This window comes from Rhipicephalus sanguineus, chromosome 4 (genome assembly GCF_013339695.2).
Source record: "Rhipicephalus sanguineus isolate Rsan-2018 chromosome 4, BIME_Rsan_1.4, whole genome shotgun sequence".
Lineage (NCBI taxonomy): Eukaryota > Metazoa > Arthropoda > Arachnida > Ixodida > Ixodidae > Rhipicephalus > Rhipicephalus sanguineus.
In genome coordinates this window covers 144570144-144631091 of record NC_051179.1, presented here as the reverse complement: position 1 = coordinate 144631091, position 60948 = coordinate 144570144, and the positions used below count along the sequence as shown (strand labels likewise).

Below are 60948 nucleotides of genomic sequence, written 5' to 3'. Positions count from 1 at the left end.
TTTTATTTCTAAAAATGTTACAGAATGAGACAAGGGTAAAAATAACAGCTTGATGACCCTCTCTTACCGCAGGAGTCATATAGGACAAGAGTTGCAAGTACTTGCGGCGAGTCCGGTTCTCTCAAATAATTCATCATCATTATCATCTACATCATCAATGTTTTATTTATATATGACACCACGAAACATAAGCCACAGTCTTGTCTCACTACACGGTCATATTCATTTGCCGAGTGGCCACATGTTAAACAGGATTGAAAGCTGGGCCAGTTGGTGATTGATCATCATAGCTTACAGGTGAAGTAGCGCACATTTGACGCGGACATTTCCTACATTCACACAACTATTAAAATTAGTTACGAGTGTAACAATGTCGTGTGTTTCTCGTCCCCTTTGTCCTCGTCAAAAGTGCGCAGCTTCACCTATAAGGTATGATGACGAAACAAGATATTTTTGAGTCGAACGATATGAGAAGTGTAGTCGTCTCAGTAGCTATCGTGGGGATTGAAACGTTCGGGCCAGCCTAGTTATTACAGCATTAACCGAAATGGACAAATGATATAAATGAACAAACACAGCGGTATATTACTCGCACACATACAGCCTTCGTTGAATAATCTGCACAATAGCAGGATAATTCGTAGAATGCGTCTGCGCGGAGAAAGACCTTTACATATTAAGCAGGACACGTTCAGCCATATTTCGTGTTTTTCTTAAAACAGTTATCCTTTTATAGCGAAGCTGAATCAAGCCGTAGTGCAGCGAGTGGCTCAGACCAGGCCGCATGCCTAGGCGGGGAACGGACTGGTAGTGGGCCCGTTACCACCCGAGAGGTCACGACGGAAACCGTTCCTTCCCTCGTGGCAGAGACGGGATGTGTCCTGCCCATCCGTTCCTGCGCAGCCCTGCAGGAGGCGCCACCTGTATCGCGCAGCGCCAACTACGCACGCGGCCGGGCACTGCTCGCGTCCATCTGAAGCCTGAGGACCGCGCGTCCCAGATGCTGGCGCCGGCACGATGTTGGACGCCGCCAGCTCCAGATCACGATTGCCGCGATGAAGGAACGCGACGGTAGCGTGGTCGCAGCTGTCGACGACGTCGCTACCGCCAACGCCGCCGTGCTGGAGCGGTTCGCCTTCCTGGCCAGGGAGTCTTCCATTTTTGGAGAAGCCGGCTTCGGCTCCTGTTAGAGCGAGAAAAAAAATTCATCCCTTGGGACGATTGATGCTGAAGTTTTGGAACAAAAACATGCACAACACGTTTTTTTCGTTGGAGGATTAATAGGCTGTGAGACGTATACTCGCCATATTTATTGTATCATACTTACATAGAGAGGCTTTCTTTAGCTTAATTTTTGTACGGTATTTCGTTAATAACAAAACTAACGCATTATATCTATGTGCTGATTACTGTTACATTCTCGTCTTTTTCTCTTCAAGATGAAATTATCGCCATCATCTTGTGTTTCAGTGCTTTGTACGTCGTTGCTCTTTATGTTCTTTATGACTTTTGTTTAAAAGGGGCCCGCGGCCTGTCTGGTCCACCCCAAACAGATGCATTCTTAGGAGCGACCTAAGTGTGACTGATAGGGCATAATCACTAGTAATAAATAATTATTATTGGTGAACAATAGCTTACCTATCTTATTGACAACCGTAAAAACAACGTTAGCCCCTTATCTACTTGACACTTGCTTTAGCCTGTGCGATAAAGAATGGATGTAAGGTAAATCAACTTTTTTCTTGTTGAAGCTTTCTGCAACCATGTACGAACGTAATGACGTGATGCACTTCTTTAAATGTTCAGCGACAGTGGCTACAGCAATGCGAGGATCATCTACTTCTAAAGGAAGCATAGCCGGAGCATCAAAGCTGAAGCTGATTTCGTACACACACGGTTGGGTAGAGAGGACTGAAGCCATGATATGGCAATTTTATTTTTCTTACTTAAGAATGTTTGAGTGAAAACCTTACCGATGGCTTTGACGATGTGGAGAAGCATTGCCAGCACACGGGTTGAAAGAAAGATTAGATGGCGATCCTCCAGAGGCTCTATAGGCGTATCAATAGTAGCGAAAGTGAATTGGCGAGCTGCCTTCTATTAATTTCAACAGAGAAGAAATTACATATCTTAGCAGTTGCCCCTTGCGTGCACCCGCACGTGCGCCTAAATGACAGGCGGCGCTAGCGTACGTTAGCATGGCATAAAAGTTTTGTGCATACTTTCTTTTCCGCCTCTGTGCGACCTTTCAGTCGACAGCCGGCGGTTGTGGTGTATCGTTTCTCGCTGTGTCCGTGTAATCAAACCCATCCTCATTCATCCTACGAGTCTTCCGCATGTGGCTATATGAGCTGCCTCAGACGAGATACTTGCTGAAGCGTACTTGCTAAAGCGCTGAGGAAAAAAAAAATGGAGGCGACCATAAACCTTGACACTGACATCAGGATCTTTAACCATAGCCATATCGGCTACGGATCCGGATGCATTCGCGGAAATGTTTCCGAATAATTTCAGTGAAAATTAAAAGTATTCTTCTTCAGGTAGCGGCACTCGCACCTCAGCGTTCGTCTGCCCTGGTGTATTGCCTGGATTAACTTAGAGTGGCGCGCGTTGCCGGAGCTATCACAGAGGCCCCGTAGAAAGAAGCGCGTGGTTGATATCTACTCCGCCAGGTGCCGCAATGATCCCAGCTGCTCACAGTGTGTCAATGAGCTCAATAAATTAAGTTTGATTAATTATCCTCGCAGTTAATTGACCCTTATTGCAAATGAACTTATCGTCCAATGTGATATCTGTCCAACTCGGACCAGAACTATCGATTTCTATTTTTTGGAAGACTGTTTCTGGTTATTGCGAAAACCGGAATTAAGTGCTCGACGGGAAGTTCTTGGAAGAGAAACACGAGTGTCACTCGGTACTAATGCCACTTAAAGCGCATGAGTTCTTCGCCGATGACTAAGAAGCTTCAGTGCTTCCTACTGTGTAAGGGCGCTGTTCAGTACAGCGAAAACGGCACTCATGAATGCCGTATGGCATCAATATGTGGTATCAATATGTGCAACGAAGTTCTGCACTGCGAACACAGTCAAGAGAGGCAAGTTTCTCTTGTTTCTCAATTTGCATTCACCCACCACTGTGGTCTAGTGGTTATGGTGCTCGACTGCTGACCCGCAAGTCGCGGAATCGAATCCCGGCCGCGGCGGCCGCATTTTCCATGGAGGCGAAAATGATTGAGGCCCTTGTGCTTAGATTTAGGTGCACGTTAAAGAACCCCAGGTGGTCGAAATTTCCGAAGCCCTCCACTACGGCGTCTCTCATAATCATATCGTGGTTTTGGGAAGTTAAACCCCAACAATCAATTTGCATTCGGAGGGATACAGCTTATCGCGGTTCCTTTCTTTTCACCTTGGTCCTTCGAAGCCTTCGACTGGCGCCTGTGCTTCTGCTGATTCGCGGTGCCGTTTTCGCTGCCTTCTCCGCTGTCCGGAATCAACTCGCTTGTCGAACTGGCAGCCACAACGCCTCGGCTTCCGGGACTCGAGTGCGGAGTCGGGTTCCTTGATTCGTCCTTCGCCTGGTGTCTGGAGTAGCTCTCAGGCAACTGGTGTAATCAAACAGGAACAGCATTCCAAGAAGTTAGAGGCGATGCATCTTTTTTGAGGACGAAGAGATTTAAGGAAGCTCACGAGGCCCGGCGCACTGTAAGCTGTACGCTATCTGGGCCTCTAGCTCATGACCCATGGAAGACGCACTGTTAAGAAGACACTGCTTCATGATTTTAGGTAGACGCCCTGTTATGCTGACCTCCGCAGATAATTACCCGCGAAATAAGCAACATTAAAATTACTTCTACCTCGTGAACAAGGAGGACGCACCATTAAAATGACGACAATTTCAAGACCCAAAAAAGACGCACCCTTTAATGGCCTCTGGTTCATGAACAAAGGACGAGGTACTGTTAAAATGACTACTACTTAATGACCCGAGAAAGACGCAGTGCTATAATGACCTCGAGCGCATGGCCCAGGAGTGACGCACTGTTAAAATGTCCTAGTTCATGATCCAGGAAAGGCGAAATGTTAGAACAGCATGCTTTGCGTTCATAACGTCTTGCAGGCGCGAGCTGGGGCTGGCTCCTGTTATTCATTATTGGTCACGAAGTGTCATGGCTCCAAATGCCCTCAGTTGTATATTGTAGTGGGGATAATTGTGTTATTGGCTCGATCCAAAGTAGCAGCACCTTTATAAGGAAGCTCTATAAAGCATCTGCCAACTGTTCAACCTCGCCATGTCGTCTATGCTTGCTACTGAACGCTAAACAAGAAAAGTGTTCCTTGTCGATGAGAACATCACTTAAAGTGACTTCCACGGAGCTTAGAACACGCATTTCTTTTCAAGTTTGAGTGTACGGAGTGCCCGACTCCGCTACTGAGAATCTATACATATAATTTTCGTTGCCTCGGCGTACTAACTAAGAAAGCAAAGTTGTATCGCAACGGTGTACCTTGACTCCGTTCCATATGGCGAACAGGTGTCCCTTGAACCAAGCCGTGGTCACCGTGGGGATGATCGTGAAAGGAACGAGGTAGAGGAGCGCCGGCTGTGCGTTGTGCATCAACTCAAGTGCGGTGAACGTGGCCACCATGCCTAAGCCGTACGCTGCAGAATTCGGGGAAGCACTCAAACGCATTTAAGTCTAACTCCTTAGATAATTGCTCGAGCGGTTCTCCTAACGACAGACATCAATGTAGCACCGCGATGCGAAATCATTACAACGCCTGCAATCCGCGCCGCTCAGAATTTCATTATTCACTGGCTGCTTTTCTAACTACAATGAGAATGTCTTAGGACCGTAGGCAGCTTTACCGATTCGCATTATAGGCGCCCGGCTTATGGTATTTGCAGCTTTGGGTGGAGCGTAGGTCGCATATTTTCTCTGACTTTTTTAATGTCGCGGCCTTTAGACAAGGTAAAAAAAAAAAGGTAAAAGCTGCAGTCAGTGGCTCGAAGATTTCGGCTTAAGCCTCCTGTTTTTGTGCATATAGAACAGCTGTTAATTTACGTTAGGTCCATGCGCAAAGTTAGGTGCAATGTGAGTATGTACTGTGGAAACTTATTACTGCACACAATACAAAATTAGTTGACAGCGGTTGAAGTACCGAGAGCGACAATAGACTACAGCGGGAAAGTCTTTTAATGTTTTGAAAATGTGTGGCGGCTGATCATCGTTTGCGAAATGAATCTTATTTTGTTTTCTTTTTTTGTTTTGTAACAACTTACTATTCGTGTCGGGCTACTTTTCATTGCGAAGCTTAATGCGAGGAGGTGCAAACACTGAGCACAGTAAGACTCCCTAGGGTGAAACGGTTTCGAGAGCAGAAAACCCTTACCGAAAGTGCATCCACTGGCCTGCAGGTGTGTCATTCCCTTTACACTTGTGCACTGCACTCACTGAACGTCGCATGTGTGGACTAGCTCTGTTTTCAGAAGCCCTATACGCGTAAGTTTAAATGCCTGTCTCTAGGTGCTCTTTCAAAAGCTGCGTTTCAGGCGAGTTAACTGCGCGGCACTCTGTTCGCCTTGCTGTATACTTGAAATGGACGACCATGGACATCGTTTCGGAATTTCCGTCATGATTGGAGAAAAGCAAACGTGCTGACGTTATTTCTCAATCCTGCAAGTATTTCGTAGTCCAGCAAAACTTTTCAGGAAAGAAGCAAAGACAAAGAGCTGAGTTCAGCAAAATGATGCCAGCCTAGAGCATTGGTTTCATCTATAGCCCTGTCTGGGTACCGTAAAGATAAAAGCGATATTTATAAATGAAGTGCGCATTAAAGTTCTGACCAGAAGTAAGGGAATGTGATGCGACGATTTCTTTGTAACTTCGGCCTTTTCAAAACGCGAGAAAGCCATCACAGCGACTTGTGTATAATAGAAAAAAAAATCAAAGCATATCTATGGGGTGAATGATGATGAGTGGGGCGAAGCTCCGGAGAGAATCATTGGTAAACCGTGAAACTCTTCCGTGAAATTCGCCCAGTACATCATATAAAGAGTGTGAAACACCGTGTACGTACATAATAAACATCAAGCTTTTATTGTACTGTTGGTTTACGTGGTCCCTTCATTATCACCGCTTTGTGATCGGCGAAATGCAGGGAAAGTGTCCGCTCTCGAGCGAAAGAGAAAGCGCGCCAAGATCGACCGCGTTCCCCGCTCGCCCTGTGAGAATTAACGGCAAGGCTACAGGGAAGACACGACGCGCGTAGCGTTCCTCTTCGCGTTCCACGACGCGAGGTCGGTAGCATGCCCAACGAAAGCCAACGGAACGCGATCGTGCAAGTGCTAGGGCTTCGCATCGCCTCATGGTCCCATTTAGCGTCCCAAAACCAAACAACCTGCTCAAGGTGTGCTTTGCGTTTTTCGTGGAAATAATTCCTTTACCATGTACATTTTACCATGTACACCTTTTCTTTTTTCCTAATAAGTGCTACACTTCCTCGCACATATTCAGGATTGCGTATAATATATTTTTTCGTGTTTGCTCCTAGTCGAAATAGAGTTTCTTGGGCGTGGTTAGTATTAGTATTACCGTTATATTACTATCATTGTTACCTTTTGAACCACTCGTTTTCTTTAAAAAATATGAATTTTCGGAAATAGAGGTGTAGCACATTTTTTATACTCATCGTCTATGTATTTTCAACACTGCTCGGAGGGGCCTCCGGCACCTTCAAGCCAATGCGCCAATGCGAACGGTGTAACCGCAGAAAAAAAATGTGGGCGATTATAATGTTAAACTGCTCCGCATTGTTTCCTTTGGTATTGGTCGTCAGCTGTTTATGATTCGTCGAAATTTTTTGGGTCATGCACACAGCAACTGCTTGTAACGCGATGCAACAAATGACGCGAAAATGACGCGTCGCGTAATGACCGCTTATGCACGACTGCGCAGAAAATAAGAGAATAAGCTATTTTCAATACAGCATATTGTTGGCAATTGGTTCTTCGGCATTCGTCAAAATGTTTCGGTGTGCCATACAATCGCCTGCTTGCTACGCGACGTCACAAGTATATGAAATCTCGTGGCGATAAAATGACGTGTGCACATTAAACAGCCCACTTATATGCTGAACAATACCTAAACTTAAAAAAAAAAAATTCCACGACGCAAACCACCGTGAAGAAAAGGCGAAAGAGAACAGCGTCAACTCGCAACTGACTATTCTGGCAAATCCACCGCAATTATATATATTGTAATGAAGGTAGTGGACATGCGGCTTGCCCTAGGGAGAAGACAAGGACGACGACGAGCGATCGCTACCTGTGCTGATAGTTAGTCCTTGTCGGAGTAAAACCGGTGTCCAGTTGTCGCGACTCCTACGTTTAACACACCCTCGTTTGAATTGGTGGAGGTGCTGGGTACGCCTGGTCTTCATCCTGGAACTGCTGGAGCTGCGTAGCCGGAGACTACCGCGATCCGTCACGATGGCTGATGCGGGACCGTCCCAGGGCGCTCCCGATACCGCACCAACGCCTGTTTTCTGCCATGGCGCCCTCCGGCAGCGTGATCCTCCCATATTCAGTGGTACAGATGAGCACGATGTGGAAGACTGGCTTGCCGAGTATGAGCTGGTGGCCGCTTGCAATAAGTGGGATGCCAGCGACAAGCTGACTAACCTGAACTTCTACTTGACCGACGTTGCAAAACTCTGGTACAAGAATCACCAAACCGATTGCACCACCTGGTCGGATTTCACGACAACGTTCACGGAGGTCTTTGGACGTCCTGCTGTACGTCGGCTTCGAGCTGAACAGCGCTTGCGTGGCAGAGTCCAAAGACAGGGTGAAACGTTCACGAGCTACATTGAGGATGTGCTCTCGCTTTGCAAGCTCGTCGACTCATCCCTGGACGAAGCAGGCAAGGTCAAGCACATCCTGAAAGGCATTGATGACGATGCATTCCAGGTACTTGCCGCGAAAAGTCCTCGAACGGTTGCCGATGTCATACAGCTCTGCCAGAGTTACGATGAGCTGCGCAGGCAGCGCGCTTCCACACGTGGCGCTGCTCAAGATATCTCAGACCTTTCATCTCTGGGCATGCGCCGTGACGGCGCCGACCACACGGCTTTGCTTCCGCAGATAAAGCAGTTCATTCGTGAGGAAGTCGCACGGCAACTCTCTATCATCACGACCAGATCGGAGCCGATGGCGTCCTTGACGCCTTCTCTTCGTCAAGTCATCGAGACGCAAGTTGCCGAAGCATTGCCCTCTAGTTCGACTCCGTTGCCTGTTGCGGCTCCACTCACCTATGCTGCCGTTGCTGCTCGAGCGTGTGCTCCGCCGCCCCCTGCCGCCTACCAAGCTACTGGCAGAGTTTACCCGTCTCAGCCACTACCGACACGTCCACCTTCAGCACCTTATTCAGCAAACGGTGCCCCTGCCCTCAACCCATGGCGCACGCAGGATAATCGGCCCATTTGTTTCTTCTGTGGCATTCCAGGTCACGTCGCTCGCCACTGCCGCCGGCGCAGCTTTCCTCTTCGTGACAGTGCAGGGGCCTCAAACTACGTTCAGCCTCAGCCTCCCTATGCCACAGCCTCCAACTACGTTCACGCTCAACCTCCCTATGCCGTTCCTGCTGATCCGCTTCCGGACCCGACGACCAGTCCCGACCATCCGGTGCACGCCGGTCACCTTCTCCTCGTTGCCGATCTATCTCCCCAATGCTACGTCACCGCAGCCCGCCACGAGGGGAAAACTGACAGCCGCAGTTCCGGAGGCAAGAGCTGCGTTACTGTCGAACATTTCAAGACCTAATCTTTGTCCTCCGAACGAAATCGAACTATCTGTAGATGGCGTCAATGTACGTGCCCTTGTCGACACCGGAGCAGCTGTATCTGTTATTAGCGAAAAACTCTGCCGCAATTTGAACAAGGTGACCACTCCCCTTACCGATATCTCTTTGCGAACGGCTACGTCACACCACATTCAGCCGTCGGCATTGTGCACCGCGAGAGTCATTATTCAAGGTGTCATGTATGTCGTCGAATTCGTTGTCCTGTTCCGTTCCTCGCACGACGTTATTCTTGGATGGAATTTCCTATCGTCAAATTCTGCTCTAGTGGACTGCGCCCGTTCTGAACTAACATTATCTGTGCCGTGCGTCGACCCCGAAGACCGCCCATCTAGTAAAGTGTTTGCAGCTTCAGACGTCACCATTGCACCGTTCTCCGCCGCTCTCATTCCGGTCTCCTGTGCCCCTATTGCGACAGTACCTGTTCTGTTTACGCCATCAGCCAGTGCCACGCGCCGTCGGAACGTCTTGCTTCCATTCGCCGTTGTCGCATTCGACAAGGGTTATTCTGAGATGTACGTGTGTAATCCTTCGGCTAGCGCTTCATTAGTACTCCGTGGGGAATGTCTCGGAGACTACGAAGTTTTCGACTGCGTTCTCCCCGCTGCTATGCTCGACCCTGCGGTCTCAGTCTCGATTTGTGCTGTCACACCACCTACTGCGACCACTGACCATGAAGAAGTTTTCTCGAACGCCATTGATCCTGAGCTCACGCCCAACCAACGCGGAGAAATCATTCACCTTTTACAGCGTTTTCGCGCTTCATTCGATTGCGACCAGCCATCCTTAGGCCGAACATCAACAGTCGTTCACACTATTGACACCGGCCAGCAAGCCCCACTACGACAGCGTCCCTACCGCGTGTCGTCTGCTGAACGCCGTGTCATCAACCAACAAGTGGACGACATGATGCAACGTGGCATCATCGAGCCATCCAACAGTCCCTGGGCTTCGCCGGTGGTCCTCGTTAAGAAAAAAGACGGGTCCATCAGGTTCTGCGTCGACTACCGCAGACTCAACAAAATTACGCGCAAAGACGTGTACCCTCTACCCCGTATTGATGACGCATTGGACTGCCTACAGGGAGCAGAGTTCTTTTCTTCACTGGATTTGCGTTCGGCTATTGGCAGGTGCCGATGGCAGAGGCCGACCGCCCGAAGACGGCCTTTGTCACACCCGACGGGCTCTACGAATTCACCGTTATGCCCTTCGGCCTCTGCAACGCGCCGGCCACTTTTGAAAGAATGATGGACGCTACTCTTCGCGGTCTGAAATGGAACACCTGTCTTTGCTACTTAGACGACATTGTGGTATTTTCAACCGACTTCGCGTCCCATCTTACTCGCCTCGAGCAAGTCCTGACGTGCCTCGCCACGGCGGGTCTTCAACTTAATTTGAAGAAATGCCACTTCGCTGCCCGCAAGCTTACCATCCTCGGTCACGTGGTTTCAAAAGACGGTGTCCTTCCGGACCCTGCGAAACTTAGTGCCGTTGCCGCGTTCCCGAAACCGACCACCGTTAAAGAGCTTCGAAGCTTCATTGGTTTGTGCTCTTATTTCCGACGCTTCATCCGTGACTTTGCTTCAATCATGGCCCCTTTGACCAACCTTCTCGCCGGCAGTTCTGATCTGTCAGCCTGGTCACCGGCGTGCGACGATGCATTTCAACAACTTCGGCGCCTTCTCACTGCCCCGCCAATACTACGACATTTCGATCCGTCAGCACCAACAGAGCTTCACACGGACGCTAGTGGCGTCGGGCTTGGTGCCGTACTTGCCCAACGCAAAGGTGGCTTTGAAGAGTACGTCGTTGCTTACGCCAGCCGCACGCTCACGAAAGCTGAGAAAAACTACTCAGTCACAGAAAAAGAGTGTCTCGCCATTATATGGGCAATTGGAAAATTTCGCCCATACCTGTACGGACGTCCCTTTGACATTGTGACCGATCATCATGCCCTATGCTGGCTATCTTCGCTAAAAGATCCGAATGGTCGGCTCGCTCGCTGGGCATTGCGCCTGCAAGAATTCGACATCCGTGTTATTTACCGTTCTGGTCGGAAGCATTCTGATGCGGATGCCCTATCCCGCTCACCTTTGCTTGCGGAGCCCGTCTGCTCATCTATTTCCGTGGGCGGTGCCTTTGCCATCAACATTTCCGACATGCCTTCCGAGCAACGTAAAGACCCCTGGATCACCTCGCTTCTCGACTTCCTCTCGAAAAAGACGCCTTCTCCTGTCTCTCGGACGCTTCGGCGCCAAGCCCAACACTTCGCCGTTCGAGATAACCTGCTCTACCGCCGCAGCTACAACTCGATTGGCCGAAAGTGGCTGCTTGTTATTCCTCGGCAACTCCGCTCCGACATCTGCGCCACGGTTCACGATGATCCACAATGCGGTCACGCTGGTGTCTTAAAGACATACACACGCCTGCACCTTCGGTACTACTGGCGCGGTATGTACCGTTTCGTTCGCCAGTACATCCGGTCGTGCCCTACGTGCCAACGACGCAAGACGCCACCTCAACATATCGCCGGCACGTTACAACCGCTACCGTGTCCAGCCCGACCTTTTGATCGCGTGGGCATTGACTTATACGGCCCCCTTCCTTACACTCCGAGCGGCAACCGCTGGGTTATAGTAGCCATCGATCACTTGACGCGGTATACTGAAACATCAGCGCTAATTTCTGCTACCGCAAAAGACGTCGCTGGCTTCATACTCCGGAACATTGTCTTAAGGCATGGAGCGCCTCGAGAATTACTCAGCGACCGCGGCCGTGTTTTTCTGTCCGATGCTATTACAGCCTTGCTGAAGGAGTGTCGCATCATACACCGCACTACCACGGCGTATCATCCCCAAACTAATGGGATGACGGAGCGTTTCAACCGCACCCTTGGCGATATGTTGTCCATGTACGCTTCATCGGACCACACCAATTGGGACAGCATACTACCTTTCGTCACGTATGCATACAACACGGCAACACAAAGCACCACCGGATTCTCACCTTTCTTTCTTCTTTATGGACGTGAACCTTCTTCCACAATGGATACAATTCTTCCGTACCGGCCTGACTCCTCCGAGTTCACAACCGTTTCAAGAGCAGCCGCATATGCCGAAGAATGTCGCCAACTTGCTCGTTCATTCACATCGCACGACCAAAGTCGTCAGAAACATCGCCACGATGAATCGACTACTGCGACATACTTTGATCCCGGCACACTGGTATGGTTGTGGGTTCCGCCTACTCCTGCGGGACTCTCCCACAAGCTATCGTCGAAGTACTGCGGCCCTTATCGGGTACTGCAACAAACGTCTGCAGTCAATTACCTCGTGGAGCCGCTCGACGTGTCTTCAGACAAGCGTCGCCGCGGACAAGAAATTGTGCACATTTCGAGGCTCAAGCAGTACTACGATCCCCTTGTGTGCGCTAGCCCTTAGGTCGCCAGGATGGCTCCCTTATTGCCCGGGAGTGATTGTAATGAAGGTAGTGGACATGCGGCTTAGGTAGTGGACATGCGACTTGACCTAGGGGGAAGACAAGGACGACGACGAGCGATCGCTACCTGTGCTGCTAGCTAGTCCTTGTCGGAGTAAAACCGGTGTCCAGTTGTCGCGACTCCTACGTTTAACACACCCTCGTTTGAATATATATATATATATACATATATATATATATATATATATATATATATATATATATATATATATATATATATATATATATATATATATATATGATACCAGACAGCGTGGCTCTATGAAAGAGGAAGACGACGTCGCTTGCTGGTTGTTGCTGGACTGTCGCCATCTTGTCCACCCTGCGCTGTGCATTGTGAATAGTTATTAAACGAGCTACCTGTAACATTATTGGTGGAGGTGGACGATTCCCGTACCTCCATGGAAACGCGCAGCGGTCGCAACACCGGCGACCCCTCACCGACTTCGCCTCCCGGAGCTTCATCACCGCCGACCCCTTCAGCCCCAGCCACAACCTACGTCACATGCTCGCCTCCCCGGGATCCAGGCACTTTCTCCGGAGATGGTACTACCGACGTTGACGCCTGGCTGAACCGGTACGAGCGCGTCAGTGCTACGCACCGCTGGGATCGCACACTCATGCTCGCTAACGTTCTTTTCTACCTCGACGGCACTCCGCGGACATGGTTTGAAACCCACGAAGAAGAAATAACGAGCTGGGATCTCTTCAAAGAGAAGATCCGCGATATTTTCGGCGATTCATCTGGCCGTCAGCTCGCTGCAAAGAAGGCTCTCGCCACGCGTGCCCAGACTTCGACTGAGTCCTACGTTTCCTACATTCTTGACGTCCTGGCTCTTTGTAGCAAGGCCGACCAGCGCATGTCGGAAGACGAGAAAGTTAATCACGTCCTGAAAGGTATTGCCGACGACGCCTTCCATCTGCTGGTTTTTAACAACATCGCGAGCATCGACACGATCCTTAAAGAATGCCGCCGTCTAGAACAGGCTAAAGCCCGCCGCGTACCTCAAAGCATCACGCGCCTTCCGAACACAGCGCCTACTTCCTCTTGTGATGACGTCTTCCGCCAGGCCCCTCGATGTGACAACCTCACCCGCATCATTCGTCGAGAAGTTGAGGCAGCGCAACCGGTGGTCACTCCATTCTCAACGCCTGACCCTTCCCCGACAACGGTTTCCTTGATCCAAGCCGTCGTCCGTCAAGAATTATCGAACTTCGGCCTAAATCCTGCTCCACCTGTGTACTCTGCTGAGCCTTTTTATCGTCGGCCGTCCGCTCCTCGACTTGCTTCCACCTATTCTCGACAACGCAACCCGTCCGAATGGCGTACCTTTGACGACAAGCCCATCTGTTTTAACTGCCGACGCGTTGGTCATATCGCTCGCTATTGCCGCAACCACTGGGCTCCACCGGCGCACCATGGGTCTCCAAACCAGGCCAGTTCTGTCAACCAGTCGTCCTCAGCGCTTGCTTCTTCTATGCCGACCACATTCTCTGCTCCTGCCGCACCTCTGACCAGACCTCGCTACGACCGCTCACCATCCCCTGCTCGCCGTCAATCTCGCTCACCCCCACAATCTCGCCGTGCTGCCTCTCCGACCTATTCGCAGCGCCTCCGACCGGAAAACTAGGCAGTGCAGCTTCTGGAGGTGGAGCTGCATTGACGACCTCCGCAAGAAATCCTCGTTTAACGAACCGGAATCTTTTGGACGTTACTGTGGACAATGTTCCTGTGAGCGCGTTAATAGATACTGGGGCGCATGTGTCCATTATGAGTGCTGCTCTTCGCCGCCGACTTAAGAAAGTTGTCACGCCCACCCTAAACCGAGCCGTACGAGTCGCCGACGGGGGAACTGCCGCTATTATTGGCATGTGCTCTGCCCGGGTCACTATTGAAGATAGAAGCACTGTCGTTCTCTTTGCCGTTATCGAACATTGCCCTCATGAACTCATTCTCGGTATGGATTTTCTAGCCACTCACTCTGCCCTCATAGACTGTTCAGCCGGCTCTCTTCACCTTGATTTGCCTCTCCTTTCCGATCCGACCGACCCACCTCAAAGTCGTCTCAGCTGCACCGATTTCATACGCCTCCCGCCGAACTCCGTTACACACGTCGACTTATCCTCCACCCCACCTGTACCTGACGGCGATTACATGGTTGCACCGCTTCCTGCCGTGATACTTACGCGTGGTGTCGCTGTTCCGCACACGATTCTCACAATTACGGGAAACCGCACTTGCCTTCCCCTTGTCAATTTCGCACTGACGGCACAGGTTCTCCCCCTGGGTATCTCTCTGGCCCAAATTACCGCTCTTCAGGACCACCATGTCGAGCCCTTCAGAGTGGATGATTGCTGCAGCTCAGCCCGTGGTTCAACTTCATCACCTTCCTCGGGCGTCGACATTAAACGGATGGTTTCATCGGACCTCACGTCCGATCAAGCTGAAGCTCTCTACCACGTTCTGGAGCGCTATCGCGACATTTTTGATTTTGCCAGTACATCCTTAAGCCAAACGACCGTCGTTACGCATCGCATCAATACTGGCGATGCCAATCCAATTCACAGGCGTCCCTATCGTGTTTCCGCGTCGGAGCGTACAGTAATACAGCAAGAAGTCCAGAAGATGCTCACGAAAGACATTATCGAGCCCTCGTGCAGCCCCTGGGCTTCTCCCGTCGTCCTTGTCAAAAAGAAGGATGGCACATGGCGCTTTTGTGTAGATTATCGGCACCTCAACAAGATTACAAAAAAGGATGTTTATCCTTTGCCCCGCATTGACGACGCCCTAGACTGCCTATATGGTGCTACTTATTTTTCAACTATCGACCTTCGGTCTGGCTACTGGCAGATAGCCGTCGATGAGATGGACCGCGAGAAGACCGCATTCGTCACTCCTGATGGTCTTTATCAGTTCAAGGTGATGCCCTTCGGTCTCTGTAATGCGCCGGCCACCTTCGAAAGAATGATGGACTCATTGCTCCAAGGGTTCAAATGGTCCACCTGCTTGTGTTATCTCGACGACGTTATTGTTTTTTCACCCACATTCGACTCGCATCTCGATCGTTTAGAGGCGATTCTTGACGTTTTCCGTAGAGCCGGACTTCAATTGAACTCCTCCAAATGCCACTTTGCTCGTCGTCAAATCACCGTGCTTGGCCACCTCGTCGATGCCACAGGCGTGCGCCCAGATCCTGAGAAAATTCGCGCCGTTACCAACTTTCCTGTTCCGAGGTCCCCAAAGGATGTTCGAAGTTTTGTGGGGCTGTGCTCCTATTTCCGACGCTTTGTTAAGGACTTTGCGACCATTGCACGCCCCCTCACCGACCTCTTGAAGAAAGACGCCCCTTTTTACTGGGGCCCTGATCAAGCCTCTTCCTTTTCTCAACTTACGACCCTGCTTACCACTCCGCCAGTCTTGGCCCACTTTGATCCATCAGCTTCAACCGAGGTCCGCACTGACGCCAGTGGGCACGGCATAGGAGCAATGTTACTGCAACACCAACGTGGATACGACCGTGTTATAGCCTATGCAAGCCGACTGCTATCTTCCGCAGAGCGCAACTATTCAATCACAGAGCGCGAGTGCCTCGCTCTTGTGTGGGCAGTCGCAAAGTTTCGTCCATACTTATACGGGCGCCCATTCCGTGTCGTCACCGATCATCACGCGCTCTGCTGGCTAGCCTCACTCAAGGATCCCACAGGACGACTTGCTCGCTGGGCGCTACGCCTGCAAGAATACACGTTCTCTGTAACGTATAAAACAGGGCGATTGCATCAGGATGCGGATTGTTTATCCCGCTACCCTGTGGAGGAAGCAGCCGATACTGACACCATCGCAGACGTTTTTTCTGTGTCGCAGCTGCTCAAAATTGGCGAAGAGCAACGCCGGGATGCATCTTTACGAGCCATCATTGACCAACTTGAGTCAGCACCTCGTGACGCGCTTCTACGAATGTATCTCGTCAAAGACGGGATCCTATACCGCCGCAACCTCGATCCACTCGGCTCCGACTTACTTCCCGTCATACCGGCACATCTGCGTTCGACTGTCCTTCACCAACTTCATGACGCTCCCTTGGCGGGCCACTTGGGCGTTTCCCGCACATACGACCGTGTACGTCGTCGGTTTTTTTGGCCTGGACTTGCCCGTTCTGTTCGACGCTATGTCGCCGCTTGTGAGCCCTGCCAGCGCCGCAAGAAGCCGTCTGCCCTTCCAGCTGGCTGCCTTCAGCCGATCGAGGTTCCCGCTGAACCTTTTTTTCGAGTCGGTCTCGACCTGCTTGGCCCTTTCCCACTCTCCAGCTCCGGAAATAAATGGATTGCTGTCGCCACAGACTACGCGACGCGGTACGCTATCGCACGAGCACTTCCGACGAGTTGCGCTACCGACGTTGCGGACTTTCTGTTGTACGACATAATTTAGTGCACGGAGCACCACGCCAACTCCTCACTGACCGTGGCCGCACCTTCCTCTCAGCTGTCGTTGAAGAAATCCTGCGGTCTTGCAATACCAAGCACAAGTTTACAACTTCGTACCATCCACAGACGAACGGTCTCACGGAGCGCCTCAACAGGACCATAACCGACATGCTCGCGAAATACGTCGCGGCTGATCACCAGGACTGGGACATTCATTTGCCATATGTGACGTTCGCCTATAATTCTTCGCGTCACGACACTGCCGGCTACTCGCCATTCTATCTCCTATACGGACGAGAACCCGCGCTACCCTTGGACACTTTGCTGCCCTCCGCCACCGAATATGCCGCCGAAGCCATCGCCCGCGCCGACCACGCGCGCCAACTCGCCCGTAACCGCCTAGAAGCTTCGCAGGAGCACCAAAGACAGCTCTATGATTGTCGTCATAGAGACGTGCACTTTTCCCCGGGTTCTCTTGTGCTTCTCTGGTCACCCACTCGGCGTGTGGGGCTTTCTGAGAAACTGCTGTCACGGTACACTGGACCATACCGTGTCGTTCGCCAGGTGACTGACGTCACGTATGAGATCATCCCAGCCGATCCAACGCCGTCATCGTCAGCTACGAGCGACATCGTTCACGTGTCTCGGCTCAAGCCCTATTTCCCTCCTTCGACCACATCTGTGTAGATTAAGCACCGAGACGGTGCTTCTACCGCCGGGGGGTTATGATACCAGACAGCGTGGCTCTATGAAAGAGGAAGACGACGTCGCTTGCTGGTTGTTGCTGGACTGTCGCCATCTTGTCCACCCTGCGCTGTGCATTGTGAATAGTTATTAAACGAGCTACCTGTAACAATATATATATATATATATATATATATATATATATATATATATATATATATATATATATATATATATATATATATATATATATATATATATATATATATATATATATATATATATATACCATGCTACACATGCGCAATAACACACCATGCCTTTCGCCTTTTCTTCTCGGTGGTTTGCGTCGTCGAATTTTCTCGTAAACATGCACCCACTAGAACAACAGCAAGTTTTACTAAAGTAATACCTAAACTTTTTTTTTTTGGAATAGCCGGGCAGTGTCTCCTTCAGAACGGAATTCAACAAGGCTGCCCACCGATCACATTGACAGCGGCTACTTAGAGCAGCTGGCGGGAGGGATTCATACGAGTATAATAAAAATTTTCAATTGTAGTATAACGATGTTGAGCTCTTTGTCGCGCATACAACTCTGCGAACTCATCCTTGCTGAGAGAGAGGGAGATACAGAAATAAGCAGCGCTGCGCTTGCGGGCTTCTTTGCCGTTCGAGTAGTATTTTGCGCTGTAAAAGTTAATTCAAGATTCATCAAGACCAACTAGCCCGGCTGTAAATTCAGCCTCCTTAGTCCAGAAAACCATGGACCTTGACCACCTCCCAAGTCTGGTAATTCAAGTTGCGGGGTAAGCTTGAAAGCTGGGCTTCCCTATGTGCTCGAGTCCACTGCCTTATTCGTCGCCTTGTTGCAAGATACCATACGATAGGCAAGGCTAAGCAGGTTGATCGGCGATAAATCAGAAGCCTTCTCTAGCGTTTCTAGTTCGGCAACACTGAAACACTCGAAACTTCTGCACGTTGATCGTTTCACAGAAGTTCGGATGTAGAGCAGCGGTGATGCTATTCCTTTTCGATGAAAGAAAACCAATTTCCTTAAATAGGAAGAGGGTTGAGCGGTCCGTAAAACGTTTACTGGTTCCTCCCGTATTGGCGTCGTCTGTGATTTAAGTTTCAGGCCAGGTAGAGCAGAATAAAAGCACGAAAGACTCAGACAGAGTGAACAAGCGTTATAGAGTCCGTGCCCGGAGGTAGCCTGCTCTGCAGTGCTGGAGCGCAAGGCGCGAAGGCGTCGCATAAGCGGCCTGCACCGCAGGTAGCCTACAGTGCGTGGTCGTGACACACGGATGACAATCTTCACAACAGAAGCGTAGGACAAATTTTGTTATATAATTATGTGATTGCTGCGTTGAAGGAAAACTTCGCCTCGGTTGCTGGTTTCTCAGCGTCTAGCCAACAATGATCACGGTCGAAAGTGAGGGGAGCCCCCCCCCCCCCCCTTCGGTAGATACGCCTATGCACAGGTACACTGCATGTTAAAACGTTTCTGGAACAGTGTGGTTTCACCTTGTAAAAAAAACCGGACAATATGCCTTCATCCACTGCCGGGAAGGGGTCTATGTATGGGACGTGCTGCACCGAACTTTAAAGACGAAATTGCCCATATATTCCCATGGCCATAGGCGCGCGCAGGGTTCCCCACCAGGGGGGGGGGGGCAAGGTTCACCGCAGCGCCTCCCTCTACTAAGTCAGTGTATGGGGAAGATTTTGTGCCCCCCTCTTAGGTGACTAGAAGGGTCCATGTACGGGAGAGATTTCGCGCCCCCCATCTTAGGTGATTAGGGGGGGCGGCCGCCCCCCCCCCTGTCCCCCCTGTGCGCACGGCTATGCCCAGGCATCAGATTTCTGCCATAGGCGACGATGAGAGACTCCCGTACGACCAGGTAATGGTTACGGACCTCCAGTAATGATGACGCTGCAAGACTGGCGAATACCATTACGACCCGCATGCCCGACGGGCGCGTGTATAGTTTGGTCAATGTGTGCAGCGGTATCTTCAGGCGCTGAAATCGCAACAGCCTGCAACTGAGTGGCTGGGCTGGGTTGAACTCCCGACAGCACAAAAGGAATTTCAAAAAGACAGTGTCACGCCGTAGTGGCGGACGGTCATTAAAGCGGATTTCGTTGGTGTGTCTTCTAGTGCGACGAAATTTGCGTCGTTATACATGCCGAGGACGCGCAATAAAGAATAAAACACATGAATAGCACTATGGTGAAGGCACCTCGCTTCGGAGCGTGCGGGCCTGAGTTAGATATACAGTAGCGCCAAATACTCACATGACGTCGCTTATGCATTCGCCTAACACGACTCGAAGGCGAAAGCCATATTCTTTTTATACTCAGTCGATGTATTGATCCGCCCCCGCCCCCCATCCGAAAGCTTTTGCTCCTAACGTAGTCTCGCACTGGCTCCAGTGTCGAAGGCGTTGCAAGCATTCTGCACCTCACATCGTTTTGCACTGCCTTGGTGATTGGCCCACGATTCACTAAGCGACGATGCCAGTCGATGACGTCATCAGGTGACGTCATGGTGACATAACAAAATTTGGCGATGATGACGCCTTCACGCGATGATGATTTCCTTCATCACTGGCGTTGAGGCGGGCGGCCAATTTTCGCGTTTGTTGAGGCATCTAAGGCTTTCGCCTTGAAAATTTATTTTGGTTTTATACATCTATTTCTGAATAGCGTTGATCGTCTTACGTCACAGAGGGGCGGATCACCCTCCAGTTAAGTTGACCAAGGAGTGATTACACATTTATTAAACATATCCTACAGCCATTGCTGCACCAAACTGAAATGAGCCCATGCTCAACTACGCTAGAGCGGTAAGTGTGGAAAAACAGCTCACGATTAAGAATACTCTACCACGCGTCCCTACAATGAGGGTGCGCATACAGCGATAAGTCCACAAAGGAAACTTTATGGAACCGGTACAGGAAAGCGCTAGAGACGCTTCAAAACTGAATGCTTATAAATTGCGTCAGTATAACTTACACAAACGCTAGACGCAATCTTATGCAGAGTGAAGTAATACATCTACGCTACCAAGCAACTATACAACAAACACGTTAATAAAAATGCGAAGCCGGAGCCCTTGCACGACCGCGTTCCGTTGGCGTTCTTTGGGCATGCTACCGACCTCGCGTCGTGGAACGCGAAGAAGAACGCTACGCGCGTCTTGTCTTCCCTCTAGCCTGGCCGTTAATTCTCACAGGGCGAGCGGGGAACGCCGTCGGCAGGCGTGCGAGAGGGGGGCAGCGTAGGAGAGGAGAGAGAGGGGGAGGGGACGCGCATGCGCTGGTGCTCATCGCGGCGTTGCGGAGGAGAGAATTTCAGCATGTCTAGCCCGAGTTTCAGAGGAAGAGTGGAAAGGGGGAGGGGAGAGGGAACGTGGAGAGGAGGATGGGAGAGGGAAAGAGGAGAGTGGGAAGGGGAAGTGGAGAGGCTACGCGCATGCGCAGTAAGGGTGGTCACGCTGCACACCACCACCACCACCACCACCGGATTGAACTCCGCCATAAGATACTTCGCATCTAAAAGACATAGTACTTCTCAAGGAAGTTGGCAAAAAAGTGTAGTCTAAAAGAGCGTTGCCGTTTCACACACGGAATCACGCGAACGGCACCTTCCGCATGACACCCCACGCACCTTTCATACATGTGATAGTCAAATTCGCCCATTTCATTCGCGTACTACGTCCAGACATTATACGATGTCGTTTTTGTCAAGTTATTTGGGGAGCATTTATACCATGGACCATCACTTTTATCCGAGACTCTAAATTCCCCGCTGAAATAAAGTACACCTGTTATTTTATAAATGTGGGCATGCTCTGCGCTAAGAATGCCTCAGGATACGACGCCCATGAGGGAGACCTTTCTGATGCGTCTTTGGCGCAAGGTTTGCTTTTGCGATTCGCGGGTGCGTTCAGAAACAAATAATAAAGGTACATACAACTCAGTCATATTACACTCAGCGCAAGTTTTGCTCCTGTATTTCTTAAGGTCCGGCAAAGAGGCAACAATTTCTGTGAAGGCACGTTTCATTTTAGCCGTATGACCAATTCCCATGAAAGAGGCATCAACCGTTTCCTTTTTTTTACCGGGACGCGGTCTCTGGTGACAGGATGAAAGAGTACCCATGTACACAAGATTTAGGGTAGCAACACGTCTGACAGAACAGCCATGTTGTCTCGGAGCAAGCGGACGCGCGCTGTGCCAGACACCTTGAATATATAACGCCTCAGTTCATTGCTTCTATTACCATTTCCGCAGTTTCACGTGCGTGTCTATCATCTTAATTGCACGTCACCTCAAGGGGACCCTGCAACACTTTTTCAGCGTGGTCAGAAAACGACGCCGATCAGTAGCCGAGTCTCCTGAGAGCACATGAGCCAAACATTATGCCACAGCACGCAGCCTGAAATCTACAATTAGTTTTCAATGTAAGCTAAAATTTGCTTTTATTCTGCATACAAATGATGCCATATGCTCAAATGACCGCACCATATAGCCAAATGCACGGTCATTGGCTGATTTGAACACTGTTGGCTTCATTGTTACTGCGCCCGCCACGGGAGGCCACCACGTAACCGCGCGCGCCCTCGCGATCCCACTGAAGGTTAGCCGCGCGTTCAAAGAAAAAAAAAGAAAAAGTGCCCAAGGTCATGAAGCGCGCGTGACGTGACTTCTTTCCCCCCTGCCATCCCTCCCTGCTTAGCTTCCAACGCGTTCGTCGGGACGAGAGAAGAGAGAAAGCAATTAGAGCGTGCGACAAATCTCTCACACCGCTCGTACTTGACGGATTCTAAAGAAAAGTTTGCGGCGTTCGATACGTGAGGAAACTAAACTACTTTACCGAAGCCATTCGATGATTACTTGGAAACGTTTTTCAGGGCCTCTTTAAGAAGAGGTGGCGTCCTCAACAACGACTTCGACCCGATATGGCACGCACCTGGACAAAGGGTGTCACCAGTGGTGCAGCCAGGGGGTGGCACGCCGGGCCCGTGCCCCCCCGCCCGCCCAGAAAATTTTTGTTTTCTGCCATGGCATACAGAGCACAAAATGACACTCGATCACATCTGCCTGCCCAGGCCCCACTTCAGATCAAGGAGGTGACCCCACCCTCCCCCCCTCCGAAAAAGAATTCTGCCTACGCTCCTGGGTGTCACGGTCACCGCCGTGCTCCCGTGGGAGGCGGCACTGACTTCGAGGCACCCCAATGCAGGGAGACACGTCACACCATCTCGTGGCGTCGTATGAAACGCCGGGTTGGCGCCGTTGTCAAACTTTTGATTGTACAAGGCCTGCATTACACAGCGATTTGTGCAGACACCGCCCCCCCCCCCCCCGCCCTGCTCTGACCTGCACTGGCTCGGCCCCTGCAGAGACCACATTTCGTGACTGCGGCCCGCTAGCTCCGGTGAGATTGAGACCCTTGCATATTAGATAATATCTTACCGCATATATGTCATACACGTCTAGACATCTTATAATACAGTGTTATATAAAGCGATGTAAACATATGTACCTAATAGGTCTAGGAAATCCAATGTCACGCTTTTGACAGCACCGGAAGTGGGCATCAAAAGGTCGTAATACTTTACTCACAGGCGCTCGAAATGTAAAAGTAGAATCTTTTTCCGAGGGCAAGAAGATCGAATGCGTGGCAGTAGGACAAGAGGAGACCTGCACCGCGACAGAAATCACAAGGAAGCAGATTGCATTTAAACAACTTCAAAATGCTTGAAACTCAACAAAAATTTTTCGCAGCAATGCCCAGGTCAGAGCGAAGAGGCAACTGACCGCTTTTACTGAACAATCGCCTCTTATTCATGCATTGCTTTATGCGCAAGAGGAAGCGACGTTTCCATCCTCTGGATAGAGCCTGGTCTTCCGAAGTGTCAATATTTCTCCCATTTGCTTTCCGCTTGCCGCGCATCCTCGACATACCGTGGTTCTGGGTTTCCAAATTATAACGGAGCACACAAGCGGACACAAACCGTATTCTGAAAGTCTCATAGATTATCTCCAAATGAATATATCCGAAATTCACGGGGAGTTGTGACTTCTTGATGCATGAGGTTTCCCGCGAAGGAAATCTTTAAGAACAAAGCTGCGTTTCCTCGGGTGCATTCCTGGTAGCTACAACTATAGTGGCTGTTATATTGGCTTCTGACAATAATATGGTACTGATTTTACAGAAGCAACCGAATGAATCTAGGGCTCTCTGCTTGCTAGCACGACGTTCCCATTGACGTCAGCTCCGGTCGTGTTCACCTGAGGTCATGGTGCAACGATCATGCAGCGACAATCGGGTACACAGTAAAGAATCACAGATGACTTGAGGTGAAGAGGTTCTTATTGAACCTGATGTTCTGTTTCACGACGTGAACTCCGACCTTCAATACTTTGCCGGGGCACCGCGGCAAACTTAGTTATACATAATTTCAATAGTAAAATCTTGCGCTCAGCTATCGTAGCTTAAGATGGAAAAGGCTTGAGATGATTGGAGTTGCGCGTTGTTAGTTTTACCGACCAAATGTGCTCACCCGGCGCCAAGATGTCTCCTAGGCCCAAGATGGAGAACTTGAGCAGGAAGCACTTGCTGTAGGGGCCTCGCGTGAGGCGCGGAAATTTGATGACCATGGGCAGCGTCTCCATGACACTGCCGCCCTTCGCCACCTCGACCATGACGCTTTCGCGATTCTGCACACCGTTGAACAACGTTTCCCCCTAAGCGCACGTAGCAACGAGCTTCGCACACGAACCATTAGGTAATGATCTTCCAAGATTGTCGTGCATTAGCTTCGGACAAATTAATGAGATAAATTTACAAGTTCTGCGGCCTTAATGGGCGAACGCTTTCGCCTCGTCACGCTGAGGCGAAAGCGGAGATTATTACTTAGGACTGCGCGAATAACGCAAAAGAAAATATTATACCAGTAAAAGGAATGAATCAAATGCAGGGAATTTCCTAAGTAGTAACCAATCTGCGTAGTGCGGTGTGCAGCCATGCAGTGAGCGACAACCAGTATAGTAGGTAAATGAACGCAGTCAACTTTGAACATTACCACCATAATTCTCGATATCACGTTCCCGTGCATATTCATTGAGTCAGTTGAATTAACGCTAACGCTTTCGCCCGACAGGTGATCCACTGACAAAGACAATTAAGTGATAGAATAGTAAACGAAGTCATGTTCATAGCCAGAATCATGAAATGCAGAAATTATTCGTTTACAAGCCCGGAGAAACACAATCGCCCAATATTAACAGCCCCCCCCCCCCCAATAAAAAAAACAAGAAAAACACACGCACACACACACACACACACACACACACACACACACACACACAAAACCGGTTACCGCAGTATCAATGCGTTGTAAAAAATATGACTGTAAATAAAGACAATGACACACGCTACCTACTACGGATACTTGTATGAAATCTTTATTGTTTCTGCCCCCTTGAATCATCGACGTGCTTCAAGCCATCCCGTTCGCCATCCTCGTAGTGCACGAAAACAGTGACCTCGATAACCGCCAGCAGTGGCAGTCTTGGCTCACTGTGAAACAGCGAAAAATGGGGCAGAACGCAAGAGATGACATGCCCTATTTTGCGCTCTTCCGCAATAAACCATTACTAACCGGCCTATCATACCACGCTTACGCAGTCTGTGCGTTGGCGAGATGAACACAGCGGTCCAATGCTAAAGGGAACATCGGTGCGGGTGGCGGCCGCTCCGCGCCACAGCTGGACGGCGGCTGGAACTTTTTTCGCGCAGGCGCAGTGCGTGCTGTGAGTGGCAGGGGCGTAGCCAAGGGGGGGGGGGGTTGAACCCCCCCCCCACCTGAAATTTTTCAGTTTTGCTTGCGTATATACAGGGTGTTTCAAGAAATGTGTCCAACCTTCTCAAAAAATCAGGAAAATGCGATATTTGATTGCTGCTTTCAGAATTGGCTTTTCTGTAATGGCAGGGATTTTAAGATGGTTAAAGAAATTATTTGAGACTGTAATTAAAAAAAAGCTAAATAAATGAACTTTTTAATTAGTGGAGTTAGGTGGTTGTGTCAAATGGGAAAATTGAAGTTCTTCATGCCGTAAACCCAACCCAACTTCGAGATTTCGAAAAAGTGGCATCTAGTAATAATTACGAAGCAATGAAATTCAACAAAGTTCAATGGCGAAGCATAAACAGAAACATGGAAGAACGCAACTGCCATATTCTCCTGAGACGTCGAAAATGAGTGAATGACTTTTTCTGTAGCTCTAGGCATCTCAATATGGTTAGAGACATGACTTGAGGCAGTAATTAAAAAAAGTTAAATTAATTAACTTTTTAATTAGTGGAGTTAGGTGGTTGTGTCAAATTGGGGAATTGAAGTTCTTCGTGCCAGAAACCCACCCCAACATTGAGATTTCGAAAAAGCGGCCTCTAGTAATAATGACGAAGTAGTGAAATTCAACCGAATTCGATGACTTTCGCTGTTGAAAGCCCTTGCATTTCGTTGAATTTCATTGCGCCACAACAATTACTAGAGGACGCTTTTTCGAAATCTCAAAGCTCAGATGGGTTCCTCGCATGAAGAACTTGAATTCTCCCATTTGACACAATCACCTAACTCCACTAATTAAAAAGTTAATTAATGTAACTTTCTTAATTACGATCCTAAATGATGTCCTTAACTACCTTAAGATTCCTGCCGCTACAGAAAAAGCAATTCTGAAAGCCCCGAGCAAATGTGACATATTGCTGATTTTTTGCGAAGGTTGGACACATTTCTTGAAACACCCTGTATACACGCACACGTACAAACGCACGCACGAACATACAAGTATGGTTGAACCCCCCCCCCCCCGAAAAAAATTTCTGGCTACGCCCCTGGTGAGTGGTACTCTTTCGTCGTCCGCTACCGTCTGCTGCCGCGCTTCGAATAGTGGCGAAGCAAGCCATTCACGCTATGTAAGAGCACCGCGTACGGTACTCTCCGCGCCTGCGTATAACTCGTCGCAGCCGCCGGCCAGCTGTGGCACCGGGCGGCCGCCACGTGCTCCGATGTTCCCGTTAACACTGGATCGCTGTGAACATCGCAAGTAACGCGGTAGCCCAAGCGCATATTTGAAGAATAGCCAACAAGCACAGTCTGCCATTCCCAAGCGCATCTCACGAAGTCAGTGTTACACCATAGTTTCCTACAATATTTACCAGAGGGAACTCCGGCGCTAGTGGCTATGGGAGCTGCAACGCATGGCGCTTCAGCCATCATGGATAGATGGGTAGTTCACGGATTTGTCTAAACTTCGTTCTTTCGGCTTCGTTTGGCTCCGTGTCGCCTGCGTCCGCTTTGTCACAAAACGAAGTTCAGCCGAAGTAAGCAGTTCCACTTCAGCACTTTATTCTATTTAGACTAACCAGTCCAAATCTGTTAGCGAAGTTTACAGCGGTCTATTCTTTTATCCGAAGCGAACGCCAAAACACAGCAATAAACAAAGTCACAAGTGCGTTAGAAGCCGTAAGCACGAACATTAGGCAAATCCGTGTACTACACATCATTCCCATGGTGTCTTAACGATCGCAGCGCCACAGTTGCCTCTGGGTAATTGTAGGAAACTGTGTTACACGACAACGCTCTCTTTACCATAATGATTTCACAGCGTTGCGGCGACACGGCATTCCTTTTCGACTCGCTTTGACCTGTGCCCAATCGCGCTAGCAAATGATGACGCGATCATTAAGACACTGAGCGCGGCACGCGCTCAGTGTCTTAATGTGGCAGAGAACACGGCAAATGTGATGGCGCGAATGCGCAACTTTGTACACTCTGCCGCACTAAAACGACATAGCTTTCAGTATGTGACATTGTCCAACATTGGTATCTGCGATCACTAGGGCTATTCGCTGGAAAGTTTACAGGACGTCGCATTAAGGAGTTTCAGAATAGGGTATACTCAAAGCTTTGCGTTAGTGTTTCTCGCTACTGAGCATGCGTCGTACCCCGTTAAGTGACGGAAACGGCGTGCCTATGCAACGAACGCTATATTTGCGCATAAAGCTCTCTATTGTCGTATCAGGCTGCTTCATGGATTATTGAGCTATTATATTTTACAACTTAAGGAAGTAATGTGATCTCCTTCTACAAAACCATGGTGCGCCTCCGTCATGTGTGTAAGAGGTGACGGAGGCGTAACCATTTCAGGTGGTTTTCTTTCGATGTGCGAGTACTTTCCCTCTGCCAATGTATGTGCTAAGCATGAAAAAATAAAGTTCGTCGATTCTCACTAGATTATCCTCTCTAGACGAGCATCGATATCACAATCTGGGACGAAATTTGTCCCGACGTTCACGTTTTCTGCCTATAGGACCAACAACACTAACGCGTCTGTTGGTAAGATTCGCCTTTCTTAAACACGCTGAAGTGCTTGACGTCATGAAAGTAAACGAGCGTCATTTGATGTATCATCTCTCTGAGTGGAATGGCTATGGCTGTGGGCGGAGCTTATACTTGTTCTTAGGCGGTAGCCTACTACAGTGCTGCCCAGGAAGGCACGCTGCGCCTGCAGCGGGAAGTGGTCTTACCGCACGCAGAAATGGCGTGATGAACACGAAGAAGACGTCGTAGATGAGCAGAAGCGACAGCAGCAGGGAAAGGAGCTGCAATAATTCACGCAGGAAACTTTATTGAATACTGGTAACCAGAGTTCAGGTGATTACAACTTCATCGGGCAACAAAGGCTCACTTTAACGGCATGTAGAGGGGGATCGAAAGAAACGCGAACAGCGCGGCGCCCTATTTTCATCACGCTCTGAACTTGGTGCCAATAAAAAGATTCTATATAGTTCTTAATCGTATCATGGATGACAGTAGCGACATTTTATCACCATCCTGGCTAGAACCACTCGAAAATAAATGCGAAAGAGCAGAGAATGTAGATGCCGCATGTTCGCGTTTCTTTCCATCCCCACTGTACAAGCAGGAAGGCAAATAATATTTTAGAGCAGCGCAAAAGACGGCACAAAGGACAAGAAGTTCACAGACACAGGCAAAGTTTTAGATGCGAAGCAGCCTTTGGTGGGGGCTTTCTCCATCCCTCCCTGCTGCCCGCGGCGCCCAACCTCGCACTGCGCATGCGCGTCCCCTCCCCCCTCTCTCCTCTCCTACGCCCCCCCCTCCCCTATCTCGTCTAGGAATCCCCTAGTATACGGAGCGCCGCGCACGTCCACCTCCCACTGCACATGCGCTTCCCCTCCCCTGCTCCCTCCTCTCCTACGCTCCCCCTCTATCCTCTAGGAATCTTCTACTCTACGGAACGGCGCGCACAAGAGGTGGTGCGACAGCTGCATACTCTGCTGGGGGCGCCACGGTAGTTCCGCGGTATGAAAACGACGGAGCGCGCGCGCTTCATTAGAGTCTTTTAGCAAGTTACGGAACTACGGTACGCAAATACGGCAAAACAGTACGGTACCGCTCCTCCTTTCCCGGTCGTTGAGCGGCCAAAGCACAACCAGGAGGAAAGGAGGAACGCTACCGTACTGCCTTACCGTATTTGAGTACCCTATTTCCGTAACTTGGTAAAAGACTCTATTCTCTCTACTGTGCAGCGCCGCGATGAGCGCTCGGGCCGCTGCCGCGAAACGGGAGCGGCGACGTGGCGATCCCGAACTTCGGGCTCGCGATACCGAAAAGAACCGTGAACGGTGGCAAGCGGACCCTGAACACCGGGCTCGGGAAGCCGAATCAAAACATCGAGCGGCGGATCTCGAGGCGGCGCGGCAACGCGAAGCCGAATCGATACGTCAACGTCGAGCGGCACTGCTTCGCATCCACAAATGGTTCCCTTTAGCGGGAGATGGTGTAATTTTTTTTATGTAACATAGGGCACTTAGGCGCTATCACAGGTGACGGACCACTGATATGAAAAAATCAGACTAAATTTGCAGATAAATCAGTTGGTTGGGAAGCATTGCTACATTTGTACTCAAACATGCGGCGAACACGCGTGTCGCCGTCTCAGGCCGGCACATATAATACTTAACCGATGAATTTTTTTTTCATGTGCCCGACGCTTTTTAAGCGGCAGTATAGGGAATTCAGTATTCCCCTTCCGCACTGCGAAAATCGTGTGTGCCACCTTCTGAGAAAGGCACCTTTACCTTGCGTCTCGATCTGTTCGGTGTTAGAGAAAATGTTCGACGATGTAGAGTGATGTGTACTCAACTATGGTGCATTTCTGTTGTTTTCTTCGGAAGTCACCACGGCGCACAGCAGGGCACTGTGCAGGAACGTACAGGAAGATCTTCAGAGTGACTCAGGGTGTTCAAGGAGGATTCACGCCTCTTATCGAATACCACAGTCGGAAGCAAGAGGGGTGGCACAAGTTGTTTCGGTCGTGCTTTCGTTATATATGCTTCCGTAAAAAAAAAAAAAAAAACACATCCTGAGTAGACGTAACATTGCAACCATGTATACTGAGGTTTATGGGCTCATAAATGTCATATAGTGATAAATGTCTAGGAAATTACGCGGTCTTTTGCAGTAGGACGTTCACCTTAAAAACGCAGTTCTTATTTCTAGAAGGAGCTCTTTTAACACGAAAGTGTTTTATGCCGGGGCCCACCAAGACTTCAGTGACGTATTTCCGTCACGGAAATGACGCCTAAAAAATTTACACGATCAGATGGCAAAGAAAAAAAAGTTCCGTCAACGGGCATCGCACCCACGACCGCTCGGTCCGCAACATCAGATGCCGGGCACGCTATCCACTGCGCCATGGTCACAGACTGTAGAAGCTTTACAAACGCGCCTTTTATATCTACCACTCTGCCGGTCGGCGGGGTGGTGTTGCCCTTTAGGAGCGGTAAAGTAAAGTAATTCGTCATTACTGCGGCCTCCACGATTAGCACCTGCAACGCGTTACACGTCCGTCCCATTCGGCGCATTTTCAATAGAAGTTCAATTTTGTCAATGCCTTCACACACCGCGAGGTGGGCGACCTTAAACCAAGCGTCGTAAAAGCGTCGGCCTCGCTCATAGCATCACGCTAATCCAAACCAAAAAATTGCCCGCGTATCTGCGTGCTTCGCTGCAAATGTCGTCGAAAGACGATATTCTTTGGCCGGCCGTACTACATGAGTCCTGGTCTCATCCGCAGCCACCCATGATGCTGTTGTCAAACCATTTCCGTCCTCGCGTGATAAATGCAGTGGGGGTTTGCTTGAACAGATTTAATTTTACCGCATTATCACTGCTGGCATGCCATGTGTTCGTACTTCCACGACATGTCAGCAATGTTTGGGTCGCGCGCGGTACTGTATAGCATGATAGTTTGCAAAGAAGAACTATTTGTGAGACCCGGTAGGCTTGCTTGGCCTCCCGGTATTTGGCGGTTCTCGCCGCATGCGCTTCTGGCGTTTCCTCTGTCTCAAGGTGGGCTCGCTTGGCTTCACGGTCGTTTGCACGCCTTTGGGAACCATCTTCTGGAGTTTCTGCTTCCCGGCGTTTCTACTGTGCTAGGCGTTCTTTGGTTACCCGTTCGGCACGAACTTCGGGCGTCTCTTCTGCCGCCCGGTACGCTCGCTTAGCCTCTCGGTCGCTGACGATTCGCGCGTCGCGCAACTGGTCTGTAGCCTGTTGCTTCCGGGCGCGCCTCGACTCACGATCTTTCGCTAGCCGCTGGGCTCGTTGCTCAGACGACGTTGCTCAGACGACGGGCGTCGGCACGACAGCGCTTCTCCGCTGCAATTTGGTCGTCGGTCTTTTCCGTGCGTTTTCTGGGCATGTCTAGTAGAGTGGGTTGTACTTCACCAAGCGGCCATTTACCTTTTGCCTTCCCTCAGACAGCGCCTCCTCTACGCTGAATTGGCCGCATCGCATTGATAAAATAGAGGAGGCGCTGCGTTAGAGTCACTGCAAAATTTCAGAGTACCGCAAAGGTAGGCTGCACGCGGGCAACATTGGGCGGCGGCGGCCATTTCCCTTCCGGACCGTCCAGCGCGTTGGTAGTGTGTGTTGAGAAGTGACCGATCTTTTCGCCTCGATGCCGTGTCACGCTCGGCGTAACTGCAATATGTGTGTGTGTGTTTCTTCAAAAGGATATCAGAAGTGATTTCGAGTCATCGACAGTCATGAATCGACTACGCGGTAAGCGGTGTAGCTAATGAAACGTGCGGAGAATGTTGCCATGTGTTCGCGAAGTCTCTTCTTGGCTTCATCGGTCTCTTTTCGTTTCACAGCCAGGTGTGTTCGCAAGGTCCGGAGCTGTATTAGCCCCGAGAACGAACACTGGCGGCGCGGCAGTCGCGGCGATGTGACGTCACGGCAAGGACTCGCTTGCTCCGCGGCCGAGGATCGCCTTTTTCTGCGCCCACCGCGTACCCGCTCTTTCGCGATACGGTGGTGATTACTGCTCATTGTTGCGACGCAAATCATCCAAGGCAGACGGTAGAAGTTTCCACTACTAGCGAAAGTTTAGTAAGCTGTAGAAAGTTTGGATAATATAGCTTATAAGTGGCGAATTCCCGTCAGAACGGAAGCTTCACAGTGAAAATGGTGATACACGAGAGCAAGACATTCGTTGTTTTCACCGCGTGCTCCAAAACATCGGTGCTAAATAATTTACGCTAATGGTTCTAACTTCATTACAACTTGGCGTAGACTCCACGGTTAGAACATGTGTCCCGAAGAATTACAAATGAAATTAGGACGCTTTCAATTCACTAACTACATTGTGGTTTATCGTACAAGTTATGTCTGCCTGTGCAGATTATATAGGTGGTTTGACAGAATTGCACTTCCTGCTGCAGGAGACTTTAGATGAATCTGACTATCATTAAGAATCAGTACGGAACATATAAACAAAATAATGCTGCCACACACACATTTGTTTCGGAAATGCTGATATGTTAGTATACTCGGGTTAACATTTCTTCTCAACACTTGTCTGGAATTATGTGCCCGTATACCCCGATTTGCATAAACTGCTGGTCCCATCAACCGCCGGGTCACAAGCGATAATGTTAAATGCACGTGGGAGCACTGTTGATAGCAATCGTCTGCAAAACAAACGCCTGAAAGTCGAAATGAGCGTTCTGAACTGTTTCGATGGCGTTCTCAGCAACGTGGCCCACGTATTGAACGTCTTTCGCATCAATGACTCAATTAATGGTCTGGCAAGTCATGTCCGCATAAAGGTTGATGATGGTCACGGGTAAATCAAATGAAAGGAAAATTAATTTACGAGCTGGCTATCTAAACTAGTACTTATACAAGTGTAACAGCGCCGTTGCTGCGATGCTGCATGAAGACACAATCAGACAGCAATAAGAAGTTTGCGCAAATAACCTCAACTTGTTTTTGTAGTGAAATGAAGCCCCGAAATTATTGCGAGAAAAACGTGAAACTAAACAACATGATGAGTGAGCGAGTACACAAGAAAAACAAACACAACAACTGCGGCAATATTCTCGGGCGAGCGCTTTCGAGATATTTTGCGAAGCCCAATACTGCATGCGCTTGCGTAATCGTGCGCGGGGCTTGGTACACCGGCAAGAACACTGTCCGCCGATCGCATTGGTCCGATGCAAATAACACTTGTGGAGGCGAAACCATCATATTTTTTAAAGCAATCGCCCGTGAACAACGCAACCTAATAATGTGAATAAGGTGTCTTGCGTGTCAAGACCACGACATGATTGTGAGGCACGCTGCAGAATAATTTTGACCGCGTCGAATTCTTTAACGTGCTCCTGTATCTAAGCAGAGGAATGTTGCTTTTCACACCCGTCGGAATGCGGCTGCTGTGGTCGGGAATCAGACCCATCCCCGAAGTTAGCTGCGCGACACAACAAACCTGATCACCCCTTTCAAAGTGTGCACGACGGCGCGCGGGCATCGTTGGGGACTGTGAAGAAAAAATGCATATAGCTCTGTGTCGTTTTACTAGGAACATTATCGATGCTGTTTTCGTCATTCATCTGAAGCTTGAGACAGGCTAAAACCGAACGTAAACAGCGGAACAGCGCACGAAGCAAGCGCGCGTGATATGCCGGCGCGTCACGGCGGGCGTCAAAGAGTCCTTGCCGTGACGTCATCCACGCCTCCCGCCAGGTGGCGCCACCCCAACTTCTCGGGGCTAATAGTTGCATTAGCGTAATGACCGTGCGAGATGCCATTTACTTCGACACTTCGTGAATGTTGACTGTTTGCACTATCTTTGCCGTCGGTGTTCAGGTTCACTTCATAGCGCATTCGAGAAGATTATCGAACATCGAGAACACTCAGCATTGCGTCCTTCGACTGATCGCTGACGCATACCTTACTTGCGCACCATGCTTGCTGTTCAGCTGGGTGTTATCTTTAATAGAAGTGGTGTGTGTACGGTAAGTGGAAGTTGTGGGTGAAGTATTTGTCTCGGTCGGAACACCAGCAGCCGAACACACGGGCGAATCGGCGTGTGGTAGGTAAGGTGCATCTTAGTTTGCGAATACATTCTCATTCCCTAACAGATACGTAGAAAATAGGCCATCAAAAATGATTGACATCACTACTCAGTTGTTTCATTTCCTAATTTTTGTCTCCTGAATATTCCCAAGGTTGCAGTGCATTTGCAAATATTTCGCTGTGTTCCGACGGTTTTTTTTGGGGGGGCGTTGCCAGCTCGTAAACAGCTGGGTTCAGTTTCTGCACTGCTTTTAATTTCAACTTTTTTTTTTTCGTAATGCACTCTTGTTAAAACTTCTTCGGCGCAGTGCATTATGTTATTTTGATCAGAAATACCACATCCCGAAAAATTTTAACGCGCATGCTACTGCAACACAGTAGTATGTATATAGATCTAGGGCTCGCATGAAATTGATTGCCTCAATGCTTGGGAGGATAAGCCGATTTCTTTTTTTTGTTCTTGTGACCAGTTCTCACCCACTAAACAGTATTGTAAGGGTACGCTCGGCTCAATGCCGCATTAGCAACACTTTTTTTTTTTAAAAAATACGCTTAATAACATTGTCATAAACCAAGTTTATCAACAGAGTTCCACGCTTCAGTTTTACGCAGTGGCAAATGATAATGCGACGTCTTCGATTTCGCTCTCGTGCGTGACACGCTGATAACTCGAAATGCATGCACAATCTGTTCAACAGATCGAGATATAAAAAGCCGAGGAAATAGAAAGGTATGTAGTATGTGGTTTTCAATATCGCTGAACATAGCGAACCGAAAAGGTGAAGTATCCTGTTGCATGAGAGCTTTTCCAGCAAAGTTTGTGTAGTTCACTGCAGAAAGGAGTGCTCTTCGAAAGGGGCGAATTCATTCCGCGGCCAACTATGCAACCACGTATAACGACGCTCTTTGACGTTAATGTTTCGCACACGGGATGCAAAAATATACGAAATTCCCGGTGTAGCTCACCAGTAACGTTCGGTTACTGGTGAGCTACTCTCTGGCATCTCCATGACGCGTTTAAGAAAGTGACGAAGTACTTCTAGGAACCGTGGTACTGCTAAAAGTCCGGCCGCGATCTGCATTCAACGCGCCTGCACCCAAAGCGCTTGGAAGGGATATGGCGGCAAGAGGTCGCGTGATGCGAGTAAGCCAATCGCGTCGGCGGCGGCGCGCGGAAAACAGATGCGATACTCTGAAATTTTTCTAGTGACTCTACGCTGCGTGAGATATGGACGCCATCTGTCGCGCTATCGGGAAACATCGGCTTCGGAATTCCCGGCATATGCTGCCAGGTGGCAGCAGCATAGCGTCGTAGTGAAATCGCTGGGCAGAGGCTTTTTTTTTGCACTGCGTCTCGCTTCTTTGAGCACTAGGATATTTAGAATTACGTATCTATAGATTCTGTAATAAAGGAACACACTGCATGATACCTAGGGAAATGATGTTGCGCCTCAGATATGCGTAATATTTGTTTTTTAATCGACCATGCTGAAACTATGATCGCATACACCAGTTCAAGTTACGTGGTCTTTAGGCATGGGCTTAAACTTTGGCCGGGTGGTTGAATCGAGTGACGTGCCGACAAACAGAAAGACAGACAGACAGACCAAAAGTTCTCTGTTTAAGTATCGTCTTCAAAATAGCTCCGTGACGCGCGCCTGCTTCACCTGGCTGTAACACACCGCGTTCCCCGCTGACGCGCTCGCACAGAGAAAAATCGCGGCTGGGCTACCGGGGCGGCGCAACGCGCTTTGCGTCTCCCTCCAGTCCGCCCGTGGTGTTCAATCACAATTTAACATGCCGCGAAATGGCGACGAAGTTCTGCGTCCAATATGCGACGCTCTTCTGGCTATCACACCTCGTTCTTTGACTACGCTTTCACCGTTAACTACTACAGCTACCACAAGGGTTTGTTTAATCATTTAGCATGGACGTTAGTCGTCGGGATGGAGATGTACCATCAAAGTGAATACATGCACGTTAAACGGTGCTATAGCTGCCAGACATCAATATACATTGTACAGACCCTCTTATATCAATGTACAGTAAACATTCAGTTACTTCTGTAAGGGCACGTTTACATTCGTGTTATTCCTATGATGGAGGGATCAACCATGTTTTTTTTTAATGCACGCAGAATTTCTTTTTGCAGATATGTAAGGGTTGTGCTGCTGCTGCTGCTGAAAAACATTTATTTACAGATGTTATTTACAGGGAGGGTGGGAGCGGTCCTTGATGGGCCGCCCCGTACAAACACTAGGTGGGCTCCCTCTTAAAGGAGTCCATTGGCGATGGCCGCGGCCTGGACCCGCTCGACCAAGGCCCGTTGGGCCGTCAGGTCAGAGCAGCCGAGCAGGGCTGCCTCCCAGTCCTCCTGCGAAGGGTTGGGTAGTGGGGTAAGGTTTGGGGTTTCTTGGCAAGCCCACACCATGTGGAAAATGTCACAGGAATTTTCCTCACAATGCGGGCACTTCCCCGTGCAAGCGGGGTCAAAGTGTATTATAATTGCCGGGCACAATAAAGTTTTGGTATAAAGGCGAAGGAGGATTCGCTCCTCCGCCTTCGTGAGGCCTTTACAGGGTTTTGGATAGATATTATGGCCGGATTGATAAAATTGTGTGACCTCCTTAAAGGTGTAGGCGGGATTGGGTTCGAAGTCCGGATCGGTAGGGGACGAGGATGGTGCCCGGAGAGTGAGCGCGCGGGCAGCGGCATCGGCCGTTTCATTACCATCGAGGCCCGTGTGAGCCGGAGCCCATATGATCGTTCGGTGCGCGGGGGCACTTATAGGTAGCTGCTGTTCTGCAACATTTTATAGGCAAGGTACGGAATGTATCCCTGTTCTATATTGCGACATGCACCCCTTGAGTCGGTGATGATGACCCTTGAGTCCTGATCTGCGGCGGCTAGTGCGATGGCGATCTCCTCCGCGTGCGTTATGTTATGTGCACGGAAGGTGAGTCCGTTTACAGCGGTGTTTTGGTGGACGAGCGCAGCCGTGTACCAACCCCCGTGGTGCGGGCCGGAGGCGTCCACGTAGAATACTCCGAATTTGTGGCTGTAGTGTCGAGCCAAGGCTTCCGCCCGCGCGAGGCGTCGGCCACTGTGGTCGTCTCGGGTCATGTTAGCCGGAAGAGGGCGCACGTGCAGGGAGTATCGCCAAATTTCTGGAATCTGTACGCGCTCTTCCGTATGCATGAATGATTGATGTGTAGTCGGGCAAGGAGGCGGCGACCCGACGGTGTTTTAGAGAGTCTAGTATATTGGTTAGTCAAGTGCGCCTCTCGAAGCTCCTTGAAGGTGTTCACCATTCCCAGGCCCAGAAGGCGCTGGTTAGAGGTGCTGACAGGAAGGTCGAGGGCGCGCTTGTAGATTTTGCGGAGAATGACTTCGAGTGCATTCTCGTCGAATTTGCGTAGGTGGAGGTATGGAGCCGAGTACAGGACTCAGCTGGTTACGAATGCATGCGCCAGCCGCAAGGCGTCTTTGCATCGTAACCCCCCGCGCTTGTTGGAAACCCGGCGGACCATCCGGCCCACCTGGTCCCCCACTTCACGCAATTTGGCCAATGTTGTGTCTGCTTTGCGATTTTTATGTATAAAGAGCCTCAGTACTCTAATCTCGTCGCGTTCGGTTATGGGTCCGCTGTGAAGGGAGAGGTCAATTTTTGTGGTGCACTTTCGCGATGGGCGTATGTGCACGAATTCCGATTTGGACGGGGAGCACTGAAGGCCGCAGCGACGGGCATAGTCATCCACGATGTCCGCCGCTTGCTGCAGGCTTGCCTCCATGTCTCCTGCCGAGCCGTGTGACGCCCATATGGTGATGTCGTCGGCATAGAGCGCATGCTGTATGCCTTCGACTTTCGCCAGCTGAGCGGGGAGTCTCATCATTGCCAGATTGAATAGGAGGGGCGAGAGGACCGCTCCCTGCGGGGTCCCTCTCGTGCCTAAACGGTAAGGGCCGTGTTCAGTGTCCTGAATCCGAATGTATGATTGTTGGTCAGTGAGGAATTGTTTAATATAGTTGAAGGTGTTGTGGCCGCAATCCACCTGTGAGAGATGCGTTAGAATAATTTCGTGGGTCACGTTATCAAAGGCCCCCTTCAGATCCAAAGCGAGCACAACTTTGTCATTCAGGGGATACTCGACTGGATCGAGGATCTCATGATCGAGTTGAAGCAAGACATCCTGCGCGGACCGGTGTGGGCGGAACCCGAACATGGTGTCTGCAAATGCATTTTTGGTCTCCAGGAACGCGGACAACATGTCACGCACCATCGTCTCCATTAATTTCCCACACAAGAAGTAAGGGAGATGGGGCGGAGGTTGTCCGTGTTAATGGCTTTGCCCGCTTTGGGTATGAAGGTGACCAGGGCGGTCTTCCACTCAATTGGTAGGGTTGTTTCCCCGATCCAAATGGAGTTGATGTAGGCAAGGAGCATGGTGTAGGCCGAGTCAGGAAGATTGGCAAGTAATTTCACGGTAATTTTATCCCGTCCCGGTGCCGTACCTCGCCTCATTTTTGCTAGGGCCGCCTTCAGGTCGTGTAATTGGAACAGTTGATCCAGCTCCGCGTTCTCGGTACCTGCATACGAGTACGCCGGCCCTCGCGAGTCTTGCTGTGTGCATAGATATTGGTCTAGGAGGTTACATGCCAATTTTGCCGTGTATCCGTCGAAGCTGTGAAACGCTCGTTGCAGATGCTTTTGTGTCTCTGTTCGAGTTTGGGTCGGATCAATTAAGGCGCGGAAGAGGCGCCAGGTACTCCGGCTGGACATTTGTCGAGCGGCCGTGTTGCAACGGTCCACCCAGTTAGAGTCAGCGAGCTGGGCCGCGTACTCTGCTGCTCGCTGGGTGAGCTCAGCGATGCGAATTTTGAGCTGCCGATTGTGTTTTTGCCGGCGCCATCGGCGGACGAGGCTGCGCGGGGCCGCCCAGAGGTGAAGGAGGTGGTTATCCACCGCCGGAGTCGCCTCCGAGACTTTAATCTGTGTTTCTGTGGAGCGAAGAGTGGAAACCAGTTGCTGGGACCAAGCATGGTATCCTTGCTCCTCAATGGGTGTCGAATTGGCGTTTATTTGCCGAAACTTCGGGTAAACGGGTAATTTTGCCTCTCCGTAGGGTCTTGCTAAAGGATGGGTGCGAATAGTGGTGTTGAGTATGCAGTGGTCGCTGCCGAGGGTCTCCTCGGTGTTGACCCAATCCGCATACTGGATGTTTTTTGTGAGGGTAAGGTCCGGACAGGTGTCCCGGGTCACGGAGTTACCCACGCGAGTTGGGTAGGCAGGGTCGGTGTGAAGAGTTAGGCCCAGCGTGGACATAAGTTCCGCCAGCTTACGTCCACGTCTCTCCTCACGCGCATACCCCCAAAGTGTGCTGGGGGCATTAAAATCACCCACGATCACCAGAGGGTCCCTGCCTGCAGCCTTTAAGGCGCGGCTAAAAAGGTCTGCGAATGTGATGTTGGTTAGTCTCGGTGAACAATAAATGTTTAGCACGTGCAGTGGCGGGTCCTGTTTACGCAGCGGAAGGAGTGTCACCATCGCGTACGAGAAATCTGGCTTAAGGTCAAGATCAACTAGGTTGGCCGTATAACTTTTGTGAACGCAGATGCAGGATAAAGGGTCCTGCTGAAACGTAGTATAATTTGTGAGTGTGGCAGCACTCCCTGGCTCCTGGAGGGCTACCACAGCAGGAATGTTTTGAAATGCTGCGAGGAAAAGCCGGAGGTTGGCCCGCTTGGTGTGAGCCTTAAAGCCCCGACAATTCCACTGGGTGATTTGGATGGGGGTGGCAGTATTGGATCGCGGGGGTTTCCGACTTCTAAGGGTGCCCGCCATGGTCAGCGGTGTTAACGATCGATTGTGGTGGCGGCGCTCCCGAGCCAGCACTCGCGGGGAGGGGGGTGTCCTCAAATCCGGAGATGGAGGAGCTGTCGTCATCCTCAAATTCGATTTGTCGTCGAGGCGTCTTAAGGTACCGGCCAGACACGTCCTTAATTGGGTCGGCTCGTTTGGTGAAGCGCGCAACTTGTTGGGCTATCAGGGTTGGGATGGTCTCTGTCATTTTAGCAATGGCGGCATTTACGGCCGCTGAGATTTGAGTTTCGAGGACAGTTATACGGCTGTCCATACGGACCTCAAGGGTGTTGACACGAGCCTCGAGTGCGGCTACCGCGTCCGTTGGCGCCGCCCCGGTCTCACTCTCCATTACCTCTACTGCGGGGGGAGGGGGAGGGGAGACTAGTTGGGTCTGTTTGGCCTCGGCTGCCGCTAGTCTTTTCTGTAACGCTTCGATTTGTGCCTGGAGCTTGGCAATAATATTTTGGTCGGCGTTAGGTGATGAAGATGGGATGATAGGGGGGGTGAGGAGGCAGCTCTACCCGTACCACCCACCTGGTTTCCATTTTTGACGGCGTTGGCCCATGACCCGGCCTCGCCGAATGGTTGCGCCATCGGCTGCTTCCCGGTTCCGCCATGCGGTGGGGTCGACGGCTGCTTCCCGATTCCTCCAGTATGAGAAGCAGGCTTGTCTGTCTTGGCGACCTCCCGGCGCGGTGGCTCACTGGGAATCTGATGTTCGCGTCGTTTCTTGGACGCCCTTTTGGACTTTCCGCCCTGGTGTGCGGCCACCTTGGAATTACGGTACTTGGCCGTACACGCACGAGAGTTTGTGGCGTGTGCTCCACTACACACAGAACAAACGGGTACACATTCATGAGGGGCCCGAACCCCCTCCTCCACAAGCGGAACCTGCTGTCCACACAGGCCACATGTATCTGGTCTTGGGTTGGGACAAGTGTCCATCCGATAGCCGACGACACCGCACTTTTCGCAGGCCGGGATGGTCCGGTAGTAGGGTTTGACGGGGATCAGCATTGTGTCGTAGTGAACAAAGCGTGGCTTCTCCTTGCCAGCGAAGGTCACACGCGCCTTGTTCGACGTTCCAAATTTACGCACCTCGACGATGGTGCCAGACCTCCAGCGTACGCTCTCTCGGAGCGTCTCCGTCGTGTCTGTGTTGCGGACTACGATGACTCCATGGCAGACATTGCTACCATCTTGTCGCAGGTACCCATTGAGCAGAACCTGCCTGTGCTCGATGTTTACCGCGAAGTCCCCGATGATTTTGTCCGCCGTGTCAGGGTCCGGGGTGTGAATAACGATCAGATTTTGCTCTCTTGATGGAATAACTGTCAACGTCTCAGCTCGCTCGGGCCCGAGGTATGCCTTAAACGCGGTCCCGTACCAGTTCTCTGAGAAAGTATCATGCAATGAGATGTACTCTCGTGGCTTTACGACAATTACATAGTCGTCCGGATTCGGTTTTGGAAACGGGCGAGGCTTCCATTTAGTGAGAACCGTGCCCTTGCGTCCCACAGCGCGCGAAGCGAGAGGCTGCGTCTTGTCAGCTGGCGTACCGGATGCCGGGGCAGCGGCGGACGCCGTCTTCTTGGCGTTGGCTTGCGAGCGGCGTTCAACCGCGTCGTTCAGAGCTTGGCTCCGAAACCTCGGTGAAGAAGCAGAATTTGGCGTTTCGGAAGTCGTAATCGTCTCCCACGTCATGGCATGTGGGTCGTATCCACGCTGGGTGAGCGTAGCGTCCATGTTGCCTCGGAAAGCCGGCCCCACGCCGCCCGGCGTCGGCGTCGCCGTTTGGCTTAACGGCGTCGCCTACGTGGTCGGGTGATGATCGGCCGTAATGTTGTTAAAAACCGGCCCACCTGGATGACACTGGTATCCACGTGTTGCCTGTGAGTCGCCGAAACGATTGATGCTGGTCTTGACGGGGTACCGTGAAATTGCCCGTGGTTCCAGCCGAAAATCAACGGAGCCGAAGCGCAGCACGTCCTACATCATCGCGCGCTTGCAGCGCCCTCCAGGGTTGTGCAAGCGTAGAGTTTTCACCGCAGTAAAGCTTTACCGTATAAAAGCCTATCGCTGCAACCTTCCCTGGAACTTTGTTTACGGGAGGCGTCAGCACGGCGTCTTTCGTTCTTGTTTCTATACTCGCGGCCAACTTTTCTTGTTAATGAAGCGAAGGACACAGAGCCTAATCGCGCGCATTCTACCGACAATGAATGCAGTTCCCCAACTGCAACCGGATTTTCTGCGTGATATATAAAAATATACCCCTTGTCCTTCATTTTCTACAGCTGTTTGAGACAGGACGCAGCTCACACTAGTGATATTAAATTGTAGTTGTTTTACTGTATGCGCAGTCACTTTGCCTTTTTGCACCAATGCTCCTTGTTTTGCACCAAGGAGGATAAAATTGATTGTTTTGCACGCGTCAGAAAGTCGAGCTTTTTACGTGCACTTCGAACGCTAAGCGGCGGCTGCGTCAATATGAAACGTTGATTGCGCGCAACCATCATTTTCCATACCGGGCTACTTCGCGTAGGAGCACATGTGCAGCGGCTCCATCCCCGTAGCTTTCTCTTCATTGCCAAGAAAAGTTGCCCACAAGTACAGCGTATCGTAAAGTCGGAATTAACTTGATGAGTACAATTATTCGTGTCAGCTTTATATAGCGTCCTACAGTGGGCTTTTATTGCACCACCGGGAAATATTTCAACGATGTATTCATAGGGAGTGTTCTCGATCTGCATTTATTTTGTACTGTGTAAGCCACGCCCATCGCCCGGCTGGTTTGTTTGTGCCACATGCTGCGCAGTGGCAATGCGCGTGGCCCAGTCGTGTGCCTCGAAAGCAGGTGCCGGAGCGCAGCCCCGGGAGTCGAGGGCGGAAAGTGTGGTCGACCGAGTGGTAGCGTCAGTCATGGGCACGTTACCAGCGAAAAGTAACAGTGTTACAGTTACAGTTACCTAAGCCAAAAAAGTAACTCTGTTACAGTTACAGTTACAGAGTTTCCAAAAGTAACCTGTTACAGTTACAGTTAATCTGAAAAAGTAACGTCGTTACTTTTCCGTTACTGTATAGATTATGTAATAGATCACAAACCAAATGATAGGATTTATTTAATGAAAAAAAAAAACGCCAGGCCTGCGCTAAAACCGCAGCACAGTCACAGCTAAAGCTGGAAGAGCGGCGTTTCTAGAGCCCGTTAAGCTCTCTTGGGGCTACAATACAAGTACACTAGAAAGGTACCCACTACGCCATAAATCACAATTTTTGTGAAGTTTGGAAGCACCTACTAAGCCATTATTCGTCATTCTGCGGAGAAGCGACGCACCAGCTACACGTCTGTAAGGCATTATGTGCACTTTGTTCACGCGACGACTGATGACGATGAAGAATTATGGCTCAGCCCTTTGTAATGGGTTGGAATCTTTAAACGGCCCACCAGTTATGTAATTTGCATTGGGTGACGCCCGGTCGCTATTTCCCTCGCCCGTCATGCTGTATAACATACGTTGACGTGGGAAAGAGACGGGGGGGGGAGCGAAGAACTTTACTGAGACCCCGAGGAAATGGATCATACGCTTATGGGCTTCCTTGGCAACCAATACAAGTGCCCTTGCGAGGAACCCACTACGCTATAAATCATTGTAATTTTACTGAGACCCAGAGGAAGTGTATCATGCGCTTATGGGCTTCCTTGGCAACCAATCCAAGTGCACTTGCGAGGAACCCACTACGCTATAAATAATTGTAATTTTTGAGAAGTAGGCCAGCAGGCACTCTGCCATTTTTTGTCATTCTACGGAGAGCGTTGGTACCTGCTAAACCCATGTAAGGCATTATGCGCACTTTGTTGATGCTGTGCCTGATGATGAAGAATTATGGCAGGGTCCTTTGTAATGGGTTGGAAGCATTCAACAACCTGCTCGTTGCGCAATTCGCATTGTGTGCCGCCTGGTTACAGAATTCGCGTTGTGCTACGCTTGGTGCTTATTTTACTCTTCTACCACGTTATATTGCATATGCTAATGTGGTTCCTTCCCGACATGAAGCCTGTATAGGACCTTTTAGCAAAGCAGTTTCAAGCACCGGCATGGCTCAGAGGTTGAATACTGGGCTCCCACGCAGAGGACCTAGGTTCGAACCTCGCTCCATCCTGGAATTTTTTCTTATTTAGTTTTTTTTTTCTTATTTCGAGCGATACTGATTACGGACACCGGCGGCGGCGGCGGCGGCGGCGGCGGCGGACAACTACGGCGCCAAAAACGGCCGGTGAATTGATCTCATAACAGCTTTCGCTGTAAAATACGACGGCATGCGCGGGTAGTCAAAATTGCGCGTTGTAAAACCATAGACGAAGGAAACCAAAAAGATGGCCAAACACCTGCCTTCTTTGTGTAAGTCTCATTTTGTTGCATCAATTTATTTGTTCATGCACCGCTGGTGAAAATGGACTTTATTTGCAAATAATAAACGTCCTTGGACACTAGAAGTGGAAAGCGTAGTTGATGCACTGGAACGACAGAATTATCCTAGGACGTTTATAGTGATACCCAGAAGCGCACGCGAAAAGGAGCGGGGAGTGCGTCACGAGTCAAGACAACGCCCATTGTGTCTATTGCCTACGTTCAAGGTATTTCAGACCCTGATCGGGGGGCTCTGCGTCCGCTGAGCGCAAGCTCTCCTTGGAACAAGTGTTCGTGAAAATTACAAGCGCGATGCGGGGATTGCGACGCGACTTAACATCGGCGAAACGGGCAGGAAAGACTCGACAAACGGGATATTGTTAAAGCAACTGATGCAACGCGTTCTAAAACGGGGCTTGTTGGACACTGCTGGACAAGTGGACATAGCTTTGACCTAAGCAGTGCGATGACGCTGGCTCGCGAACGAAGTTGAGTGGCGAGAAAAAACTGCGAGTCGGAGTTGACCTCTTAGAATCAGTTCCAAAGATGTTTTAAAAATGATTCGCTAGTTCACGGTATTTCTGACTCTCAACCGTTTTGCGCTCTGCTGCTTTCTAGCCGCCTATCAAAAACGATTAGCTCGGAGCTTCGGACCAAGGAGACTAAACTTGGCGTCCTAATGATTCACCGGTACACCAAGAGAAGAGCTAGCCGCTCAAGTGACCAAAAGGATATATATGTCGAAAAAAAAATGGACCTTAACTTAGCGACCTCCCCTCCCAAACTGCGAGGGGAGCGGTGTTGTGGAAAGGTGAAAGGTGGAGAGGATATGGGAAAGTAACTGTAACGCTATTTCCCGTTACAGTTACTGTGTAAAAAAGTAACAGTGTTACAGTTACAAGTTCCTCTAACTTAAAAGTAACTAGTTACAGTTACAAGTTACTGAAAAAAGTAACTCGTTACCGGTAATGCGTTACTAGTAACTAGTTACTGCCCAAGACTGGGTAGCGTGCGCGCCCCGCCGGGGACGTGGACCCGTCACTTGTGTTTCACGCGACGTGACCCTTTTCCAAGCGTTTCCAGTAATAAATGTGTTGTTTGAGTTTTAGCAGCGAAGCTATTCTTTGTGTACCCTTTGCCGGCCGAGTCGGCGTATCGCTAGTCACGTGGTATCAGAAAAGCTCGCACCGAGCTCAGGTCGGCGGTGTCAGAAAGAGGGAGTCGAGGTAGAAAGAGGGAAGAAAGAATAAAAGTACAGTAAAGCTATTTTGCAAGCATGGCACGAATTTTTAACATCCTCGGCAAATGGAAGGGTGTAATAAGGGTGTTTGGACATCCATATGACTCCACGAGGCACGAAGCTTCACAGAGGGCACTCCGAGTCGGATATTACAGCGACGGAAATAAAGAAAGGCGATTGGTTGCATTTGCTATGCTCTCTATGTGTGCGCACCGATATTGATTAGGAGACAAGAATTCCTAAGTATGGCCCCAAGGTTATGACGTCATGAGCACGCCAACGTATCGGACCAACTGCTTCTTCAAGCACGCTATAATTACACACATCCTCTTGACGCCGTTGACTTTGCGCCAAGGTACGATGTTTCCTTATCGCTGTGTGCCGTCCCGACTGACACCGTACTTTCCAAATTAGCTGTTTCTTTACCTGCTTGTTCAAATAATTAAATAGTTCATGCTTTTTATTCATTTAGCGGTTAAGGTTTCTTATTTTGTTAGTTTGTTCATCGAGGTCGAATAAAAACCGTGCCAAGCCAGCGTGTGTAAAGATACCCCCCCCCCCTAAAAAAAATGCTGCCGCGTGTATGAGAGCGTCAGATTGATCTATCGATTGTTTATCAGTGCAGGTTCACGATGGGGGATCGAGAGAAACTGGCCAAGTCGATATTGCCTCCGAGTTTGCCTGCGCGTTTGAATGCTGAACTGAATATTTGCTGCGTGCCTTCAAGTTTGGAAGGTGGAAGCTCTTGAGCATGTTGATGCAGAATGCGATGCCCAAAATGTCCTGCAGAATCCAGCCGTACGTGTCATTGCGTCGAAGCAGGAACCAGGCGACGGCGACCGACAACGCGAACGCCAGCAGCGCCACCTGCCTGACCTCCATGGGCGTCTGGAAGCAGGTAGGGAACTTACTGGGCACCCTGAAAGAAACGTGTGAGTATAATTTACAGCGAATGAGTAAAACTGCAGCTGCGATGGTTCAGGATAGGAGCAGAAAAAGCAGTTAGGTAACACAGAGAATGCCGCTGTTCATTATGTTGAAATATCTATACGCTCCTTCACAGACGAGTGTACACTTCGATTATTTAGAGACTGTGCTTTTGATTCGCATGCTATACGTAAGCGCTCTCGTTGTGCCCTTTTTTTCCCTGTCGTCTTAGCGCACTTAATACGTATATCAGTATGAACCACTACCGGTGCCTTTCCGTTTTGCCGCTATACGGTCAAGCACATGAATAGCATACATGACGGTGGGAAATCCGTACACCTTGCAGAAACACACGATCGTGAGGTCACGAGAAGTGCCCACGCTAGCCCAACAGAAAGCGGGGTAACTTAAACGCTTGGCCGTTATTTTACACTGCATAGGCTGACCCGACAGACGAGGGTTCAATCCCGGTCACGGTGGTCGCATTTCTATGGAGGCGAAATGCTAGAGGCCCGTGTACTTAGATTTAGGTGCCCGTTAAACAATCCCCAGAGCTCTAAATCTCCAGAGCCCTCCACAGCAGCGTATAACATAATCGTGTCGTGGTTTTGGCAAGTGAAACACCAGATAATAAACTGCATTGACTTTCGCCACAATTCGTCCGCAATGCCTTGACTAGAGATATAATGAGCGATAATAACCGTGCTTTTTTTCCGTCGTTATCAGCAGCGCTGTTTATTACCCTAAGCGACCTACCGTGCTCCCACAGGCTCGAGTGCCTGCACGCACTACTACAGAATGGCACAGAATTTCGTAACATTGACAAGATACGCAAGTTCACAAAAGGTTCGCGCTTGTTCTGTGGCGAAAGATACTTGTCAAGTCGTAATGTACGCCGTGGCCCACGTGATTTGTGGCGTACCTAGGAAGAGTGCAGTTAAGATTGAGCATATTTTTCATGCATAATATGCCCATAACATATTTTAGCATGCATGGTTACGAGAGCCCATACTACGAGTCGGTGCGTGCGCGTCCCAGATTGTAGTATTTATTTTACTTCCATTTTACCGCAGGGCTCGTAGCTTTTCCCACCTAGTACTGTGCAGTCTATACCCGCACGGTGGTCTAGTGGTTACGGTGCTCGACTGCTGACCCGAAGGTCGCGGGAGCGAATCCCGGCCGCGGCGGCCACATTTTCGATGGAGCCGAAAATGCTTGATGCCCGTATACTTAGATTTAGGAGCACGTTAAAGAACCCCAGGTGGTCGCAATTTCCGGAGCCCTCCACTACGGCGCCCCTCATAACCATATCGTGGGTTTGGGACGTTAAACCCCAACAATTAAAAAGAAAAAAAAAGAGGTACTGTGTAGTCTATGTGTAAGAGCAATGTGGGAACTATCGACGGATAATGTTTGGCGGTGCCAATGAAATTATATCTGGTTTGTTCTTGCTGCCTGCTTTAAACTATCTGTTATCCTGAACATGCAGGAGTCTGGTATAAAGACGTGCATAAGGAGCAAGAATAATGAGGCCATATATACGAACGTCCGCACTTTGCAACATTGGCATTATATTAATTTATCCGTCACTAATTACGACATCTAGAAAGGAAGAAAGAACGGATGGGAGTAGCGGAAAATGTTACCACGGTGCGTAGCGTTTCTACCAAAATGCATTTAATTAGGATTAGCTTTTATTGGGATTAACATCTTCGGAGCGAAATGTTTAGTGGAACAACACATTCAATTTCCCTGGCAGCCGTAACATGTACAGAGAAATTTTTTTACACGGGGAGCGCTCCTCAGTTTTTCATATCATGACTGGGCTCGCAATTCACTAGTTCACATGTACAGGCGTGAGCAAAAAGTGTGCAGACCACGGTATCGCGTGCCAGAAGGCATCAACGCGCCATCTAGCGACGTGACGCCTGCTGCGGTGCGCGTGCGCGTCCCGTCGTATCAGTTGGCCTCTCACGTCGCTGTCCGACGCGGTTACGGCGCTCGTAGCCTAAGCGACAACTAGGTGTCGTTTTCTTGGCTCCATCGAATTTGTGCCGTTCTTTTACGTAGCGGCTGCGACGGGGCCGGTTCAAGCGCCAAGTCGCGTCGTTTTTCACACCATTTGATTAGCCTAACTAAGCATAGCTAGCATCGCACAACCTGATGAAGCCAAGCACACAAGATTAAGTTTTCTCAGCCCAGCTTGCCATTGTCGGGTTAAGCCAAGTTAAACTTAAATGAGCCTAGTTAAGTCAACGTGCAGCCGAAACTAATCAAACCTAGTTGAGCACGGTATCACGTAATAAAGTCGGGCGTAAGTAGGTTTAATTAAGCCCAGTCGAGCTTGCTGTTTTCATGTTAAGCGAAGTTAAGCTTAGATGAGCCCAGATGAGTCAAGGTAAGTATAGCCAAATCTAATTGAGCATAGTTGATCATGCTATCCCTTAATTTAGCCTAGCAAAATTAGCCTAAATAAGGCAAACCTAATCACGGCCAATTAATCCAAGTCGACTTCCCCATGAGCCCAAAGAAACCAAGCCCAGGAAGGTAATAATTACTTCTTACCGACTCCACACTAATTAAGATCGTTTAAGTCTAAATAATGTTAGTTAAGACGAATACTTTTATGCCTGATTGATTAGCCTGATATTCAACCAAACACACCCTAGATCCTGGAATTTCACGTGACATAATTAGGCTAATTATGCATAGCTAAGCTAATTAGGCAGCGCCAAGGTAAGTATAGATAAATCTGATTAAGCATGGTTGATCATTGTTGAGAGAAAGTGCTTAAGCATGCGAATGTTTGAGGTAAGCATGTAGGGTTTCCCCTACATGCTTACCTCAAAGAGGATAACCTTGTTAGGGAGATTTGCTAACTCGGTGTGCGGCATACGCGCTACTTTTTGCTGCTCTTTGTCGACTTCCTGCTTGTTACGGCAGTTGAGATACGTGTCGTCTGCAGCGAGTTCCGTCAGGCTTGTTTCGTCCTTCAGATGTAGTGACGAAGGCGCCGGAGAAGCGCCGTTGGGAGGTGAGAGATCGCGCGCTTGGCGAGGCGGTGGCGTTCTCTCTTGTGTGGCGCGGGTGTCAGCCACATGTTTCCGAAGCCGTGTTCGCACGCCCTGTCTTTTTAGAATGAATACTTACCAACTAGCTCAGCTCTCTGTTGTTCTAAGACAGATCCCTGTAACTCCGCTCGTACATGACGGATACTAAAAATGTTTCGAAGTCATTCGATGATTACTTGGGAATGTGTAGCAGGGCCCCTTAAAGGATCGGCAAGCTGTACACGGTACATGCAGACGATCACCACGTACTTTGACGTTCCCACGTGGATCCGGTTGACGGCAGGTTCCAGGCAGGAGACCAGAGCGGCTGTCGATGCTAACGCAAAAAGGACGACGATGAAGTAGACTGCGGGCGAATTAAATTGTACGAGTAAAGTGTGAATATTGCTCTGACAGCGTTTTATCGTGCTTCACAGAGTATTACTGGAAACGCTTATCCGAAACGCCAACGATCGTGTACGCACTTTTTGTATGCACTGATAGACATTTTCAGACTATTGATGTGTGTTAGGCGTGAAGTAGGAGTAGCGTAACCTGAAAAAAAAAAGTCCAGTCTCGCGTCGTTAGATTTGGCAACCATCGGGAATTATTAAATTGGTACCTTCGTGGCCAAGACGATACGAGCCTTGGATTAAGAATTCTTCTTGCCTATGAAAACAGATTTTTTTTAATTCGCTATTTTTCTTTCGCTTTTAAACTCTTCTATCCTGCTGTCGCTATTTCGCAACATACCGAACCGGGGCTCATGAACCGAAATGCGATACTTAAGTTGGGAGAAACGTTGATAGTGAAGTCATGTGCGGTCATTCACGGAAAGCGCCCCATATTGGGGCCCATTTATTATTAAGAAAACAACGCTTTCCGCACCACTGTGCTACCAACGAAAGGCAAAACTCCGACAGAAGAAAGAAAAATGGCGCAGCTGCATTCATTGAGGTGTACAATACGAAGTAGCGATCGATTCAATACAGAGTACTTGTCCCAGAGCGTCACAAGGTGCGAGGAAGTTTGTCTGCCGAGCATGAGTCTGTTTATGAAGCGCGAGAACACTTCAATATAAGAGCCCGTAAAGACCCCATAAAGACCCCATAAAGTGGACGGGAGGATGACCGCCGTCGTAGCTCAGAGGTACAGCATCGGACGCGTTATTCGAAGGTCGCAGCTTTGGTCCCTGCCGGCGGCAAGTTATCTTTTCGTCCACTTTACTTTCTTCACACTTGTATTCTAAATACTACAGATAACACCACGTATATTTTCCTTGGTGTTATTGTCTGTTAGTTCTCATTAATATTGCGTGTAACAAAGAAAAACGAGCCCTTAAGAGTCCCCTCCATTCGTTCATTCAATATGAGAGCGGTGTCTTTTGCTCGATATATTTGGGGCGTTAAACCCCAACAATTATTATTATTATTGTTATTATTATTATTATTATTATTATTATTATTATTATTTTGCCCATATTTGTTTTAAATAGGTGGTGTGGTAGCAATTTGGGTTGTCGTTACCATGTTCTCGGATTGCATACAACTATTGTAACGTTTAGCAGTAAGAAGCCTCACTATAAGTGATAAGTGCCTGAAAAACCGGCGAGTCTTGCCGTCCGCGATAGCAGGGTCTTTAATGTGAAGAGCGGGAAAAAAAGCTACCCTTCAGAACTCGCATCTCAGGCCCCGGAGCGTGTTAAACTAAATGCAGCTTCACTACTGTGAAACCTGAGGAAGTGCCTAGCAGTAATGAAAGCAGTTTCGCCCAGCAGTAATGAAAGCGATTCGCCGCTTTGATTATTTTTCCTGAAGCAATCCTGTGTACACCGTGAAATGATCAGTGGTTTCACCCAGCAGTGATGAAAGCGATACGCCGCTTTGATTATTTTTCCTGAAGCAATCCTGTGTACACCGTGAAATGTTCAGTGGTTTCGCCCAGCAGTAATGAAAGCGATACGCCGCTTTGATTATTTTTCCTGAAGCAATCCTGTGTACACCGTGAAATGTTCAGTGGTTTCACCCAGCAGTAATGAAAGCGATAGGCCGCTTTGATTATTTTTCCTGAAGCAATCCTGTGTACACCGTGAAATGTTCAGTGGTTTCGCCCAGCAGTAATCAAAGCGATACGCCGCTTTGATTATTTTTCCTGAAGCAATCCTGTGTACACCGTGAAATGTTCAGTGGTTTCGCCCAGCAGTAATCAAAGCGATACGCCGCTTTGATTATTTTTCCTGAAGCAATCCTGTGTACACCGTGAAATGTTCAGTGGTTTCGCCCAGCAGTAATCAAAGCGATACGCCGCTTTGATTATTTTTCCTGAAGCAATTCTGTGTACACCGTGAAATGTTCAGTGGTTTCGCCCAGCAGTAATCAAAGCGATACGCCGCTTTATTTTTCCTGAAGCAATCCTGTGTACACCGTGAAATGTTCAGTGGTTTCGCCCAGCAGTAATCAAAGCGATACGCCGCTTTGATTATTTTTCCTGAAGCAATCCTGTGTACACCGTGAAATGTTCAGTGGTTTCGCCCAGCAGTAATCAAAGCGATACGCCGCTTTCATTATTTTTCCTGAAGTAATCATGTGTACACCGTGAAACGTTCAGTGGTTTCGCCCAGCAGTAATCAAAGCGATACGCCGCTTTGATTATTTTTCCTGAAGCAATCCTGTGTACACCGTGAAATGTTCAGTGGTTTCGCCCAGCAGTAATCAAAGCGATACGCCGCTTTGATTATTTTTCCTGAAGCAATCCTGTGTACACCGTGAAATGTTCAGTGGTTTCGCCCAGCAGTAATCAAAGCGATAGGCCGCTTTGATTATTTTTCCTGAAGCAATCCTGTGTACACCGTGAAATGTTCAGTGGTTTCGCCCAGCAGTAATGAAAGCGATAGGCCGCTTTGATTATTTTTCCTGAAGTAATCATGTGTACACCGTGAAATGTTCAGTGGTTTCACCCAGCAGTAATGAAAGCGATAGGCCGCTTTGATTATTTTTCCTGAAGTAATCATGTGTACACCGTGAAATGTTCAGTGGTTTCACCCAGCAGTAATGAAAGCGATAGGCCGCTTTGATTATTTTTCCTGAAGCAATCCTGTGTACACCGTGAAATGTTCAGTGGTTTCGCCCAGCAGTAATCAAAGCGATAGGCCGCTTTGATTATTTTTCCTGAAGCAATCCTGTGTACACCGTGAAATGTTCAGTGGTTTCGCCCAGCAGTAATCAAAGCGATACGCCGCTTTGATTATTTTTCCTGAAGCAATCCTGTGTACACCGTGAAATGTTCAGTGGTTTCACCCAGCAGTAATGAAAGCGATAGGCCGCTTTGATTATTTTTCCTGAAGTAATCATGTGTACACCGTGAAATGTTCAGTGGTTTCACCCAGCAGTAATGAAAGCGATAGGCCGCTTTGATTATTTTTCCTGAAGCAATCCTGTGTACACCGTGAAATGTTCAGTGGTTTCGCCCAGCAGTAATCAAAGCGATGGGCCGCTTTGATTATTTTTCCTGAAGCAATCCTGTGTACACCGTGAAATGTTCAGTGGTTTCGCCCAGCAGTAATCAAAGCGATACGCCGCTTTGATTATTTTTCCTGAAGCAATCCTGTGTACACCGTGAAATGTTCAGTGGTTTCGCCCAGCAGTAATCAAAGCGATACGCCGCTTTGATTATTTTTCCTGAAGCAATTCTGTGTACACCGTGAAATGTTCAGTGGTTTCGCCCAGCAGTAATCAAAGCGATACGCCGCTTTATTTTTCCTGAAGCAATCCTGTGTACACCGTGAAATGTTCAGTGGTTTCGCCCAGCAGTAATCAAAGCGATACGCCGCTTTGATTATTTTTCCTGAAGCAATTCTGTGTACACCGTGAAATGTTCAGTGGTTTCGCCCAGCAGTAATCAAAGCGATACGCCGCTTTATTTTTTCCTGAAGCAATCCTGTGTACACCGTGAAATGTTCAGTGGTTTCGCCCAGCAGTAATCAAAGCGATACGCCGCTTTGATTATTTTTCCTGAAGCAATCCTGTGTACACCGTGAAATGTTCAGTGGTTTCGCCCAGCAGTAATCAAAGCGATACGCCGCTTTGATTATTTTTCCTTTTTCCGTTTTTCGTTCTTTTTTATTTGTCTATTTTTAATTATTTTTATGTTTTCATAATCTATTTATTTTTTATTTTTATTTATTTTTTCTTTTTTATTCTTATTTATGTATATTTTTATTTTTTTGTTTATTTTTCTATCCCTATGGGACAGCGCCATCTAGTATATCGTCACCCAAATGCAGTTTGCATGCATTATACTGTTCGGGAGATACTGCCGCGGTTACACCTGACATGGGACAAGGTTAGACTAAAAGGAGCTACGCCCCTAAAAAAAAAAAAGTCGCCGTGGGGGAGCAGGGGGCGCTTGCTTGGCATTTTACGGCACTCTACTATAGCAGAGCCCTAAGCTGTACGAAGTGTTTAGAGAAATTTATTGTCACAGACGGTTAACATCAATAACAATTCAACGCAACATTTGCTTGCTAGACATACGTGTACGAGAATGACAATACAAACTTCAGTTACATGGAAACAATAAGTACAAAGATACTGGAAGGAGAAAGGTCTCGCAGAGAGGCTTGTCATGCACCGCACCAATAATTAAACGTAACCTCCAAACTAATACGAGGTATTAATTGTCTTCTTCCCTAAAGATTTAACAGGCCATCTTAAGCTTACGTTACCGGGACATCTCTCTTGCAAAGTTGTTGATATTTGGCATTGGTCTTTTATTTAAAATAACTAAATTCTCGAATATTTTTTTTTTGCCAGCAGCCTAAATCTTATTATAGCTTAAATCAATATTTTAACTGATACCACAGGTTCCTTATACGGGACTCAGATGCAGTAAAAAAATTTGTTTTGGTTCTTTTAATTAAGGTGAAAGCCTTAGATGCCTCATCAAATGCGTAATGTGACCGTCGGTGGCGTCGGCGTCAACATGAATGATGCAGAAAATCATGCGACGACGTTGCAGATCGCCATAATTTGTGGTGTTACTATGACGTCGTCACATTACATTGTCACGTGGTCAAAGGTGGGCCGATCCCGGAGGCGCTGCAATATCGCATGAGGTGCAGAGAACTTGCAAGCCTCCTATCCTAGAGGCAATGCAAAACCATGTTAAGGGGGGACGCGGGGATGAAATCGCCAAAATAGCCAAAAAATTAAATTTTTGGAAAACACTCGTTTTAGCATCTGTGGTCACCCATTGACGCAGTATCTAAACGATCCCGCTGAAAACGCGCTCTAAGTGCTCGAAAAAAATAATTTTGTAAGTGAGGTAGCGAAGCTTCCATAGAAGTTCATACTGAAATATTGGCAGCGCAAACTAACGGGACACAGAAGGCGAACACAAACAAGCGCAGCTTCCGTACTTCTGCTTCCATAGAAGTCCATACGTTCAGATAATAGCGGCTCATCAGCTGCTCATGGGGCTTAGCGCCAACGTGTGAGGAGGGAACACTTCCGGCGGAACAAAAAATAAATCGAATGTGACGCAGTATCCGGGAAGCAAGTTACGTCCTTTTGTTGGAATTAGCGTGAAGTTTGATCTAAAAGTAGTTTTTGTAGGCCCCTGAACGCAAAGGACTCGCGCTTAGGCGAGCCGGCGAGTCGTTGTCGAGTGCGCTTCAAGTAAACGCCAGCTAAACTAATATCGATTCATGACTAGACAGTGGTGTCTAAGCGTACGGCCGTTTAATTCGCCTTTGTTTTACTTTGAAACTTATTCTTGGAACTTTTATTCGGCGTTTGTGGCATATTCACAGAGGGATTAAAGCAAGCAGCAGCGTAGCTCTCATATATGCAGCGTTGCTGATTTGCTTCGCACATACGCAGGTTCCTTAAAGCATATTGCTTGTGCACTTCAATTCGAACAAGAAGAAATGACGCCTACTCACTTCAAAATTAGGACATTTCAGTTTCATTCGATGGACATAATAACGCAATTTTATTACACTGCACACAATGAGCATCGTTTCCAAGTGTGGTAATAAGTACAAAAAGTGCGCGGACACTACGTGCATTATTTTTTGCCTTGCGCTTCGATAAATTACCGCTACACACATGCGAATTGTAGCGCGATAGATAACTTAGCGATCGGCTCACCGATAACAGGAATAACACTAGTCCCTGCGTGTTCGGGAAGGAAACCGGGCCGCAGGAATACTGATTCACGAAAATCCAGCGAGCACAGTACTCCAAACCGCTGCCCCGGTTTCTTATCTAGAAGGCACGGGTCGCCAGGCGTACGTATGTCGCGAACGCATCCTTGCTCAGCACATCGTTTCCGCGGACACTGAGGCAAGCGCTGGGCGTTAAGTGTTATCCGCACCGTACCGTTGCCCGTTGGACACTGTACTCAACACTTTCACCAACGATGAAACGCACCTCACAAGCCCGCGCACAGCAAAAATTGGGTTCTCACCGCAATAATTCCGAGAACGCATGGAAGTGCGGAACACGTGAAGGGGCGTGTCGTCTCAGACGAACTTTACGAGCGCGCCTTTCCATGCCCACACACGGGCTGCACTGAATAATAATAACTTGCTCCTCTCTTCAGAAAGCGCTAAGAAAAAGATGTTTGCTAATAATTAAGCGCCATCATAAATTCTTTGCATATTGCACCTACATAATATTGCTGAGGAAATAAATATGTGATTTCTGAAACATAAGAATTGCGTCGCCCTTGAATAAAACTTAGTTTTTAGCTATTAGTGTTTGTTCCCTCCACGTCTAGTCGCGCTTCAATCGCAGTATTCATAACTCCCCTTGCTGATGTCCCTGGCAATCGGTTCTGAACCGCTTTTCCTGCCGCCGAGCACCGCCATCTTGGCGTCGTTTCAAAGCTCAAAGCTCCGCATTTCCGTTGCCGCCCTTCTCGCTCACGATCACCGCATAGAAAAAGCGCAAACAACAAAAAAAAAATGTAGGAGGGCCTTCTCACGAACCTTGCAATGTACGCGGCGCTGCTATTGGCGGAGCGCGCGACGCTGTTCAGAGGAGCTTTTTTATTGGTTGTTGCCACGGCGACGGCCGCTGTGTTTACGAGCGATTGCTCGCTGCTTGATCACTCCGCGGCCGTAAGCACGTAAATCGCCGCTCTTCGAAAGGTTACGCGTGTACGGGAGGCAAAGCGCAAGCCTCTTTATCCCTTACAAAAATGGATTTAGACAGTGTATAGAGTGTCTGTAGACTTCTTGTAGACGAGTTCGCCTTTATGTACATTTATTTTGCCTAAAGAAAATCTTTCGATAATCTATAGACAAAAGTTTATAAATGGCCTGTTATTTTTTGTCTAATTGCGTTCTATAGATTGTCTGTAAACAAAAGTTTTAAAAAGCATATGTTTCTTTCTTTCTATTGTTAGTCTATATACACTCTATAGTCAAAAGTTAAGTTGATGAAGTTTGTTTTTTGTCTAATCCCAGTTTATAGATTGTCTATAAACAAAAGTTGATAAATTAGTGTTATTTCCTATTGTAAACGCCCAGTCTATAGATTGTCTAAAGACAGGAGTTAAAGTGGAGTTGTTAAATTTTTTTTGTTGAATTATAAGGTTTTTCATTGAAACTTTATGAGACGTGTGTACTTCATGCATTTTTGCTACCTTTTTTTTAATTTGACATCTAAGTATACCCTCCTTATTGCACTATTGGGCCCTATAGCTGTAAGGTATGTTAAAAAAGAACTAAGGGGGCTCGTTAATTAATTGAACCACCATGTGAAATTGAGCAGGAATGCGTTTTTTTATATCTCATTAACACATTCTGGCGCACATGGCCCATATATATTTCCCCTCGTAACTCGCATGCTCACATTAGAACTAAAGATGTCTCCAGTAAGTATGTCGCACTCTATTCGCGGCGAGATCGACCTATAGGTGGCAGCACCGTCACCCCGCTAGTGTGGATACTGGTTTCTTGTGGTGTGTGTAGAAGTGCACGGTGCTTCTGTTTTCACATCGTGATTTTGTGTTCCGTACCCGCAGAAAACTCTTCGTTATCGATGGTGAGGTTTTGTTCGGTGCCACAATGCCGCACATACTGCACAGAGCCAGGGATGAGCTTCCATTTTTATCCCACCGACGCGGAACGTCGCCGGCTGTGGCTCGATCGTTAGGCTTCGTAACGGCAGGACGCCTTCCAAGTACGCGATGGTGTGCAGCAAGCACTTCGACGACGGTGCATTCAAGCATTCGCAGAGGAGAAAGAATGGTGAGTAGTCAGCGATAACTTCGCTAATGTGTGCATTTATATACTTGTTGCTGCTGTGCACTACGAACGTGAAGACGGTCGCTGTAAGCGAACGCTCGGGGAAGCTCCCCCGTGCTTTGATTTTCCTACACTTCCGCAGGAAAATTAAGCGAGAATCAATCGAGAAAGAAGAAAATTAATTCATGGAATTTATTCTGTGTCATTCAAGTACCGTCTGCGCTGTGAATGCAAAGTTTGTTCGCGCTTGGCTATGAGTGTTTAAACGAGAGTCCCAGAGCCTCATTTGTAGTTCGCGCATGTTACGTTGTGTTTACACGGCCGCGAGAACTGTTCTCAGTATTCCGCAGGGCAAGTACGTGCACCGAAACGCGGCAAGCGTGTATGCATGATCTGGTGCATAGTAAAGGGTATCGTTTTATGAGCCCTCACACGCCACGTAAGCGATGAAAATGCGCGAGCGAGTTTATCGCCACTGCTTGTCTTGATGAATATATTTTTCTCGCTCACTCTCTTTCTTCTAAGGGTTTTCGCGGAAGAGATTGAGGCCTGACGCAATTCCGACACTGAACTTGCCACAGCGCAAATTTGACAGGCATAAGCTACCTCGCAAGTACACGGGTGTCTTTGTATACATTTCGCCACAAGTTATAATTGCGCAAGGCAACTCAGTTTGGCGATTTCCGTGTCATTCTATTTTCTGTTCTGTTTAGGGGACAATTTAAGTACCGAAGTGTCAGACGTGACTTGACAGAAATATTTCTCTGCAGTGGGACCACGACCGTACACAACTAAAGCTCGTCGCGTAACCTATAAACGACAGTCCCGAAGTTATACACCTAACCACAACACGCAAGTGCATGAGAGCCTTTTTTTTAACCACCGAGCTGCTAAAAGGCTATATTCACATGACATTTAATACTTCTCATCTTCAGGACAACGCCAAGTGCACTTCGCAATGCGCTTGAACCACAGAGCGGCACCTACAGTGATATGACTCTCGTGAACGGACGGTACGACGACCACATACAGCACTCTCGACAAGTGCACTCACTGATCTTATTACAGTACATATACAACCGATCAAGGCCAAATGCTTCTTTATATGTTGTTAGGCATACGTACGAGCGGTTAAAGTTGCACCAACGCAACGGAACAAACCGCCTTTTGAGCCCCTGCATGACGTACGCGCACGTGCAAACACAACGCGGCTAGCAGACGACGCATGGAGCAATCCACACTAGGCGCGCTTCAGCCAGTAACCGCCAGGCGGCGACTCCGCTCGATCTCGCGGCCAATAGCTCACCTAAAGTCCCTAGATTTGTAAAGAACAGGGAAAAATCTAGGGATTTTAAGCTCACCGACTGGATGTACTGCAAGGACTGTGTGGTTCTTTGCGCCTTCGTTGCTACAATGCAAAGAGCAATGTATTTCGTGGAATACTGGAAAGCGCAGCTTTGAAACGGGACGATGGGCAAACAGTGAACACAGTACAACAGCTCTTTTTCAAGACACAAATAGCAGGGCCCACTGCAGTGCTTCCATTTTTGTTACTATTCAATATACAGTATTTCGCCATTCTTTTCCTATACGAACAATCTTGCCAAGAAACGAATTTTGTTGAAACCATTTTGTGAATTAGTTATGACCCTTTCGCTAGCTCATTATATTTGTTCATTTTCACGACATTTTCAGAAGGTAATATGTTAATTATGATGTTCTTCAACAAATATGCATTTTTTTGTTTTCATTACGACGACGTGCAATGTAATTTTAAATCGCGTTTCAGTAAGCGATTTCAAATTGATAATGTGTATATACACATGCTTACATCTGCCGCTTAGAATATAATAATTTAAATTAACAGGGAACATCAATAAGAAAGAAGTTGCAGCTGAATCACCCTAAGGGTGAGGCATGGATGGTGACACTGGCTCGGTGCAAATTCCAAAGAGATATCACTCGGCCCCGCGGACACTTTTTGTCAAAGGCTCAAGTTTTCCACATGCCTGTGATCGTACACACGGACACAGCCGTGAGGGCAACAGCTGTTACAGATAGGAGTAAAAACGGACCGTTCGTGTACATATCCTGTACACGAACGGTCCACGAACGGTATGTTTAAACAGCAAGCCCTGGAAATAGAATTGAAGAATCGCTCAGACGAGGCCTCCCCACTAAGGAGTTGCTTTTTCGTTCAGGCACTGCCGTGAATCGTGAAGGCACGCGAGCGAACACGATAAGGAAGGGGAGAAAAGCGAGAACCGGTGCCGCAAACGAACGGAAGAGGGCGCGCAGCTGCAACTCAGTTTCAAATCGCTCGCTGAGTGAGAGCCAGTCAGTTCAAACCAGGGGGCGCACTGACGTTTAGGCCGTTCCGGCTGTTGAGGCATTTAAGTACAGTGTACTAGTCTAGAACACTGTAATTTAAGGGTCGTTGAAAAAGAAGTTCTCGCAGCGCAGTGTGTAATGCCGAAATAGGTTTGTTGCGCGCATGTATTTTTACCGCGTTGATTAATATTAGTGCCGGTATCGTCGCTGGAAGTCGTGGAATGGACGCGTACTTACACCGCGTGTCGGGACGGACGCATCGTTGTTTGACATGGAATCGTTGACGGCCATGTGTTGTCATATAGTTTCATACGGAGGAAAACGGTGGACGGTATCGCATGGATCGGGCGAGCATAGACTGGGACCAACTGGGACGTACCGACTGCGTTGTCGGCACGTCGTGTCATCTGTTGCCGGGACGGTAATAAAGCGACAGCGATGTAAGCCATAGCGCTTCATCATCAAAACGCTTGCTAATTATCAGACGACGCGCGAGTGCCGCTTTACCGGCTTTACTTCGAAGACGATCTGCCGACGCTTGCTCTCGCGCCGCTCCGCCGAGACCCGAGCTTCGTGCGCGTGCGTTCCTGGTCCCGTTTAATGTCACCACTAGCTGGAGAGCGTTCTGGTTTCGCTTAAAAATTAATAATGTGAGAAAATGCGTCTGCGGTATAGTTTGGCGCGAAGTCGCCGTCAGCTTCGAACTCATGAGAAGGCGTCGGCTCTGCGGCGCGTTTGCTGTTTATCGTACAAGATGAATCTTTCGGCGTTAGTATACTTGACATGGGTGATCGCAAAGCTCCATCAAACTAATACACCACTATTTAGACCACCTGATGGCACGTTTCGCAGCCGTAAAAGTAGCGATACAGTCCAACACGCCCAATGTTTACATGCAGCCTGGTGTACTTGCGTTCCAGAGGGCCGTACAAAAGCGTCTGCGGTAAATGA

General features: G+C 48.9%; 3 protein-coding genes and 1 pseudogene across 3 annotated transcripts in view; all 4 read right to left on the bottom strand.

Annotated features, from left to right (window-relative positions):
* Nucleotides 1-594: 594 nt before the first annotated feature.
* Nucleotides 595-28138, bottom strand: LOC119390782 (signal peptide peptidase-like 2B). Its single transcript, XM_037658480.2, has 6 exons — nucleotides 28064-28138; nucleotides 24033-24189; nucleotides 23092-23169; nucleotides 4505-4659; nucleotides 3406-3601; nucleotides 595-1183 (listed from the first exon to the last, which is right to left on the bottom strand). Exons 2-6 carry the CDS (start codon nucleotides 24172-24174, stop codon nucleotides 789-791), a joined length of 966 nt encoding a protein of 321 aa, XP_037514408.1. The 5' UTR covers nucleotides 24175-24189; nucleotides 28064-28138; the 3' UTR covers nucleotides 595-788.
* An 8057-nt stretch (nucleotides 28139-36195) lies between these two features.
* On the bottom strand, nucleotides 36196-37112 carry LOC119390781 (uncharacterized; annotated as a pseudogene).
* A 2835-nt stretch (nucleotides 37113-39947) lies between these two features.
* On the bottom strand, nucleotides 39948-41795 carry LOC125758410 (uncharacterized). The gene has a single exon (XM_049415499.1). The coding sequence runs from the start codon at nucleotides 41530-41532 to the stop codon at nucleotides 40198-40200; it is 1335 nt and encodes a 444-aa protein (XP_049271456.1). The 5' UTR covers nucleotides 41533-41795; the 3' UTR covers nucleotides 39948-40197.
* A 4267-nt stretch (nucleotides 41796-46062) lies between these two features.
* The window catches only part of LOC119391674 (signal peptide peptidase-like 2A), a 21010-nt gene continuing 6124 nt past the window's right edge, over nucleotides 46063-60948 (bottom strand). Inside the window, exons 4-5 of the mRNA XM_037659339.2 lie at nucleotides 49683-49779; nucleotides 46063-46354 (exon numbers count right to left, since the gene is read on the bottom strand). Of these exons, the coding sequence (XP_037515267.2) occupies nucleotides 46063-46354; nucleotides 49683-49779 (389 nt within the window). The remainder of the gene's footprint in view (nucleotides 46355-49682; nucleotides 49780-60948) is intronic.

What these genes read in the sequence shown, in the direction of transcription:
- LOC119390782 (XM_037658480.2), bottom strand. Translation starts at nt 24,174, where the DNA reads ATGGTCGAGGTGGCGAAGGGCGGCAGTGTCATGGAGACGCTGCCCATG. An exon ending in CTTTTACATTTCGAGCGCCT is followed by an intron (nt 4,660 to 23,091) that starts GTGAGTAAAGTA and finishes CGAATTCTGCAG; the next exon opens with CGTACGGCTTAGGCATGGTG. An exon ending in CCATATGGAACGGAGTCAAG is followed by an intron (nt 3,602 to 4,504) that starts GTACACCGTTGC and finishes TGATTACACCAG; the next exon opens with TTGCCTGAGAGCTACTCCAG.
- LOC125758410 (XM_049415499.1), bottom strand. Translation starts at nt 41,532, where the DNA reads ATGGACGCTACGCTCACCCAGCGTGGATACGACCCACATGCCATGACG.